At 33.5% G+C, this 69,309-nt stretch overlaps 4 protein-coding genes and 1 long non-coding RNA gene across 6 annotated transcripts; all 5 read left to right on the forward strand.

Annotated features, from left to right (window-relative positions):
• The first annotated feature begins 4,925 nt into the window (after positions 1-4,925).
• On the forward strand, positions 4,926-5,519 carry LOC125187022. The gene is made up of 2 exons (XR_007170553.1): positions 4,926-5,036; positions 5,116-5,519. It is a non-coding gene; the product is annotated as an uncharacterized LOC125187022 (long non-coding RNA).
• A 6,711-nt stretch (positions 5,520-12,230) lies between these two features.
• Positions 12,231-14,706, forward strand: LOC125188840 (zinc finger CCCH domain-containing protein 29-like). The gene is given in 3 exon segments (XM_048085902.1): positions 12,231-12,381; positions 12,949-13,720; positions 13,722-14,706. Coding segments are annotated over 2 exon segments (1,485 nt in total). The 5' UTR covers positions 12,231-12,381; positions 12,949-12,955; the 3' UTR covers positions 14,442-14,706.
• Positions 14,707-24,795: 10,089 nt separating this feature from the next.
• On the forward strand, positions 24,796-29,389 carry LOC125186356 (xylan O-acetyltransferase 1). Of its 2 annotated transcripts, XM_048082707.1 has the most exons (6): positions 24,797-25,035; positions 25,108-25,685; positions 26,340-26,511; positions 27,730-27,929; positions 28,430-28,588; positions 28,785-29,389. In XM_048082707.1, the coding sequence occupies exons 2-6, from the start codon at positions 25,159-25,161 to the stop codon at positions 29,131-29,133; spliced, it is 1,407 nt and encodes a 468-aa protein (XP_047938664.1). In that variant the 5' UTR covers positions 24,797-25,035; positions 25,108-25,158; the 3' UTR covers positions 29,134-29,389. The 2 variants fall into 2 exon arrangements, with proteins under 2 accessions (XP_047938663.1, XP_047938664.1); XM_048082706.1 differs by having other exon boundaries at positions 24,796-25,685.
• Positions 29,390-34,145: 4,756 nt separating this feature from the next.
• LOC125189784 (endoglucanase 13-like) lies at positions 34,146-36,555 on the forward strand. The gene is made up of 5 exons (XM_048087019.1): positions 34,146-34,343; positions 34,514-34,927; positions 35,413-35,499; positions 35,599-35,748; positions 35,829-36,555. The coding sequence occupies exons 1-5, from the start codon at positions 34,146-34,148 to the stop codon at positions 36,426-36,428; spliced, it is 1,449 nt and encodes a 482-aa protein (XP_047942976.1). The 3' UTR covers positions 36,429-36,555.
• Positions 36,556-38,164: 1,609 nt separating this feature from the next.
• Positions 38,165-40,063, forward strand: LOC125189785 (endoglucanase 15-like). The gene is made up of 5 exons (XM_048087020.1): positions 38,165-38,362; positions 38,513-38,926; positions 39,023-39,109; positions 39,191-39,340; positions 39,398-40,063. The coding sequence occupies exons 1-5, from the start codon at positions 38,165-38,167 to the stop codon at positions 39,995-39,997; spliced, it is 1,449 nt and encodes a 482-aa protein (XP_047942977.1). The 3' UTR covers positions 39,998-40,063.
• The last annotated feature ends 29,246 nt before the right edge of the window (positions 40,064-69,309 follow it).

Raw genomic sequence — 69,309 nt, forward strand, 5'->3', positions numbered from 1 at the left:
CAATATTTATGATATTTTAGACTCCATTAAAATTCGTGGCAAGTTGGATAAAGAACCAAACCATGTAGAAAGACACGTTAATTTAGTTGTGCCAAATGGGATTAAAACACCACGTACGTTATTGGGGTATGGCGATTGGCATGCCGTAAAAAATAACACACGAGATATAAAGTTTGCCGTATTTTAGATTATTTTAGAGTTTATGGCAATAACATAATTAGACTAAAGTTCATGCTTTTAGCCTTTTAGAGACCATATATTCCATTAGATTATCCATGAATTTTCTAATTTAATTTATTATTTCTAGTTATTGTATTTTTAGCCCAATAAGGTCATGTATCACAAAAATGTTATTATAAAGGCCCAAATCGATGCTAGTTTGGCCCAAGCAAAGATGCAGAGAGAAATGATATTTTGGCCCAGGCGAGCAGGTGGAACCAAGGGATACCTCTAAGTTTCTAACTGCACACCATTTTCTTTTGTAAACCTTATTTATAATTTGGTATTTTGTCGTACACTCTCGAAAAATAAGGTTGAAACCCCAACACCAAGGACCCCCCACATCCCGGCCCAACAATACTGTGAGGGATGTTCACGCAGTGGCCCGCTAAGGGAAGATCGTAACCGACTATTTTGCCGGAAAGCCACAACCTGAACCTCACAATTGTGTCGGAGAGGTGTTACAACTATACGACAGTAGTAGTGGGAATCGATCATTGGTCATTCTTGCAAATCTGGCCCCCCATAACCAACTTTTAACTATCCCAAACTACATTCCTACATCCGACATGGTTGTCATAGTATGTAGTATGAAAATTCAAGGCGGACTAATGTTGTGAAACTGAGGAGCCAGCATTCTTTAGAAAGTCTCCATTCTATCACGAAATGTAAAATGACAACCCCTCATAAAATAACACCGTGACACCACTTATACAGCAATATTATAAACGCTACACACCAATATTCCAAACACTAAACAAGCGTAAAACATGCTTTTTAGTTATTAGCATATACCCTGTCAGAAATAAATTAAACTAAAAATGTTTCTAAGTTTTGATAATGGACTTCAATTAGACTGGTCTCATTAATTAAATCAAGCAAAAGTTTGTTAGGATAGCGCCTATCCCAATCTCCTTTGATCCCTAGCCAAGCGCACCAGATCGAACTTAATAAATATGGAAGAAGAATAGAAAAAAAAAATCACATTCTTATTCCATAATAGAAATTTTTTTAAGTTGTCATTTGAGAACCTGAGGAATCATTTAATTATATAAATATATAATTTTTTTAAAGTCATCCTATTACATTCTCTTATAAAACTATCTCTCAACATGAAAATGCATTTCAAATATATAATTTTTGAAATAGTCGAATCCAACAAATATCCATTTCACGAGAGCTCTAAGATCTCGAATATTCACAAAATTGAAGCTATCACTAGTTTTTCGTAATCCAAGATTGACTACTATATCAATGTTCAACTTTAATATTAGCAATATAAATATGGGAAATTAAAAATACAATAGGTTAAAATTAAAAATTAGCTATAATATTAAAAGAGTACAATTGTCAATCTTATTTTATTGGCGATTCAAAATAATAGAAGCTATCAAATTAAATATACGAATAAACGTTTAATATCATTTCATAAAAGATGTAAATTTCAAGTTTAAGATTTTAATATTTTATTGCAATTACAAGCATTGCTCATTGACAGATTTTTCATCAATTCATTATAGAACTTGAAATCGCCATTTACTTTCCATTTAAATTGTTTAGTTAACAATTAATTATAAGAGGTACTAACTAAACAATATTTGAAAAATATTTGACGGGTATAGAAATTAACGAATGAAGTACTTATATCTTTGATTTGAAGTAAATAGAACTATGCATGAAATATGAAATGTTAGTATAATTTAATTTCATATTCTAATCTTCTCAGGATAAAGTATAATTCTAATTTTTTGCAACTGCAGTATTTCTAATTTTTCTAACATAATATGGAGTATTCAATATGCACTTTCTTAAAGTATTAGAAAATGATGTTATACCTTAAGAGATTAGTACAAAATAACTATTTCGATTCGTTTTTATTAGGGGTAATTGCTTTTAAAATCACCAACTTTCCATGAATTTCGGTTTTTCCCACGAACTTTAAAAAGTTCGTGTAATGTCACGAACTTTATTGTCGGTTGCTATTTTCCCATGTCAGGTTTTCCGGTCTGATTCAAACTGTTCGTTTCCTATTAAGACAATGTCCAAATTCTTTTATCTTACTATCATTATCTTCGTCTTTGAAATAGCTTCGCGTGGGTACCTTGTACGCCTCAATCGGAACTCGGATGAAGAAGTTATGGCTATTATGATGGTACAAGGTCGCACAAAGGTCGCAGCCTTCATCAAATGGCCATAACTTCTTCATCCGAGTTCCGATTGAGGTGTACAAGGTACCCACGTGAAGCTATTTCAAAGACGAAGATAACCATAGTAAGAAAAAAAAAATTAGACATTGTCTTAATAGGAAACGAACAGTTTGAATCAGACCGGAAAACCTGACATGGGAAAATGGCAACCGACAATAAAGTTCGTGACATTACACGAACTTTCTAAAGTTTGTGGGAAAAACCGGAATTCATGGAAAGTTGGTGACTTTAAAAGCAGTTACCCCTTTTTATTATTATTAATTAATGCCTAGTTTCTAAAACTTGTTAATGTTCTTAAGATTCAACACTTTATTCTACAATATATTTATTTATCATGCAAAAAATTGTATTCCACTACCTTTCATGAAAAATAATCTTTTTTAATCATTTTACACTGTAGTAAGTTTTTCTCTCTAAAAGTTGAGTCATATTTTCAACTAACAACATATACTCTGCTTTTTCTTTCTATCCATTACAAAATTAAAACTCGTGTCATCAATAATTACAATTATTATTTGTAGACAGAGGTAGTGATATTTTTTTTATAATATTATATTGTATATATGCTTTATTAATTCAGTTATATCACTGATTTGACCGTCCGACCAGTTGAACTATAAACCAATAGCATCATCAGTTTGATCATTGGTCCAGTTTTTTAAAACATTTAGTTATACATATATTATACGCATTTATCACTCATAAAACCTGAGCACATGATTACTCCCTCCGTCCCCAAAAAATATACACTTTGAATTCGACACGGATTTTAATGCAAAATGGATAAAGTAAGAGAGAGGTGGAGAGAAAAAGATAATAAAAAAGTATTGTTAGTGAAGAATATCACTTTATTAGAGAGAAAAGAGTTTTTAAAATTGAAAAGTGCATATTCTTGTGGGATGGAGGGAGTATTTTAATTGAATTTTAATATATCTATATAAAAGTTAGATCAAAATGTATTTTAACCATAATTTATATTTTTATACGCAAGTTATTAACTAATATGGCATACTGGATTAATGAACTGAATATGAGAAGCGAGAAATGATTGATTTAGAAACGTGGGAGAATGGTGTGCTTGATGAAAGTGGAAAATGACAATAATGCAAATTGTGATAAATTATTGATATGGTTTGTTCCCCACTGATGACGAGTTCACTTTTGGAATTTTCAACCAAGTCATCCTTATCTTTTATGTTTTCTTGTTTTTTAGTTTTAGTTAAATTCAACTAGTCCACCCCCACTCTATAGGTACATTGATATTATGAACTAACAAGGAAGGTCGAAATTTAAATGTTCTGCTTTTAGATAGTACTGTACAAAATTGAAAATCAGAAAAAAAAAAAAAAAAAAAAAAAAAAAAAAAAAAAATCAGTTTTTGATCCTGCTAGTCCCAAGCTAATTCAACCTTTTACTTTCTTCCAATTTTTTTTTTCCTGTGTTGTATTGAGCATGGGTGCATAATATAGCCATTCATGTATCTTATACGAGAAACGGATACCCCGAATCTAGATTTTATTAATACAAGATACGAGTATGATTGGTATTTGTATACTTATTCGTTTTTAAAGAAATAAATAAAACTCCATCCGTCCCCACAATAAGAATTCTGTTTTACCATTTCGGTTTGTCCCACAATAAGAGTATTATTTCACTTTTACCATAAATAGTGAGTAAGTGTCACATTCCATCAACTTATTCCACTCACATTATATTATAAAACTAATTCATATAAGTGGGATCCATGTTCCACTAACTTATTCATCCCACTTTTCTTTCATTTCTTAAAATCTGTGCCATAACTAAATATGACTCATATTTCAGATGGAGGTAGTATTAATTTGTTTAATGTGAAATATATGACCCAAGGCCACGAGGACTATAAGGGCTACGGAGAGCATGAGAGAGAAAGATGGTATGAGGAGGACTATGAGCCAGATATAATAATCCCACAAGGAACATCAAACATAGCTTGCCCAAGTTCCATCGCCATTTTGATCCTGATATTTACTTAGAGTGGGAGTCACAAGTGGAGAAGATCTTCTCTCTTCACAACCACTCCAAAATGGGCAAGCTAAAATTAGCAATTGCGGAGTTTAGATCCCGCGCCAACACTTGGTGGGTCGACCTAATGAGACGGAGGTTAAGGACTAGAGCAGTAGAGGTGGCGTCTTGGTTGGAGCACAATGAATTGATGCGGGGCATATTTGTTCCCAAATCTCACTTCCACAAGCTCCTAGGAAAGCTACAAGACTTGAAGCATGGGACACATAGTGAGATGGAGTATTACAATGAGTTTGTATCCTTAAATAATCTACTCCTTCTGTCCCATTACAAGTGAGGCGTTTCTTTTTTGCCGTTGTTTTGCAAAGATGATAATAAATAGTTAAAGTGGAGAGAAAGTAAAGTAAGAGAGAGAGAATAACATAGAAGAGAGTCGTATATACATTATTATCTTACTTTACTTAATCTCTACTCTAACTATTTATTATCATTTTTGCAAAACAATGTCCGATTTGGAGCGCCTCACTTGTAGCGGAATGGAGGGAGTAATTGATATGGAATAGGGCAAAGACTACTTCATACATGGTCTCAATCATTATAGACGAGGTAGTTGCACAAATGTGGTGAGTAAGATGTTAGTTGCCAAACTCGGATTAATGGTACTCAAACTTTCGTGCTCATATAGGTTCCAATGGCTTTCACATAGTGGTAAGTTGGAGGTGAGAGCACAAGTCGAGGTAGCATTGAAGATTGACGATATGGAGGAGAATGTCCTTTGTGAAATTGTGTCTATAATTGCTTATCACTTGCTACTTGGGTGGCCATGCGAATATGCTAAGAGGACGACATGAATGGATACTCCTACAAGGTTAAAGGGATCAAGGTCAAACGGAAAACTCTTATGCCACATGTGTATTTGAGGCTTACAAACAACTAAAAAGATAATAGTGAAAGCATAAGGGTAAGTTTCAAAGTCATGTGAGGGTGAGGATTGTGAGAAAAACACCAAAAGGGAGATAAGTTTCACACGATTGTTATTCAACTCTCGTCTTTTATAACAACTTATGTAACACTTGTGCGATGCACAAATCTTTATTATGTTTTATATTAATTAAAATTAATAAAAATAAAGTAATATCTACATGACACAAAATAAAAATAAATATGTATGTAGAACAAATAAATACTGTTAATAGATCACAGAAACAAAAACAATTCGCCAATCACAAAATAATCGAGTTAATAAATTGAGAGCACAAAACCAACATTATTAATACACATGAAAAAAAATATTGTTTTGTAGAAAACTAATTTAATGTAAAAAAATATTTTTATAACTTAAATAAATCAATTATCTTAGCGCACTACACTTAAATAAGCAGATGAATACTACTTACTCCTAAGCTAAATGTATTATGCGTCGTTTTTGTTCTTCTCCATGTCCAGGCTGGTTCTTCTTCCTCGGGCACTATATAAGTTTTTTTTCACTTTTTTAATTCTTTAGTATACCATTTTTAACAATAAATTTATCATACAAAAAGGCAACTCAGTAGCATCAATCATCTTGCTTTTTCTTGAGTATGACTTTCGCTCTTTCTTTCCTTTTTTATGATTTGAGGGTGAAGGTGTTATTTATGTTCTTGAAATTGAAGAGTGTGTAAAATTTATAAAACTTCCAAATCATAGTAGCTCTGCAATTATCAAGGAAGATGTGAAGGAGAGAACCATTCACTATATTCAAAATAATGTATAAATATATATTAAAAGACACCAAAAAAGAATTAAAATCATCATCAACAATCAATACATTAATATAATAATAAAAACAATAAAAAAATGCATAGTCATGAAAAAATTGAGGTGACAGAGTGAATATAGCATAACAAGGAATTATATTAAAAGATCACGGGAAAAAAACATTTCCCCAGTCACAAAATAATTTTGAAAATAAATTGAGCATCCAAAGCAAACATTATTAGTTCATAAATGAAAAAAACCATCATGTAAAAAACTAGTTTCATATTGGAACAAAATATAATTAGAACAATACCTAAAATCGGTTCATTGGTAGAAAGTTTGGCGAATCATATAATGAAAAAAAGGTAGGAATATGTTAACCCTAAACCACCAAATGTCATATATTAATAGTAGGAATTGAAGCTTCTTCCAAAAACTTTCATTTCATTTATGTACGATAATATAGAAAAAAAAACTTTTTAACTTCCCAAATTTAAAATCTATAAATATGTACACTAAATATGAGAAACATGTTAAAAAACTGAATAATGAATTTAAAAATTAGATGGGACCAAGGCTTTATAGATGCACCTTTTTTTTATATTATTGTAAGAGATCATTGTATATATACTTATGGTACTTATGATAGATTTGTAGCTCCAACTTATTTCATAATCCAAATTTATTTGAATAAATTTCTAAATTAGTTGCTCAAAATTGAGCTTTTATATAATGATATTTTTATATAATGATAGATGATAGATGTAAAATGCATTCATAAGGGTAGCTAATCCCATGAATGAGAAAACATGTGAATGAAAAAACTAACTACATGAGCCAAGTATAACGTTCATATATCTACTAACCTATTTTATTCATTTACCTTTTTTATGCGTCTTAAGAATTGTTAGGAAAATCGCTAATGTAAGTTGCGCCCTCTCCCGAGTGTACCCGACGTGTAGATTGCACACTATTTCTCAAGTTTCCTCTTATGAATGAGTGTACTACTCCTAAAAGCTCATATGATCCGCACCTCACCCAAATAATCACTTCTCTTGATTGTGATTGATCTAAATGTACATCTTCTTATTTCAGACTAAGATATTCATCTTTCGAATATAATAGCTGCCAAATTCATTCACAAGATTGTCAATCAAACGAATGTAAAGACGCGAGGGTTGATTAAAACCACGACATAAACTAGGCATAGACAATCAAATACTACGTAGACATAGAAAAGTAATAAATCCATAAAAGAAGTTGGGCGCGAAAATGGGCCAACAACGGCGACTAAAGCTGTTGGGATACGTCAGAGGGTCGTTGTGTTGAATCTAGCGGGTCGATGTAACATATTGGGTCAATGGGTTTGCGAGGCATTTGAATCTATCCAGTCGTCGGTTTGAAGCTGCTACGCACAGTCTTCGCAAAACGATCATACTGAATTCCGATTGAAGCGTGCTAGATATCCACGTAAAGCTCTTTCGGAGATAATTAAATCAATTTTTTTCCAATTAAACATATAATCAAATAAATATTAAACCCTTTATTTTCTAATTTTAAAGTTTTGAAATCTAGTTAAGATAATAAACCAAAAACAAAAGCAACAAGATAAATCATATTCTACCTAATAAAACTAAGATAAAATCTAGAAATATGAATCTTGACAATATCTTCATCTCCTTTGAATCAATATGCTTTGATGGCTATTTTAAGGTTTTTCCAATGCAAATTTATAAAGGTTTACTCTTTTTTATGTAACAACCCGCCCATCTAGGGTATAATAAATGCGGCGATCATTAACTAGGCGGACTTAAATGCATCAAAGATCATAGGCTAGGGTTCCATTTAAAAAAAAGGATTTTACCAAAGCATTAAATGAACAATTAAATAGGAAAAGAAATAATGCCTTAGAAATGAAATCCAACAAAGGTTATCACAATAAATGCTTGTCAAAATTTCCCAAAATATTCTCAAGTGTTCCATATCCAAAAATACTCCCACGAAATAAAAGTATTCAACCCAACCAATAGATCACAAGTTTTCATAATATAGCGGAAGCGATCAAGAGAGAAGTGAGGCTATGTATGGAGACACAACGACACTTAAAGTACCAACAGATCATCTTATTATTTCCTACTCAACACCGCCGCCCGCTCGTCACCGCTCAACCTGCACATAGGGAAAACACATGCAGGGCTGAGTACTATAAACATACTCAGTGGACTCATGCCGAAAACAGTTTTATCACAATTATAGTTATCATGCCATTTTCAAGTGTCCATCGGGGTTTTAACTTTAGAAAGACCCGAGGCACCAAAATATATTCTTTCTCAAATATCACGGTCGCGCAACCATTTTTCTCATCGACGTTTACCATATCCTCATTCTACATGACAAGGAGTGCGGCCGCAATCCAGGTCACTAGACCGGCCAACCCGTACGCTGACACTCGGTCTAACATTGGTGTACACTAACCCAAGTAGAGTTTGCGGCTCTACAAGGATCCGAATTCGATTAAATCAATAGTGGCATAGCCACGAGGGATAGGCACGACAAAACAAATCAAGGCATGATAACACATATCTCATTTTCATCAATATCAGTTTAGGACAATGTCCTTATTTTAAAAGAAAGCCCACCTCGTCGGCTTATCTCGAAAGTATTCTCTTCTCCTCGTTTATCACGCTGAGAGCGCGAAGTATCACCTTTAAATTAGGTGTATCATAAATCAGTTTCAATCATTGATCTCAAATCATGCATGTCTCCCATATTTCCCTTTTTCCCATCGATTATTTTCAAAATCATCAATCAAAATCAAAGTATGATTAGCATATCATTTTTATTCAAATAACAACTCCAAATTCACCGTTAAATCGTGTCACGCATGAGTGTTCCACACACACAACACACGTACACGAACACCACACATGTGCACGCCGACCGAGGCGTGCACGCACACACACACACACACACACACACACGGTCTCGCACACACACACTCACATACATGTATCCCAAAAATTCACCGATTAATTTCCCCTTCACTCAATCTATATGCATGTGGAAACAAGAACACCGATTGATCGGTAGAAGAAGAGGAGATCAAAGATTAAAGTACCTTTTCCAAAAGAACAATCGGTAGAAACAAGTTATAGCCTTGATTCTTCAATAAAATCTTGAACTTCAACTTGAATTCTTCTCAATTGATGAAGAAATCTTGAAGAAAACTTGAAGAAAATTTGGAGAGAGTGGGGAGAGAAGTTTCGAAATTTTGGGGGAGTGGGCGCCGGTTTTGTGATGCTAGGGTTAGATCTCTCTCTTATTTATAGAGTGCCAAATAATAATATCCAATAATTAAATAAATCAAGATTTGGAAGATTTGGTAGAGATATCATAGAGATTGGCGTTGAATCCGTTGAGAAGCATGGGGATTTCGAAAATTATAGGCTATTTAATTAGCCTATAATTTAAATTCAAATATTTCACGGAGTAGAATAATATATCACGGAGCAAGAAAAATAATAATTAAACTCCCCAATTTAATAGGAAATAGGCGTGACTTTTTCAAATCTTCCAAGGGATTTGAATTTCAAATCCTAATTTAATTAGGATATGCAATATCTTCTTAGATTTGGCAAGATATGGTAAGATATTCTAGCATATTTATATTTATTCATGGAGTAGAATAAATAAGAGATCAAATAAATAAATAATTCCCTCTTCTCCAATATATGAGATTTTCGAAAATCTCATGGGAAAATCAAAGTGGTGGTTCGAAAATTCCATGTAGGATTTATAGAGTATTTGGACTTTGGATTTAATTTGGATAATTATCCCAAACAAATAATTAAATCCAAGAAAAATAGGATTTCTTCTCCAATAATCATGATGGCCGAAAATTCCACATGATTTAATAATGCTCCTATTTAATTCTCACTCATCCCTTAGGAAAATAATTCACCCACAATTATATTTCTCCGCATCAAATATTCACACCCAATCAATCATTTCTTCACTTCCACTTCATTTTCTCAACGCATTGACCTTTCAACGGCCACGTCATATTTTTCCCATCTTTGACTATTCAATAGCCACGTCAACATTTCAACAAGTTGACTATTCAACTCAATCTCAATTCTCATACGCAATTAGGTCACAAAGACACTATGCAATTAATTACTCATCAAATAATTCACATATCATAGCATTTAAGGCATTTAATGCAAAAATTTTATAACCCAAAAATTAGGGTTTGAAAAAGTGGGGCGTTACATTTTATCTCTGTATTATATATTCACTTTCTTACTTATATTTTTTTTCATTTAACTTAACAAATATTAGTAGTTTTATAAATTATATGTTAAAAAAAATTGATCACTTAAAACAGGACGAAAAGAATGCTTAGTAAATTCAACCACACAATCATTTCAACTTTTCCGGTCAATTAATTGATAAAATACGCTAGGGTGCGTTATATTGCTAACTATTTAAATTGTTAACTCTGTTAACTCATCAATGTTGTGTATTAAAAATGTAAACACGGTGACATTAAAATGTCAACACATAATATCAACACATTATATTGAAGTTGAACAAAATTATGTGTTGACATTTTTAATACACTGCATTGATGAGTTAACAAGTTAGCAACTTAAAAAAGTTAGCAATTGATCACATCCCAAATATACTATTTGTATACTTTGTGCAATCCTTTTTAAGTAGAATGCTAAAAAAGAAAATAACTTTCTTAGCTTTGGACAATCCCAAAAAAATGTGAATCACTTACGAGGGACAAAGAGAGTACCTTTCTATCCAAATTTAACTAACTTAAATAGCTTAGTGACTATACAAAAGTCTCCCTACTTAATGTGCTCACTTCTCTTCTTCTGTCATTACTTAAAGTAACTTGAAAATTATATACTTCTCCTGTTATAAATGATTTTTTTTTCTAATTGTCCTATTATAAATAGTTGATTTTCATTTTTAGCCAAAAAACAAAAATTAAAACCAACCCCCCCCCCATCCCACTCTAACTAACACGTTTTATTTTTAGGGATGTACCACTCTAAATGGCACAATTCTAAATATAGAAACACCACTCGCTCTACTTTTTTACTCTTTCTTACTTTATCCTTTGCACTTTACTCACAATACAACACTACATAAAATCATGTGTGCTGAATTACAAATGCTTCACTTAGAGTGGGACGAAGGAAGTATACTCCCTCCGTCCCCAACTATATGTCCCACTTTGACCTGGCGCGAATTTTTAAAATGTAAAAGACAATGAGTTGAAAAGGTTAGTGATATTCGAGTCATATTTTTATATATTAATTTTATAATGTGAGAGAAAATGAGTTAATGGAATGTATAATCAATTACTAAAAATAGTAAAAGCGAAATGAGACAATAAATAAGGGACGACCAGACAAAAATGAAAAATTGAAGCAATGGAAAAAGTATTTCATTCAATTTCTAATTAATTTAATAAATATTTAGATTCTCAAATAAATTAATTACTTATAGAGGAACTAAGAGAGAGTAATATAGAGTAATCCATATTAAGTACGTTAAAATTCTGAATTTTAAAAAAGATTGGTAACAAAGTGACCAAAATTCCTTATTTCAATCACTATTATTATTATCTTTGCAAATTATATAAAGACCAAAAAAGTTAGTAGTAGGAGTAATATATTGAGTTACACGCGTCGCATGGCCGGCTGGATATTTTATCTTATTTATCAGATTCCAGCAAAGTGAACCCCACACGTGACCAGACAATCCCGCTATGGCGGTCGAAATTGGGTTCTGAGTACTCATCTGGGCCCCACCCACACATTCTCATTTCGCATTTGCATTTCATTTCATGTGCATTCACATTTCATTTGCATTTGCATTTCGCCTATTGAAATTAAAATTTGAACCACACAGAATCGGTGTTCCGTTGGGCCCATGTTTGAAGATTGACTTTGACCATTTTAGAAACAATTGGAATAAAATATTAATATAATTGAAGCAAGAAGAAAAGTCACAACTTCCTACTCCCTTCCTTCCAATACTAAACCTTTTTGTGAAATTCTTGAAATATATAATACACACACTTGTGTGTTTATAATATAGCTTCAATACTCCGCCTATAAACTTTCAAATCATCATTCATATAACCCTCGTTGGTTTAAAAAGTCATCCTCCCAAATTCTTCTTATTAACAAAGGTTTGTAATAGCATACCTTTTCTATGTCTAGTTAAATAAGTATTCGATTTCTTTCTTCTTATTTTGGGGCTTGAATGGGTTGTCTATTTTAAAGTTAAAGATTCGATTTTTATAATGTTTTGGTAGAGGTATTTCGATGGATTTCTTGCTATTTTAACGATAAAGATTCGATTTTTATAATGTTTTGCTAGAGGTATTTCGATGAATTTCTTGCTTTCAAGTTTCAAGATTTGGGTTTGGTCCTGTATATGGAATTATTTGTGTATCTTGTTTTAAAATTGAGGGTTTGATGTTGTGGAAATTGGAATAGTGATTTGTAAAGCGTTTCTTGATTAATTGGGGTTTCTTGATTGATTGTTTCTGTTGACAACCTGTCTGTATGTATGGTTGGATAAATCTTTGGTTTCTCCGAGGAAAAAATATCAGTATTTGTTTTTATTAGCTGAACCAGCCTGTCAAGACAACTATAACTGTTATAATCTATAAAGTATCTACATATGTTTGATTTTGTTGTTGATTATTTTGATTCATTCTCTTGTGCTAAGTGCATCTGCTGTTTCAATTCAGGTTTTAGATGTGTAGTGATTTAAAGAATAAACACGGCTCTTCTGATTTGGAGATGGAGGCTGTGGGAAGGCTCAATAATTGCTCGAAGCTGCTCGAATTTGCGGCCACGGACGATTTGGATGGCTTTGTACATGAGGTCGAGCAGCGAGGCCGTGACGTTGATGAAGTGAGTTTGTGGTATGGAAGAAGCTTTGGGTCGAAGAAGATGGGGTATGAGGAGAGAACTCCTATCATGATTGCTGCTTTGTATGGAAATACTGAGGTTTTGAGATATATAATCGCAACCGGGATAGTTGATGTGAATAGGGCGTGTGGCTTGGATGGTGCCACGGCCCTCCACTGCGCTGCTGCTGGTGGCTCGTGGTCGTCTGCGGAGGTTGTTGAGTTGTTGATGGCTGCCTCTGCTGACACCAGCATCGTGGATGTTTCGGGGAGGAAGCCCGGTGATCTCATTGCTCCGTGTGTGAGATCCTCGGCCAGTCCGAGAAGGAGGCAGTTGGAGATGATGCTGAACGGGGTGACCAGCGAGGGGGAGGAAGAGGGGAGCAAGAAGCAGGCGTTGGCTACGAGTGAGAACAGGGAGTATCCGATTGATATACCGTTACCGGATATAAACACGGGTGTTTATGGCAGTGATGAGTTTAGGATGTACAGCTTTAAGGTGAAGCCTTGCTCGAGGGCGTACTCTCACGACTGGACCGAGTGCCCGTTTGTCCACCCTGGGGAGAATGCGAGGAGGCGTGATCCGAGGACGTATCACTACACGTGCGTGCCCTGCCACACGGATGGCCGATCTGACGCCTACGAACCTCGACGACATATTCGGATCTCTCGACCCGTCTATGCTGTCGCAGTTGCAAGGACTGTCGCCGAAGATCAACAACACCACAAGCTCGCAGATGCAGTCCCCGACGGGCCTTCAGATGCGACAGAATATGAACCAACTCCGAGCAAGCTACCCGATGAACGTCTCGTCTTCGCCATCAAGGAATCCCTCGCCATACGGGTTCGACTCCTCCGCTGCAGTTGCTGCCGCGGTCATGAATTCACGGTCAGCCGCCTTCACGAAGCGGAGCCAGAGCTTTATTGACCGCAGCGGCGGCAATGGATACCGTTACGGGCCGACACCCAATTCCCCGGCCGGTCTCGTGCCACAGAAGCACTCTGAGTGGGGCGCTCCCGACGGGAAGCTAGAATGGGGCTTCAATGGTGAAGAAGTGAACAAGCTTAGGAAATCGGCCTCGTTTGGTTTTCGAACTGGGGCGAATGCAGCCCCGGCTCATTCGGATGTAGGCGAGCCGGACGTGTCGTGGGTTAATACGCTGGTGAAAGACGTCCCGGCTGGGGCAGCGGGGATGTACAGCCCGACGAGGAGGCAGGGGATGTATAGCCCGCAGCAGAGGCAGGGCGGGCACGAGACGACGACGACCACAGCGATGATTCCGCAATGGCTCGAGCAAATGTACATAGAGCAGGAGCAGATAGTGGCTTGAGAGAAAAGGCTCTGATGGCGGGAAAATTGGTTTGAGATGATCTTTAATTAGGGTTTGATCATATTCTTTCTGATTCTTACATTTTTAACACCATATCTCTAGCTATAGTTACTGATGAAAGAGGTGATTGATGAGACCAATTTTTAGATTGGGAGATGAGATTATTTAGTTTATTTCTTTTTTCATATGAATATATAGGAGATTATAAGTTCATGTAATTCTCATATTTAAAGTGATGAATAAATGTGAGGACTGAATTTCTCTATTTCTGAAATCAGTGCGAGAAGTGACCTTTATGAATTCATGCAATGTTCTTTACTAAATTCAATCCAATTGTAGAAAAGAAAGAAATTTGATAAAGATGAGTAACAAATGTTGACATTGAAAACTTAATTCTAACTTTCGTTAAAAACAAGATGAATTTTAATCTTATAGTAACAAATAAAAGGCATGAACTATATCTATCCAAAACGATTCGATTTCGTGCAATTTGTCAGATATGGAAAATCACAAACACAATCAAGCATATGATTTTTATGATCAAACTTTAAATTCACGAGAAAATACAAAATTCGATAATAGGATCATGATATTCTCAATCAATGATTCTTTAGATGAATAACATGTGAAAATGCAAAATTTAATCATAGTTCGCTATTTGAAATCAATAGTTCTTTAGATATGATTTCACTATTTTTGCACAAATTTTCTTTCAATTTCCGAAGTGAGGGTATAATTTCAGTCTGGACTTTCATTGTTCGATTATATGTACCAAAGTTAGATTTGAATATGATTATCTAGACTATTTAAGAGGTCCAAATCTCTTTTACAATCCAGCACTAAAAAGAAATTACTATAATTTCTAGTATTAGACTACATGACAAAGGATTACTCATTTACATATGTGTGGTTACCTTACAAAACTCTCTTTGTATGAACTATTATAGAATGAGTTGTGACAAAAAAAATATACGATGAATTTGATGTGAAAAATAATATATTAAATATAATAAAATACACTTATGGAATCTAATCATAAGACCGCTATAAATGACAACTAAATGATAAGTCTGCTGTAAATCTTCCCGGTCCAGGAGTTTAAAATAGTTTCTAATTTATAGTATTTAAAATTAGTTTTACTTTATCCAATCCTAGACAAAAGCAAAAGAAAATGAAACACACACGAAACAAAAATAAAAAATAAAAAATAAAAAATAGGTAATGGAAGATGTAGAAGTCTACCAAGTGGGGTGAGTCACTATCTTATATACCAAAGTAGACCAACAAATAGTTGATAAATCCAATTAATTTATCAACATTTAGGATTAGTGGAGCTAAAAGGTGGATCACGATCTTGAAAGAAAGGTGACCAAAGCATCCGAAATCGATAAGGACGGTGGCATTACTTAAAAAAAGACAAATGAAATAATTATAAATTAATATTTAATAGTATATACTTATACACCATATGCATGAGCTGCTCAAGTATAAAATAATACTGATAAATTCATTTTGATAAAGAAAATATTGTTCATTATAAGAATTTTTATTCATGCTAATATTATCGAAATTTTGATATTTTATATGACTTAATGTGTAAAATCTCTATTGTTACAAATACTCCTACTTGGAAACCCTTAAAAATGAGAAAATATGACAAATGAGAGTGGAGACTATTCTTTTAACTCAAGAAATAAATAATAATAGTAAATAAAAAGATCGAGAAGATTTTTCTTGTTAAAGACAGGATTAGCCGTGTGTTTTTGACTTGGATAGGATTGGGTGGAGAAATCCATTATTGTTGCCTCAACACACATCAACCAATTACTTAATTCACAAACCAGAAGAATTGGATTTAAATAAAATTTCTAAGTGTGGGTCCCATATAGAAAACACTCAATTATTAAATCTATATATCTTTATTGCAGCCGCCTAACTAGAATTGCACATCCTCGATTTTTTTTTCTAATTCTTGACTTTTCTTTCCTTGGTATTATTCGTCCACCTCCTTTGCCCAAAACTGAAAGAATATTGCTTTTGTTTGATTTTATATGAAAATTTTAGAATGACGTTAATGTACGAATTTGGTTGCCATAATTGTAGTATTAGTAGTACTTATTAATTAACATTTAAAATAGAATGACATTATTTTGTTTAAAACAATGTCATTTTATTATTAAATTATAATTCTGTTATATTAATTTTGATTTTGACATTATAAGATAATTGTAAAAAATTAGAAAGCTATACTTTTATTTTTATATTTGATCAGTTTGAAAATATTTAGATGATCACAATTTAGAGAAAAATTATAATTTGAATGACGATTATTCACATTTGTAATCGTATATGTTCCTTATAATAAAAAAAAAGAGTATACAATAATTTTCGTAGTTTGTTTATAATTACCATTAATGTTATATTTGACATTTTCAACTTTAAAAAATACAACAGAAGTGCAGAAACAATTATAATAATTAAGTTATAATAAAATACGTAAAACATAAAATTTTATTCTTCTGAAAGTAAAATTTGTGCAAAATTGAATGAGATATGATGGAGAACGGCTATAAATATGTTCATGGCTAATTTATTTGACATATTTAGATTTTTATGTTCATATTTTTCCTCGATATATAAGCTTAGCCAGTTTATTTAGTAGTACTACTAGTACTATAAGAGATTTCTAACATTCCTTCGTACTAATTAAATCGAAGGATTTAAATACAGAAGACTAATTAAATCAGAATATGTAATTCTCTTTGGTCTAATGAAATCAGGGGTGGTGAAATGGGTAGTTGGTAACGGGTAATTCCCATCCTGATTCGATACCCGGGTATCGGGTACCCACTACCCGACGATAGCGGGAAATGGGGTGGGATCGGGTAGTAGGTTTTGAAGTTTTGCGAATATGGGTATACCCGATAATCCCAATAATACTTGATATTTTTAGGACTAGAGTTTTCAATTTTTTTTTTATTTTAGTTAATTAGTTTTAAATATTTAATGCCCGATAAACTTTAATTATTTCTATTTTTTTCTTTTTGATTTTTTTCTCATTTTATATACAACACAATAGCGCACACACACATATATTATAATTTTATATGGACAACACATGCACGTATACTATATGTACACCCACATATATAATGTCCACCATTAGAAGTTCTATTTGAGTTCGGTATGAGTTTTAAGAAATATAATGAAAAGTGGGTAGAAAAATATAGTGGAATTTGAGACCTATTTATATATTAGTTTTATAATAAAATATGAGTGGAATGAGTTATTGGAATGTGGAGTCTACCTATCATTTACAGTTAAAATTGAACCGGGACTCCTAATTGTGGACAGACTAAAATGGTCGGGACTCCTAATGACGGACGAAGGGAGTACTATTTATATACAGTTGTAATGATGAATAACAATACAAACATATATTGGTACACATGAATGTGATTAAATGAAAGCTCTAAATATTGTACAAACTCAAAACTATGATCTGGATCATTGGAAAATGTCAACAAATCACAAAAAAGCATCAACAGAAAAATGTCAACATACCCGTATAACCATACGTGTCGGGATTGGTGCTAGAATTTGTATACTAGAAATCACCTTTCGAATGATTGAATGTTGTTAAAACTCTTTTGTTTGATTATATTATTTATGGCATATAATGATCCGTATGGTAACACTACCTAAATTTATAGTAAATTTATAGTAGTAGTAATTCTTTTGGTTTTCATTTATAGTAGTAGTAATACTTACTTGAAAATGCGTAGTTGCTTTGAAACAAATACTACAGTTGGCATTGTGCCCTAATCAATTTTTATAATTGGTATAGTGAAAAAAAAAATCAGTGATAATTAATGAGAATACTTAAAAGAACTTAAAAGAGATCATTTTTGTCGTAGTTGTTTTAATTTTAATAGTTGTTTATTGCATGTTTAAACGTATAACAAATCTTTGTTTTAGTAGACCAATTATGGGCGTCGTCCATTTTAAGGTAATCCGGTCAGTTCTGAACAAAGAAAAAGAAGAATTTCACAACCCAGATAGGCTTAAACTATCTGTCATGAAAGGTTGTAATGTCAGTCCGATTATTTTTAAGTCTTACTGAAATAAGATGCTGTTGGTGTGTTATAGCACTGAATGGATCTAACAACAAAAATTGTCTTTATGCTATCTACTGAAAGACGAGGTCTTGATATAATTTGTTTCTTAATCAATGTACGTTAGCATTGAACATACGGTATTGATTATGCACTACTTTGACTTATCAAATGGTGTGGGGTTTTCGCAACCCAATAATCTTGATATATAGGATAGTGGTGATTAATATCTAGCGGCGCTAGGATTGCTATTATATTAAATCGTGCGCGAGGTGAATCTCGTTTGATAATGTCCCTAAGAGGAGCTTGAAACAAGATTTTATTTTTCGAAACCTAGCTAGTTGGAGTTTAATTACTCTATGAATAATAAATAAGTGTTTTTGCTAAGTTCACTCTTGGAATTAAAAAGATGTTGATCAATTAAGTTCATGGCAGACACTAATTAATTAGCGGACATTTCTATCTTAAGCGCGGAAAATAAATAACAAAAAGTGGAAACCAGGATTACTTGTAATTTCGGATTTGGATGGACAGTGCAATATTATTTCTGTAGTGGCTGTTTATAATATTCCAATAAATGCTTATATTAAATTGTGGGTTCAATTTAATTAGTAAAAAGCTCTTGGGTGAGGCCATATCCAAAACCTTCCATAGATCCCTGACTAGGCCCAATATGCACCCAATATAAATATGATAATAAATGAGACAGAAATAACACATTAATTTTTAATTAAAATTTTTTGCCTCCCAAAAAAAATAGGAGTTGACGATTTTCAGCTCTTTTCCGTGAGAGATTTTTCTGTCTTCTTTATTTAAGTTCTAGTGTTTTCGGTGAGATCAACCCACACTGATATCGGAATACAAGGTCGGGAACTAGTCAGAAGATCTGTGGTCTAGTACTCAACGCCTCACGTGGAGAAGTCGCGAGCAATCTTCGATTCTTTGGAGAATCATTAAAGGTATAATTCATACTCCGTAGAAAAGCATGTTTAATTCAAGTTATGACCATGATACATGAGATAATTACGTGAATAGAATTTGTCTAAATAATCTGCTAAATATATCAAAAATATTATGTTGAATGCACGCTTCCGCTGCCAACCCCTTCAATTGGGTAGTAAAATATTGAGCTTATCGGGTTCGGATATCCGCAAAATCGGGTTCGGATACCTGTGGGTACCCGTTTCGATACCCCTAAATGAAATCGTATGATTTAATTACCTTAAGACAAATCAAAATTAATAATTTAAACCTTGGGTCTAATTCAATCATATGATTAATTTTGGAACTAATGAAATCAAGATGTTTATTTCCTTTGAGATTAACCTTGAGACCTCAAATCATTACTTTGATTAGTTGATTTGAATAAATCGAGAGCTTAAACGTGTGATACTATTAAATTATGTGATTTAACTATTTTGGGATCAATCAAATCCGAGTCTTAAACGAGTAATTAGATATTAAACCTTCAACTCAAATAAATCAGACCCACTCCATTGAATTAATGATTTTTAAGTCCATAAATTTATTCGATTTTCTGAGGCCGAAGATCGAAAACCAAGAGTCAGAGACCCTCTAAATCTTTAGGCTTAAACTTCTTTGAAGATATAAATTCCAAAAATAAAGTGGAAGCCCACAAACAAATTTTAAAAGGAAGCCCAACAGATGTGATGAAAAAGGCCCAGTCTTCTAAAGATTTTAATACCCTCTGCATGGGTGGCCCAACAAAATGAGAGAGGCCCAAATCCACAGATGAAAATGGGCTAAATTCTAATTCTATCCCTCTACCATGACAACTAGTACTATTTACTATCTGCTCATCTCCTCTCCAATTAGGCCATCACAATGCTGGTTGTTAGGAGGTTTAGAAGAGATGGAATCATGGAAGAGTGTTTGTTTGAGAGAGATGGAGGTTGCATGTTAGAAGGGAAATAAAAAGGTTCAATCCATGACCATGCCTATATGGATCTTTGAATGGAACAAAGCATTAGTCACCTCCCAACCGCTTGGTGCCCTGACCATTGGAACGGGGAATTAGTCATCTAGCAGTAGACCGAAGAGATACTTTGAAAATAAGAAGAATGGAAAAAAAATTGAAATTACATATAAAAAATTCACATAATTAATCAATAAAATGATAGTAATTTTTTTGATTCGTTGGCCTACCATTTTAACGCTAGTGTCTAGTTATGTCTTATCATCTCATTGTTATTCAAAATTGCCAGCGCCATCGTGAGAAATTAGATACTACTCCCTCTGTTCGCGAATAGGAGTCCAATTTTTCCATTTTAATATGTCCACATAGGGATGACAAATCGTGCGTGTTGGGTCGTTATCGTGTCAACACGATAAGGACACGACCCAATAATGATAAACACGAACACGACCGTTAAGAAAATCTCAAACACGAACACGACATGTTACCCTCAAACCCGAACACGATACGAACCCGACACGAACTCATTAACGACATGAACCATCTTGGATCAACACGACACAATAACGACACTATAACTGCACGACCTGATAACACAGTGAGAATATAATAACAACAAGATAACAACTACCCTTGAATCTGATTAGGAACTTAAAATATGATATACAATCTAGTTTGATGAATAATAAGATCAATGGATTGAAAACAACAAAATCCAACACGAACACGACACAAAATTTAGGTATTTAAAATAATGGTAAAAAGCAATAATATTAAAACATAATTTCTTAACGGGTAACACGAACACAACATGAAATTTTCATGCTCTTAACGTGTCGACCCGATAAGGACACGAACCCAATAAGCCTTAACCCAAACCCATTAATTTCGTGCAGTTTCGTGTCGTGTTATCGTATCGTGCCAAAAATTGTCAGTCCCGGTTCACTTTTACTATAAATGGTAATAGGGTCTCACCTTCCTCTAACTCATTCCACTCACATTTCATTTAAAACTAATATATAAAAGTGAGAGCCATATTTCATTAACTTTTCTTCCACCAATTTTTCTTAATATTTCTTAAAACCCGTGCCGTAAAAAATGAGACTCTTAATAGCGGACGGAAGGAGTATATACTAAATGTTCATGTATTTTATTTTTTTTTGCTATATTTAAAGTTGATAATTGGTGTATTTTAGGCCTTAACATAACTTATTTGAGAATCGAAATCGAAATCAGCAAAAATCTATTGGTACGGTTCTAAAATCGGAACAAAAAATTTCCTTGTCGAACTTGTTATAGAGCCAAGCGATGCTGAAACAACATGATTATATTAATTATGTACTCATGATATTCAACCATGATCAACAACTCCACGTGAGAGTTGAGACTCGTTTAAAAAGAGAAACACCTAACCAAACCAAACAGCATCATCCACCTAATTACTATTTCAAATATTATTAGTTCACTCACCTGTGTTTATAATTCGTTTGAATTATAGAGTGATGAAGAGTAAATTAAGTCCACACATCTATCTCTTGCATACGACATTTGAAACCCCTCTCCTTAAATGGGTGTAAGTTGTTTTCAGAGAAAAGATAAATACACGTATAGAGGTGTAATTAGAGTTGTCATGTGGGCCGGCCTGGCCCAAGCCTACCGAGGCCGACCTATATTGAGGCCCAGCTCAGCTCAGACCCATGTATAAGGCGGGTTGGGTTGGGCTGGGTCAGGCTTTTTAAATTTTTGCTAGGCCTGGCCCATCCCGAGTCCACTTGTCAAGTGGACCTGTGCTGGGCTGGGCTTTGTCTAAATTTTTTATTTATGTATTTTAAAAATATGCTAAATATATTATATGTAAAAGTAAAACATACAACTTGTATTTTTTTCTCATTATACTAAACCTAAATTTAAACAATGTGTTTAAGTTCATTTACTTATCTTCTTTATTTTATTTAAAAGTAAGTGCATAACTAAAGGAAGAACCAATATTTGTTAGTTTTGTTAGTAGATGATGGCATATAAGTTGATGTTGTATTTTTAAAAACTACAAGTATATGAACTAACTAACAAATTCAAATAATTCTGCAATCATTCATAAAATATTCAGGTTTGAATACGTAATATTCCTAAAGTGGGACGGAGGGAGTAGTTTTATTATAAAATATGAGTGAAAATGAGATAATGAAATATGAGGTCTACTACTAAAAATGATAAGAATTGAATTGTGACAAATTTTGTGGGATGGACAGATGAGATCATGTAATAAATTTTCAAGGACAAAAGGATTAATTTTAAGTAAAAGACTAAAATAGAAAGTTTATATTTTTAAGGAATAAGGAATAAGGGAGTATTAGGGCATATACATACTAAGAGTACAAAATTTGAACATTAATAGTGATGTTTCACTTAATTTAATGTTTATTATTATTATTCCATAATCGAATGAACGTACCAGGCATACAGTTCAGGGGCAATGATCTCTATTATGGAATTAATATAAGAATAATTTCAAATATATTATTGAACTATATTTTTTAAACCAATTTCCTTTCCTTAATATATAAAATTTAATTTTGATAGGAGTATTTTTTTTATCATTTATATTTTGTTAATTTTCTTTTGATTGATTCAATATCCTCTGTCAAATTTCTAAAATATAAATTCCTCTGTCAAATTTCTAAAATATAAATTTACGATGTGTGTAAATAAGTGAATTATAGTGTAAATAAGTGAATTATAGTACTTTATGATTATAGGATTGTGTATTTTTGAAATCGGAGATAGAACTTTAAAGAAAATGTTTGTTTTACTTAAAATAAACCAATCCCTGATTTAAGAAACTATGAAAACGACTAAATTGTCCCAATTATATGTACTCCACTTCTTATGTAAATTTATCACCTACTCTTATTTATATTGGAGATCTGCTCAATTATATCATCCAATCAAAATAAATTAATGTTTCCCTACCTAATTTAAGTTTAATCTTTGTAACAACTCTAAGTTAGAGTTATAAATATGGGTCAACTTCTATTTAGGTGCGTAAATTGATGAGGAAGCAAAAGTTTTAGTTTCAAATGTTCACCAAACAAACTAGTGAACTTTCCAGCGACTGATTATCAATTTAGATCAAATGTACCCCATAAGCTTAATTCGAAGATTTTTTCCCCCAATATTTGGTAGCTAACTAGCAAAACTTAAAATGACAAAATTACCCCTTCCTAAATTTAGTTCTTATTCTCTCTGCTCCATAAAAATGGAGATATTTTACTTTTCCATTTCCGTCCCATAAAAATAATCCATTTTCATTTATGCAAAGTTCTCTCCAACTCATTTCATATACATCAATTTATTTACTCTCTCTATCCGTGAAATATTATTCACTTTTGTCATTTCGATCCGTCCACAAAATGTTATTCATTTTGTTTTTTTCCATTTTTGGTAAATAGGTCATACTTTCCACTAATTCATTACACTCACATTCTGTTATAAAACTAATAGTACTACTTATATAAATATGAGACTCAGATTCCAATAACTTTTTCCACTCACTTTCTTCACATTTCTTAAAATCCATGTCGAGTCAAATATGGACAATATTTCGCGGACGGAAGGAGTATAACTGATATCATTAGGGCTCATTATTAAACACTAATAATAATATGGGTCCCACTATCTACTAATACAATTTTAACTACCATTCTCCTAATCTCTTTTACTCCCTCCATCCGCGAATATGAATCACATTCCTATCCGGCACACGAGTTTTAAGAAATGTTAATAAAAGTGGGTGAAAGAAAGCTAGTGGAATATGAATCTCACTTGTATATATATTAATTTTAAATGATATGTGAATGGAGTGAGTTAGTGGAATGTGGGGTCTCTTTACCATTTATAGTAATTATTAACCGGGACTCCTATTCGCGGACGGACCAAAATGAAAAAACGGGACTCCTATTCGCGAAAGAGAGAATACTTATATAAATATGAGACTCACATTCCAATAACTTTTTCTACTCACTTTCTTCACATTTATTAAAATCCATGCCGAATCAAATATGGACAATATTTCACGGACGAGGGAGTACAACTGATATAACTAGGGCTTATTATTAAACACAAATAATAACGTGAGTCTCACTGTCCACTTATATTATTTTAACTATCATTCACTGTCCACTTATATTATTTTAACTATCATTCACCTTATCTCTTTTACTTTACTATTAATTTAGATGCGGTCCCAAAAGTTTTTATTTATATGGATTACTTTGTTACCAATTTCTAAGTGCGACTGAAAACGATCATCCTCAACAAAAACATTTCTTTCACTTAACTCTTCTTCCCTCTCTCTCTCTCACACAATCACACGCAAATACACACAAAGCAAAGAGTAGTTAGAAGCTGATGATCAGAAGTAAGCAGCTGAGAAAGACCTCCCTCCCTCTCCGCCACCACTGACAGCACCATCTCACCAAATCCATCTCAAAATAATCCTAAATTTCCACAACAAACGATTCGCCTCTGTTTATTAAAAAGAAAAGTAAGATGAATCGATCATGTCAATCCCATCTCTCTTCTTCTTCTTCTCTCACATCCCTTCTCCACCATGCAGCCCTCCCTCCGCCGCAAGTTCTCCTCCGCCGCGGCCGCCGCCTCCTTCTCCATGAAGCCCGCCGCCTCCGCCGCCCGCCGCAGCGGCAACCTCTCCGCCTTCGTCGTCATCCTCTCCATCTTCCTCTTCGGCTGCTTCATGTACAACGAGGACGTCAAGTCCCTCGCCGAATTCCCCTTCTCCTCCTCCTCCTCCTCCCGCCCGAGGGCCCTCGACACCCAGACCACCACCGTCTCCGTCGTCATGAACGCCAGGACGGTGGTGGAGACGGAAGTCGAGGGGGGCGGGGGCGCGGTTTCGGACGATGGAAAAGGGGAAGTGAAGGGAGAGAGCAAGATGATTCAGTTGCCGGTGGAGGAGGAGGAAGAGGAAGAAGACGAGGAAGACGGGGTTGAAATCCCGCCGGAGGAGTGTGATTTGTTTGATGGGAATTGGGTTTTTGACAACACTTCGTACCCCATTTATAAAGAAGATCGGTGTGAGTTCTTGACGGCGCAGGTCACTTGCTTGAGGAATGGAAGAAGAGATTCTTTGTATCAGAATTGGAGATGGCAGCCTAGAGAATGTTCTTTGCCCAAGTAATTAACTTCATTTTATTTCCTTTTTCACTTTTTTCTTATTTAATATCAGATGCACGCCTGAACTCCATATTTACATGAATATAGTCTGCTTTGGGCTAAGTCCTCATGGTTGACTGATACGACCTTCGTCTTATCGAGAGGTTGATCGGTGGCAGTTGACCAAGGTCCTATCATCTGGTGCTTTCATTATCTTAGTAATATATGAGTGATATGGAAGATAGGGCTTGTATCATTGACACTTCCCAAAAGACCTCATGTTAATAGAGTAGGGGTCGAACTTATATATTGCTAGGGATGATTTGAACTTCTAACACGTGTGTGGTTCATTTGCTTTCATTTCTTGCAAGTAGTAATGTGGTTAGAGTGTCATTTATTTTCTTGCACATTTATTTCTAAAAGTGCTCATCATTTTTGTGGGTCTCAGTCATTATAATGTTTTTTAACTAATTGCTAGCAAAATAGGAAACATGATTGTAATTTGTGTAACTTTTTCTTTGATTATGTGGAGGACTACTTGCTCAAAAGATTTGTGTTTTTGCTTTTCACATTTGGGTATGATCATGATGTCCTTAGGTTGTTTTCTTTCTCCTTATATGTTGTTGAACTAATGAGTTGATTAATTAATCTGCATTATGTTGACAAATTTGCTAGATTTAAGGCAAAACTGCTGCTTGAGAAGATGAGGAACAAGAGGTTGATGTTTGTCGGGGACTCGTTGAATCGGAATCAATGGGAATCGATGATTTGCTTGGTTCAATCCGTAGTCCCACCGGGCAGGAAGAGCTTGAACAAGAATGGATCTTTATCAGTTTTCAGAATTGAGGTAATATTTTTATACCTCAAACCAATTATTGCTAATTACAACTCTCTATCTATGTCTCAATCAAATGATATGGTAGATTTCATTACTTTATTCGGTGGTGTTAATCTATGATTATTAGTTGTAGTATAATTTAATTATTGGATCAATACAGAACAAACGGAAAAAGGTCCACGAAGTAAACCTTGATATCTATAATATGTATCAATGAATAGGACAACATCTAAGTGTTAGTATTAGTCAAAAGTATATGCTATAACTAAGGGTTATTATTAATTAGTCAAAAGTTTTATGTTATACAATACTTCATAATAATAAAGCTGGGGCGTAAATCTCTTTAGTCTTTACTTTGAATCTTTTTTCTTCTTTAGGATTAAAAATAAGATAATGTAGTATCTTTTTTATTGGAACATATTCGAGGCTTTGTCAATCATTTAGTTGGTGCGCAATGTTGCTGAAATTACAAGTATCGAATACGAGCTGTATATTACACAATACACACACAAATATATTATGTCCAATATTCCTAACTATCTAACCACCCATGATATTGTACAACGTGGTAGGTGGGGTTGCAATATGTGATTACAAATGAAACATTTTTTTTATTACTACAACTTTAGTTTAATAGGGAAATGGAAAAAAGTTATGAAGTTTGGTCTCAAAGATCCAGCAACTTTAAAAAATAATTAATTTACTACTTAGGTCATCCAAAATTTGTTTTATTTTGACTCAACACAGATTTTAAAAAATATAATGGAAAGTCAGTGGAAAAAATTAGTGGATTATGGGTCCTACTTTTATATATTAGTTTTATAATAAAATGTGAATATGAATGAGTTAGTGGAATATGGAGTTCACTGTCAAAAATAGTAAAAGTGAAATGAGACAAATTTTGTGGAACGGACGGAAATAGAAAAATGGGATAAATTTTCAGGGACGGAGGTAGTATATTATAATTGTAACATTTTCTTTAACTATCTCATTATAAAATAATTTTAATTGACTATGTTTCTAAATTTTGTAACGTGGCACGTAAATGTGTAAAATTAAAGACATGTTTGGCTACATATATTGGACTAACGCCGTTCAAATAGTCGAATCTTTTGTTTGCACGATACATAATTTCTCCAAGATCATAATCTATCGACAATGGAAAAAAAATACTAAAATTATGATGTAATTAGCTATATTTTAATACTTATAAAATTTTATTGGCAGGATTACAATGCCACAGTGGAGTTCTATTGGGCACCATTCTTGGTGGAGTCAAATTCGGATGATCCAAACATGCACAGCATCTTGAACAGAATAATCATGCCTGGTTCAATCAAGAAACATGGCAAGAATTGGAAGAACGTGGACTACCTCATTTTCAACACATATATTTGGTGGATGAACACTTTCTCCATGAAAGTTCTGTAAGTCACACTAACCCCAAAAATATATATCTCATGCCTTAAAAAAAAATAGGAATATTTGCTTGTAAATTCCTAAATTCCCCTCAAATTACCAACTCTAAAATCGACCTTTAAACTACTAAATTATTGATTTATTCTAATTTTGCACCATATCAAAATTTTAGCAACAATATGACTTAATATAAATTATAATTCAACAAATGAAATTATATAATCAAGTATAATAAGATGTTGTCGCTGCGTAAAACATGACATCATTTCGGTATACGTTTGATAATGTCACGTAAGTAAGTCATCAAACTATGTTAGTGCCGAAATCTTAATTTGTTGCAAAATCAGAATAAATCATTAGTTTGGTTGCAAAATCAAACAAATGAATAGTTTGATAATTTATAGGCAAATTTGAAAGATGGTACGCAAAACCATCGAAAGTTTAGGAATTTATAGGCAGATAACCCAAAAAATTATGATAATAAACGTTGGTTGTGTGTCACAACCAGACGAGGATCGTTCGACAAAGGCGCAACGGAGTACGATGAAGTGGAAAGGCCGGTAGCTTATGGGAGAGTGTTGAGGACTTGGGCAAAGTGGGTCGACAAAAATATTAATCCCAATCGCACCAAAGTCTTCTTCATGAGCATGTCTCCTCTTCACATCAAGTAAGCTCCATGCCCCATTTATTCTTCCTTAGCTTCCACGCCAACATTTACTTTTTACTCTTTAAGTTTGTCCTACAGCTAAAAAATTAGTTTTACTAGATAGGTGTAGTTCCATTAATCATTTTAGGTTGGGAAACCACCTTCATAAAAAATTAAATCAATCATTTGATATTGAGTCTTGATCCTTCTTATGAAGGAGCTTGGATTGGAACAATCCAGACGGCATCAAATGTGCTAAGGAAACAAGTCCGATTCTAAACACAACGATGCCACTGAATGTGGGGACTGACCGCAGATTGCTAAGGATAGCAGCGAACGTGACACAGTCAATGAAAGTGGGAGTTAATTTTGTAAACATAACGAAATTGTCAGAGTATAGGAAAGATGCACATACTTCGGTCCACACGATACGACAGGGCAAGATGCTGACGGAAGAGCAGCAGGCCGACCCGGCCACCTATGCCGATTGCATTCATTGGTGCCTACCGGGGCTGCCTGATACATGGAATGAGTTCATTTATGCTCGTATCATAGCCTCCTCTTGATCTAACACGATAATCATCACCTAAGGTGTTACAACAGATTTTGGTCCCCTCCCTTCTTTTCTTTTTCTTATTGGGTTTTTTTATATGTATCGATCATCTATTTTTTTTGTCTTCATGCTAATGCGATAGATCATGGGCCTTTTTGCCACCTATTTTTAGTTTATTCATTTTGCTTCGCCCACACTCAATTGTAAAAGCAGTCCTATTCAAAAATAATATTAAATGAAAGCGAATAACTATTTTCTGGCTTTTGTTATTCAAAGCAGTCTGGTCAATATTTTCATGATATGCTAATTAACGTTTAGTCAATTAAATTTTTGTCATACATTAGCATTCATATAAATACTCGTAAAGGTAACCCATTAAGCCAAAAGACCAAAAATTTAATATTCTTGTGGCCCAACTAAACTATTTTACCAATTTATTTAGCCCATAATCAAAATTGGAGTGTACACATAAATTCTCTTTCTGAAAAAAAAAGATACTATTTCATAAATTACTGATTAAATTAGTAAACTTGAATTGGTTTTAAAATATTATTATGAAACATATTGACCGGACCTTTACTAAAAACATTTTTTATATCAAGAAAAGTAGAAAACTATTATAGGCTTTTGGGGGCCTCATACATCCCAGAAATCTTGTTCACCATATCAATTGTATTAAAGGATATTCACGTCTAATATTATGAATTTTCAAAAATTGTGTTTTTCCATGAACTTTAAAATTGAAAAATAATACCGCGAATTTTATCCCGGTTTATTTTTTCTCACGAATGAAAAAATTCCCACAATAATATTATGATACGGATTTTTTCGTAATTTCTCGATAATAATTTTGAGAGCTTCAAGTTTTTCAATCTTTGAAGATAGTTTTTCTTGAAGCACCCCTCCAAAATTGTTCTTCAATCTATTAAAATAACATGATTTTTTTCATTCGTGGGAAAAAACAAACTCGGGGTAAAGTTCGTGATATTATTTGTCAATTTTAAAGTTCGTGGGAAAAACGCAACTTTTTGAAAGTTTCATTATATTAGATGCCAATATCCCTTGTATTAATTCAATTGAAAAGTAAAATTATAAATTCTACTCCCTCCGTCCCCGATTAATAGTCACACTTTTCCATTTTGGTCCGTCCCCAATTAAGAGTCACACTTTATTTTTACCATAAATAGTAAGTAGGTTCCACATTCCACTAACTCAATTCACTCATATTTTATTATAAAACTAATATAAAAATATGGGTCTCACATTCCACTAATTTTTTCAACCAACTTTTCTTTACATTTCTTAAAATCCGTGCCCGGTCAAAGTGTGACTCCTAATCGGGAACGGAGGGAGTATTTATTAAGCATATCCAATTGTATTAATTCAACTAAACACTGAAATAGAATATTTTACAATTTCCTCAATAATTTCAAAATAGTACTCCCACATTTATAGTCACATTTAGTTAGGGCACGAGTTTTAAGGAATTGGTGGAGTGTGTAATTAATGAAGTGAGATGATGGAGTGTGTAATAAATGAAGTGAGATGGAAGAGTGAGATGGTGGAGTGTGTAATAAATGACGTGAGATGAAAGAATGTGTAATAAATTAAGTGAGTTGGTTGAAGGTGGGTCCCTTGTTGACTTTTTGGTTTTTTTATTTTTGTTTTGGTTTATTTTTGTGTTGATAATGACATTTGAGTGTAATTTTAGTGAATAATGAGGTGAAATTTTATGTCCAAATATGAAAAATTCTAAATGTGACTATAAATATAGGACGGACTTTTATGATAAAATGTGACTATAAACCTGGGACGGAGGGAGTATATTTGTCATTATAATTAATACTACTCCGGAGAATGTTGCGTGTAATACGCTTACGATTTATCAAACTTTATAAGATGAACCATAAATGGGAGCGAATATACATATTTTAATACACTAAACGTTTGAACTTTTTCGAAATTATACCTAAAATGTATAGAAAAATACTAATACCCTACAATATGTACCGTGTTAGGATGAAAATGTTGAAGTAATAATTGTAGATGCATTAATTTGTAATTTTAATAGTATATACAATGGTAAGCAAATCAATAAAGTCGTTAAGCAATCATATTTCTGCAAAGTCTTTGATCTTACATATGGTAAATTGAAATTAGGAGTGTTGCTTTTCGTCGTAAGTAATCTGAATTATTTGAATTAGGCAGGACTTACTACACGTTTTTTGCACCAATTTTTTTGTATTATACTCCATCTATCCCACTGTAGTAGAGGCATTTCGTTTCTAACACTCATATTGAAAAAATGATACTAAAAAATAGTTAAAGTCAATAGAAAGTAAAGTAAGAGAGATAATAATGTAGATAAGAATCTTCTCTATATTATTATTTGTCTTAGTTTACTTTTTATTCACTTTAACTATTTATTATTAATTTTTTAATACGAATGCTCTCCAAACGAAATGCATCTACTATATTGGGTCGGAGGGAGTACTCCATATATATTATACCATATCTTTTACTTGTAACTTTTAATTTGATTCGATACACTGTTTTGTTTAAGAAAGTCTAAGTAATTGCGAATTAAATAAGTACGAGGCACGTGTGTGGAGAAAAATGTGATTTCTTCTTGCCTAATTTCCTAGTTGATTTTCATACTCGGTTTTCTGTTAAAACCTAACTAAATGATTTGTGATATATAAGCCTATGAAAAGGTACACTACAAAATAAAAATCGTTAAGGACATTTTTTAGTGAAATCTAAGGTCGCTAATTTGAATTTCTAAATATACCACCAACGCTCAAAAGTAGGGGTGGGTCGATACGATATATCGTATCGAAAATGTTGTATCGTGTATCGTATCGAAAATATCGATATGAAAGAATTTCATATCGTTATCGTATCGAAAGTTTCGATATATCGAATTTCGATATATCGAACTTTCGATATAAAAAAATTTCATATCGTTATCGTATCGATATTTCGATATATCGTATCGAAATTCGATATATCGTTAAATATCGATATATATCGAAATTTTCGATATATATCGATATATATCGAAAATATCGATATATCGAAAATTTTCGATATATATCTTATTTTCGATACAAAACGATATATCGCGATATAAGGAAATTCATATCGTTATCGTATCGAAAGTTTTCGATACGATATCGTATCGTATCGAAAATTACGATATATCGAAAATTCGATAATTTTTCGATATTTTTCAATACGATACGAGCGATATATCATTTTTTCGGTATTTTTCCCCAGCCCTACTCAAAAGATGTTCTTATTATTAGTGTCCCGACTAAAATTAGATGACGCAAATGGAAGTGTCCTTAAAAAGCAAAACGCTAAGTTAATTTGTCCCTAATTTAGCAACGGTTTCTATCGCGTTCTAAATTATTGTTATTTTTTTTAAAATTTCTCAATGCTAATATTTGCACGTCTCAATTTTTGCGTCCTTAAAAAGTAAGGCTCTTTTTATAGTGCTACGTAGGACTTCGATTAGATTCAGCGTCCAATAACGTTAATTATCTGATGCTGCAAACTAAACTAATAATAGGATTACATTTATATAATTTACATTTTAACTAAAAACTTCCTTTAAATTGATCTCCACTTTCTTTTTAGTCAAACAGAATTAACAAAAAATTTATCCTTCGTGCCCCATCCTCTAATTTTTTTCTTTTATAAGTATGTTTGATGCTTTTTCACTTCATGTTTCCTTTTTGTGGAGAGAATGAGAAGTGTGGAAGTTTGTTCTATTCTTTAGGATCATATTCATACTAAACATATTTAGTTAACTTTACGTTAAAATGTTTCATTTTAGCCTAAATTTGAATGCTATATTTCTGGGGTTTTTTCACGTACTTTTTACACTACACATGCATGTTATCTAAAAATAAGAAAAAGTGAGTATAAAAGAAATCATAGCTAATATATTTCCCATTTGATATGTTCAATTCAATACGAGAAGTTTTCTCATATGCTATCTGTAAAAAAAGAAAGGTGTATAAAATCAATCATGATACATATACCATTTGTATCTAAACATTTGCCACTCCAATTTAATAAGAAAAGGTTAAGTAAAGAAAACTCAGTTAAGGATCACCTGTTTCTCCACATATTTCCCATTACATTAACTAAGAGAAGGTAAATAAAAGGATCAGTACTCGCTCTTTTTTTCCATCATCATCATCATCATCATCATCATCAATAATAATAATACTTGCAGAATGCACGAACTATCAAAACTAATAAAACTAAGCATCGAATAGAAACTATTTAAGAATCATGTAGCTCCTATCAAGGGATTGCTTATGTTAACCAATTAGGCTATTTGTTTTTAGCAGATATTCCTTCCCATTTTTTTTTTTTTGCAATCGTCTCCATAATTAATAGGAGGAGCTAAGGTCTAAACAACATCAATCTCAATACAACTAATACCAATATTATTGTTTAATAAATACTAGCTAGTAGTATATCAATGGTTCATGACATGCATGTTAAATAGTACTATCATTCAATCATTTATGACATGCATGTTAAAACATTAACTTACAGTTTAAAGTGTACGTAAAAAATAGCTAATTGCTATCGAGTTGATACTAATCCACACATTTCCAGTTAATTATACATAAAAAAAATATTAATCATTTTTAGCTATTTTAGCCATTGATTATAGATATTTTTTCTCAGTTTAACAATATAAGTTATTATTAAATGTTCTTGCCTAAAAATGGTCAGGTCAATTCGCCAAACTATTCGGTGAAAAATATGTAGTGAATCACTTCATAATAAACTTAATATACGATTTCAACATGTTGTGCCTAATTAAAAAAGTTAGATACCAGAAAATTAAGGGGAGATGCACCTGCTTAATCCCTGGGAAATAACACTCAATCTCAATTATTAATTTCAGTCTTGCTAGCTAGTATAAAAAGGGGTAACATCCCCTCCAATCTTCCACACTTTGATTAGCCAATTTAATCTATCTAGTCTAAATTTGCAACTATGTCTAAGTTGTGCTTATTTTTAGCCTTTGGTTTTTCATTTCTAGCTCAAATTCAAAACTCGATTTCATTGGATTATGGAGCTGCCCTAACTAAATCATTACTCTTCTTTGAAGCACAAAGGTCAGGGAAGTTGCCTTCTAACCAGAGAGTCAAGTGGAGAGGAGATTCCGGCCTCAACGACGGCAAGGCCGATGGGGTATCCATTCAAATTATTTATACTCATATTCAAATTTACATGTAAATTTTGTTTTGTCTAAAATTTAAATTTGACCATGCAAAGTAGATGGATATTTATGATGGGCTATATATATTCCAAAATCATAAATCATAAATATTATGGTATAAGTACATCTTTGTCTAATGCAGGTGGATCTTGTGGGAGGATACTACGATGCCGGAGACAACGTGAAATTCGGGTTGCCGATGGCATACACTGTGACAATGCTGGCATGGAGCGTAGTGGAATTTGGGCCGCAATTTGAGGCCCGGCATGAGTTGTCGAATGCTCTGCAGGCTATCAAATGGGGCACCGATTATCTGATCAAGGCCCATCCGAAGCCCAATGTTCTATATGGAGAGGTCGGAGATGGTGGCTCCGACCACTCCTGTTGGATGAGGCCAGAAGGCATGACTACGCCCAGAACTGTTTACAAAATTGATGACCAGCACCCCGGATCCGACCTGGCAGGCGAGACCGCCGCCGCTTTAGCGGCTGCGGCTGTCGCTTTCCGCCGCTCCAATCCCAGTTATTCGTCTGAGCTCATCAACCATGCAAAACAGGTACGACAATTTTCTCCGTTTTTTTCTTCCTTTGTTCCCAATTATGTATCCCAGTCTTTCCATTTTGGATGCCCATTGTTCCACTTCACTTTTTACTATTTTTGATAACCCACATTCCACTAACCTTTTGTCACTCACATTTTATTATACAACTAATATATAAAAGTAGTCCTCACATTACACTATCTTTTTTCATTAACTTTCTTTTACATTTCTTAAAACTCGTGCCGAATTCAAATGTAACTCCTAAAGTGGAGCAGATGAAGTAATAGGTCCCACAATCCACAAACCAAATTCCACTCACATTTTATTTTAAAACTAATATTAACTTTTTCCATCCAATTTACTCTACATTTCTTAAAACTTGTGTAGAGTCAATGTGGAACACATAATGGTGGACGTAGGGAGTAAATGTTTTCTATTTATTTATGGCTTTAGCAATATGATGATGCATGTTGATCGATTCATATATATATGATGAACAGTTATTTGAGTTTGCGACGAAACACACTGGTGTATACCAAAATAGCATTCCAGTAGCTGGACAGTTTTATTCAAGCAGTGGCTACGAGGTATTTGTATATATATATATGTACAACAAAAAGTTGCTAGAAATGCGAATTAAACAAGCAGATAGTTACTCCTAATTGTCAATTGATATGTGATGACAGGACGAGCTTGTGTGGGCTGCTGCGTGGCTGAGACAAGCGACCAACGACAACAGCTACCTTGAGTTCATCAAATCAAAAAATTCAGGTGGCACCAGAAGAATGTTTTCTTGGGACGACAAGTATGCCGGAGCTCAAGTCCTCATCTCAAAGGTAGTACAAAATACAAATCCAACCACCACGTTAAATGTGTTGTAGTATAAATTACTTCATATTTAAATTTTTATTTTCAGGGTTTATTACAGGGAAAACTGCCAAAAAGCGAAAATTTAGAACAGTACAAAAAGGGAGCAGAAGAATTCATGTGCAACTGCATCCAGAAAGGGAATAGCAACGTGCAGAAGAGCAATGGAGGGCTTTTATGGTTCCTCCCATGGAGCAATCTGCAGTATGTCACAAGCGCCACATTCCTGATAACAACCTACGCTGACGTCCTCGCCAAAACCAAGACCACCATCCAATGCCCCGGGGGCAATGTCGGGCCTAACGATCTGTTGGGCTTCGCCAGGTCTCAGGTGGACTACATTTTGGGATCCAACCCGAAGAAAATGAGCTACATGGTCGGGTACGGGTCAAACTACCCGAGACGGGTCCACCATAGGGGAGCATCCATTGTGTCGATCCACAAAAACCCACAAGTCGTCGGGTGCCAAGAAGGTTTCGAGTGGTTCCACAAGAATGCTGATAACCCTAATGTGCTTGAGGGGGCCATCGTCGGTGGGCCCGATCAGAGTGACCAGTATACTGATTCTAGAGACAATTATCAGCAAGCTGAACCTGCAACCGCAAACAATGCCCCTCTTGTTGGTGTCTTGGCAAAGTTGGCGTCTTAGATTCTACTCATCTACTGTAAGATAGCTAAAAAAAACCTTAGAGTCTTACCTTATGGAGTATGTCATAGTTTCTTACACAACTACCTACAATTTCACAAACTATTAATTAGTTCTAACAGTTCACTTCTATTATAAAGTTGGTGAACAAGGGTTTATATAAAAAATGGATGCATTTGTTTCGAAATGAGTCCCAAGGTTTAAATTTAATTTGGATAATTATCCCAAATCAAATTATTAAATCTAAGAAATAGGGGTCAAAATAACTTAGGAAAATAGGCTAAAAGAATAATGCATGGACTAACTAAATTAAACACACTCATTTTTGGTTTTAAACAAAATTTAACTACCTCACATAATTGCACATTTTAAGATAAATCACATTATAAAAGCAATTTCTCAATCAAATATTCACGTCATAAAAATCATAAAATTACGCAACTAAAGACATGAAAATTTGTTGCGCTACATATTTGAGGTACTTTTTCATATTTTCTTTTTTATTTTACCCTTTCAGCCTCAAGGACACTATTCTGTCTATCTTTTCTCGATTTTTATATTTTTCTTATTAATTTATTTTAATCTATTAAGTTATTAGTTATACTTCACATATAATTAATATTTTAAAATACTAATAAAAAATAAGTGGAGTAATATACAACCGACCAAAAATTAATTTCAATTTGCATTATTATCTATATTCAAATTCAATTACTTGTATATGTTTTCTATCAAAATTCATGATTAATACATTATTATTTCAATTGGATGTTCTTAAAATTATATTTGAAAGACCTTTTTTTTGTTGCTTTCATTTGCTTCTACTCAAAAATGATAATTTATTCAAATTGTTATTTCTAGCTAAACAAAAATATGATATAATACTAAAATTAATTTTTCATTTATACTACTTTTCATTCAATGTTTTAAAATATTAATTATTCTAAAGTATAGTTAATACTCCATCCGTACAGGAAAAATAGTCTCACTTTGCTATTTTTGGATGTCCACAAAAATAGCCTCATTTCTAAAAATAGAAACTTTCTTTCTCATACTTTTCTCACTTTATCTCCATATCTCTCTATTTTATCGACTTTTTCTCCCCCTCTCTCTTGTTTTGTCAATTCTCATTAAAATCTGTACCGTCCACGAATGAGACTATTTTTTTGGACGGTTAAAAGAGATAAATGAAATAAATGAGAAAGAAAAAATTATAGAAAAGATAAAGAGGCTAATAGAAATCAGAAATAAATTGGAAAAGTGTGGAGAGATGAGAGATCTAACTCATAACTAAATTAGGAAAGGGAGAAACGAATTTAGATGTACTAAAATATCTCTTAATGTAAAAAAGTAAAGAAAGTGCAACAATGATATATTTGTACAAAGTACCATAAATATATATCCTATATTGTGTAGAGATATTTTTGCAGATCACTCTTTTTAAATGCCTTTAAATGTTCCGGTCAAAAAATGGTCACAAGTCGGCTAACCATTTAAAGAAAACAAAATTAATGTGAATCGCCTCATAAGTATTTTATCTCTCATGTTTTACCCAATTAAAATGGTACATACTAGACCAGAACATTAACGGGAGATGCACCTGCGTCATCCCTAGGAAATAACATTCAATCTCAACTATTAATGTCAATCCGGCTACTAGTATAAAAGATGGTAACATCCCCTCCATTCTTACACACTTTGACTTGCATATTTAATCAATCTGGTCTAAAATTACAACTATGTCTAAGTTGTACTTATTTTTAGCCTTTGGATTTTCATTTCTAGTTCAAATTCAAAACTCGGTTTCATTGGATTATGGAGCTGCCCTAACAAAATCATTGCTCTTCTTTGAAGCACAAAGGTCTGGCAAATTGCCTTGTAACCAGAGAATCAAGTGGAGAGGAGATTCCGCCCTTAATGATGGCAAAGACGCTGGTGTAATCCGTCCAAATTAATTAAATTATTTATACTCCTATTCAAACTTAAATATGAATTACTATAATTTTTGAAAAACTTAAATTTTACCATGCAAAATATTTATGTACAGACTATATATATTCCAAAATCATAAATAAAAAAGATTGCAGATGAATCTTGTGGGAGGATACTACGACGCCGGAGACAACGTGAAATTCGGGTTGCCGATGGCGTACACGGTGACAATGCTGGCATGGAGCGTAGTGGAATTTGGGCCGCATTTTGAGGCTCGCCAGGAGCTTTCGAATGCTCTGGAGGCTATCAAATGGGGCACTGATTATCTGCTCAGGGCCCACCCAAAGCCCAATATTCTATATGGAGAGGTCGGAGATGGCGGCTCCGACCACTCCTGTTGGATGAGGCCCGAAGATATGACCACGCCCAGAACTGCTTACAAGATTGATGACCAGCACCCCGGATCCGACCTCGCTGGTGAGACCGCGGCCGCTTTCGCGGCTGCGGGTATCGCTTTCCGCAGTTCCGATAGACTTTATTCGTCTCGGCTCATCAACCATGCAAAGCAGGTATGATTAATTTATAATATCCTCATTCTTTTTTTTCCAGTTTTTGTTTATTGATTGAATTAGCGATGCATGCTGATTTGTATATATGATGAACAGTTATTTGATTTTGCGACGAAACGCACTGGCGTATACCAAAATAGCATTCCTGTAGCTGGACAATTTTATTCAAGCAGTGGCTACGAGGTATGTGGATATACATATATATGCAAGAATGTTGCAAACTAAATAAGCAATTAATTACTGGAAAATGATATGTGATGACAGGACGAACTTTTGTGGGCTGCCGTGTGGTTGAGACAAGCGACCAATGACACCAAATACCTTGAGTTCATCAAATCCGCGAATCCAGGTGGCACCAGAGGAATGTTTTCATGGGACGACAAGTATGCCGGAGCTCAAGTGCTCGTTGCAAAGGTACTACTAATCCATCCATTGAATTAAATGTGTCCTAAAATTGAATGATCTTTTCAGGAGATATTACTAGGAAAACTGCCCAAAAGCGGAAATTTGGAACAATACAAGAAGGGTGCAGAAGAATTCATGTGCAATTGCATCCAGAAAGGGAATGGCAATGTGAGGAGAAGCAATGGAGGGCTATTGTGGTTCCTACCATGGAGCAATCTACAGTATGTCAATAGTGCCGCATTCCTAATGTCAACCTACGCCGACGTCCTCGCCAAATCAAAGACCACCATCCAATGCCCCGGGGGCAATGTCGGGTCTAACGAACTATTGGGCTTCGCTAGGTCTCAGGTGGACTACATATTGGGATCCAACCCGAAGAAAATGAGCTACATGGTCGGGTACGGGTCACACTACCCGAGACGGGTCCACCACAGAGGAGCATCCATTGTGTCGATCAAGCAAAATCCACAGGTCATCGGGTGCCAAGAAGGTTTCGAGTGGATGCGCAAGAATAGCGATGACCCTAATGTGCTTGAGGGGGCCATCGTCGGTGGGCCCGATCAGGCTGACCAGTACACCGATTCCAGAGATAACTATCAGCAAGCTGAGCCTTCAACCGTCAACGGTGCCCCTCTTGTTGGTGTCTTGGCAAGGCTCGCATCTTAGATTCTAACCGAATATGTCATCGTTTCTACTCAACTGCCAATAATTTCACAAACTACATCTATTATAAAGTTGGTGAATAAGTGTTAATATATCCACCTATGATGCTTGTGTCAAACTATTTACTAAAGTTTGATTATTTTTTCTTAATTATTTGATTCAACATGACAATTAAAAACTACTACACAAAAAACTTTTCAATGTAAGTTAATATGATCAAGTATTCATACATAATCTTTAACTACTACTACTACTTCTACAAAGCCACCACATGTTATTCCAAACAAGGAACTTTTTAATGGCTTTGACCAAGATATAATCACAATTTGTTCTTTCACAGCCACAGGTTTAATAAACAGATAAACAAACACAACTAACAAACACCCTTCTCATTCTCTATAGAAGAAGATCATCGATATATAAGTTACAAAAAAAAAATACTATCAGATCAGATTTTTTAGTACGATGAGAAGAAATCTTTTCAACGACAACTTGCAACAATATCATTCAATTTCATTACAAACTGCGACCAACAAATTTTCAGGGAAAAGAAGATAGATCTGGTGGTGGCAACAAGCCCGTCTGTCAACTTTGCCAAAAGCCCGGACATGCTGCCGATAAGTGCTGGCATAGGTTTGAACAAAACTGTGCCATAACTTCTCACCATACACTTTGGTGCTGTCAGTGTTGATGCTTCGTCACCTTCTCTTGGTATCTAATGCATTATTTTTTAGCACTAAAATTAATGGAAAATTCTACGTAAAGTGAGTCGTTTATTTTATTAGCGAAATACAACACAATTACCTTTTTGTTTTATTTTTTCACCTACTTTATTCTTTGTTCACACATCTATTTTATTTTCTTTCATACATTATTATCCCTCTGCTTAACTTTCTAAATATTATTTTCTTAAATCTTGTGTCAAAAAGAAATGTCTTACTTACGGCTAGATGGGGAGATATAAATTTAGATAATGATAATTTAAGGAAATAAAATCTTATCTTTTCTAACTTTTCCATTTTAACATTATGGAATATAAGATATGGTAAATTGAATATTAGCCTTATATGGTGGATTTAGATTAATTTATTTTTATGTAGATAAAAATCTAAGTTATTAAGGATAATGATAATCAATAGAAATAAAAACTTATCTTATCTAGGGTTTCTATATTTTAATTATTAAAAAGAAAATGATTATTGATTTAATTTTTGTTTTGTGGATTTGATTAAGATTTTTCTAAGTAAATACTCTGTTTGTTAAGTTCCTCTGTTTTTTCAGCGTTTCGCTGACTTCTTTGGTGCGAATCCTATGGTAAGCCTACAAGGCTACAAACTACAGTACTAAAATGCTACTTCATTTGTTGTCTATCATTAAATATTTTTTTTTTTTCACTCGTTTGCTAATAAATATTTTTTTCACTTTTACTATTTTTGGCAAGTACTATAACTTATATTTCACTAGCTTATTTTACTAATATTATACTTTCTTTGTCCTCAAAGAGTATAGACATTTGGTTGGCCACATATTTTAATGTATAATTAGAAAAGTAAGAGAGATAGAAAAAAACTTTTTAAGGTATTATTAATGGAGAATGAATTTCACCTCATTAGAGAGAATGAGTTTCCAAAATTAAATAGTTCATATTTTTCAAGGACGGATTAAAAAGTAAATAGTTCATATTTTTCAGGGATGGAGGGAGTATTATAAAACTAATACACTAAAACAGTATATTAAAATATGGCTCATATTCCATTAATTTTTTTTACTCATTTTCTTTAATAAAGTCAATTAATTTTTAAAAACGCAAGTGGATAAAAAATGAGACATTTATTGCTGGACGGGAGAGTTTCACATAAGTCCAACCTTCTTTTACAAAATGCATATTATTATTACTATGACTACAATTACATTTACGTCAACGCAACTTTTTTTCTATTTTAATACAGCTAAATTGCTACTACTTCTTTGAGTTGACTCTAATCAATAATGTAAAAACTATAATAAATCATGCTTTGCTATTTTTGCAATTGAATACCTTTTTTTATTAATTAGATGTACTATTTGTTTTCTTAGTCAGCTCGATTCGCCTAATTATTGTGTGGAAAATATAATTAACTCAATGGTAGATACCATAACATAATTAAATGGGAGACGCACTTGCTTGGAATTTGGAAATAACATTTAATCTCAATTATTAATTTTAATCTTGCTAGAGGTATAAAAAGGGTTAGCATCCCTCCAATCCTTCACACTTTGAGTCGTAAATATAATTAATCTGATGTAAATTTCCATCCCTCCAATCCTTTGTTTTAGAAAGATTTGAGCCATTTGTAGCATTTGAGTAACACACAAATATTGTAAAGAAAAAAAAGTTCCAACAATTGCTATGACAAATATGCTATTGAGTGCATTATTTTTTTATGTCTTTTCATTTCCACGTATAAAGGACTTTAGGATTTGTTTAAAATCATATTGTAGCCTTATTGTGAGTTTCCCTTTTTGAATTGAGTTTATCTATGGAGTTCCATTTTTATGGTTGCTTGTGTAATTTTAAATAGTACTGGAGAGCAATACAATAGCCTTCTAATGGTCAAATTAAATATCAACAATATATTAATGGTTCTGACATGCGTGTTAAAACATTAATAGGTTACGATTTAAGATGTAATCTAACATTTTTTTTTAATTTTTTTAGACCAATGGTGGATATACCATTGAACCCGTGAATATTGTTCATATTGATATGTAGATACATCAAAGGAATATTCGGGCCAAAAATATAAAGTTGCTACTGTCATACCTAACCCTTATGACTTATGCACTTACTATAAATAATTTCAAATTTAAAAAAAACACACATATTATATAATTTCAAAAATCAATATTTGTCAAGTACATATTTTAAAACATTGTAAACGGTAATGAGACTCTCTCACCACTCTGTATACTATACATTTATCTACATGCAAAAATGATGAGGAGGAGAAGGTTGCCAAAACACGTCAGCCGCTGACCCTGATAACATGTTGAGTTCCTATGACCCACGTCAATCAAAAACATCACTGATATCTTATTCCTGAAAAATATTAGTGGTTTATATGAGCCACAATTCAGTATATATAAATCTTACCTTTCATTCAACAGCCCAAACAATCAATTATATTCTTTAACCAATATATATAACAAATAATCAACAAAATAAAAAAAATGATTCCATATAGATATGCATATGCCACTCTGTTCAGTTTATTATTCTGTGACTGGTCAAGCCTAGTACTTGCCCGGGATTTCCATTGCATACGACCCGAAGGTCCCTTTTAATTATTTGACCTTTCCAAGGCCCCTCTTTGATTTGACCTTTCCACGAAGGCCCCTCTTTGCACATTTTCTTTGACCTGTAGGTCCATTATCATTGAATATGACCCGTAGAACCCAGAGCAAGACTGTCACATATCATCTTTAATCCAATTATTCAAGTACTTCTAATGCCATATAAAATATATCAATTGCACTTTTATTTATCCATTGCACAAATCACATATTCATTGCATCAATCACATATCCATATCACATTTCACAAAATAATTCCAATTTAATATACTAATTATTGCAGCAAGCATATATCTCCATCATCATAATTAAACACATATCATATCAGTATCACATCGTATAATTCAAATATTCACTCCAATTTAACACATAGCAATTAATCACATAAAATAAGTAAAATTAAAAGTGTGATTTATACACACCTGATAATTAACAGATACTCTATTTGAAACTCTGATCTTGTCTCTGTTCTAACTGCTCACAAAGCTCAAAGTGAAAATAAGCATGAATATCCCCTCCAAAAGCTCGATCCCCTCCTTCTTATTTCAAGAGTTCCTCCTCCCTTCCTTGCTAAAACCCTTCTTCCTCCTATGATTATTATTTTTATTCTTTTATACCTTCAATAAACCGACTCTCGTTTATTTTAAATAAAGAAGTGTACCTATCTTCTTTCCACCACTTAACTATTCTATTTCATTTATTATTATATTTCTACATGTGTGATTCCATAGTGATTCCTTATCCCTAATTTCATATGTATATATAATAATATTATATACATATTTAAATATATATATATATATATATATATATATATATATTAGTACATATTAAATGCACACATTCACACGTCACATGCACATTTAATTACCCATTTGCTAAAAATATTCAAAGAGTATAAATCATCCATAATTAATTATGGATAAATTCTCAGTTTATTAGGCTCTATAACATCCAATTAATATACTATTTATTATGCAAATAACAATATAATACGTCAAAATATAAAATGATGCATATTTTGGTCATGAATGTTACAATTCTTTCCCTTTTTAAGAATTTTGTCCGCAAAATTCATTTTCTTCTAAGTTAACGCAGTCTATGAAATTGCTAACCGGTAAACAGATGTGGATAATTCTTGCGAAGAATCAGATCGATAAAGCCGAATTCTTCTGGCGTAGAAAATATTATGAATATGTGCCAACTCTAGAGGTAATGTTAACCTATACGCCAATGGTTCAACTCATTCAACAATATCTCACGGTTCAATATAATGAGGACCCAACTTACCTTTTTGCTCAAATCGCATGACTCCTTTCTGAGGTGAAACTCACAAAAAGACTTTATCAAGACCGAGATAGTAAATCATAGATCTCTGTCAATATATAAGATACTAGAATACCATATAAGCGTTCCTGTAGATAGTGATGCCAAATATTCAAAGCAAAATAATGTCGCTAATAACAGATTTTGAATAGAATAAGAAACTCCATGTACTTGCGATTGTTACGACACATAAGCAATAAACTTTCCATTAAGTCAAAGATAACCAAATCCATGTTTCAGCGCATCACTATAGCGCATCACTATAAATAACATAATATCTTGTACCTGCGGAGATAACCAAAATAGGTGACATATTCAACCGATGCTTCCACTCATTAAAACTCTTTTGATATGTTTCACTCCATATAAAAGAAGAATTCTGTTGTACTAACTTCATTATCAATTGAATAATAATCGAGAAACATTTCCAGTTGAAAACCAGTTCAATCTTTTGTAGATCCACTTCTATTCCACGACTTGACACCACGTGTCCCAACAATACCACATGTTCTAGCAAAAACTCACCTTTACTCAACGTAGCATAGAGTTGTTCATCTCGCCGAACTTGAAATACTGACCGTAAGTGATTAACATACACATGAATATACAAGCAAGTCACCAATAAGACGAACTACTAACCGTTCCAGTAATGGTTGAGAGACTCTGCTCATCGATGGCATAAAAATTATAGGTGCATTTATTGATTCAAAATGCATAAGCAAAACTCATAATGACTGTATTGAGTTCGAAATGTTGTCTCTGCAATATTTTCTTTAGCTATCTTCAACTGATGGTATCTTGATCAAAGATTCATATTCGAAAAACACTTGTTGTGTACCTTGAAACTGATCAAACAAGTCTTCGATTCTCGGTAATGAATATTTCACTTGATTTCGACATTCAATAGTGTATATAAAGTCGCAATGTACAGTCTTTCTTCTTCAAATATGATATTGGTGCACTCCAAGATGAAACACATGGTCATATAAATCTCCTACCAGACAACTCTTGTAACTGATTCTTAAATTCTTGAAACTCTAAGAAAGACGGTTGATAAGTAGAAATAATAATAAATTTTGTGCTCAATAGAGAAATATGTCTCCTGATAAGGTGAAAATCCAGATAAATCCGCACTGCCAATAAATCAAAAAACCGATCTAGATAATATAAGAAAACCCATATCTTGCCAAATCTAAGAAGATCTTACCGTATCCTAATTAAATTAGGATTTATATTAAATTCCTTGAAGGAATTGGATATCACACGCCACTTTTCCTTTTTAAATTGGGAAATCTATTATTATTTTTATTGCTCCGTGATATTTTATTCTACTCCGTGAAATATTCAAATTAAATCATAGGCTAAATTAATAGCCTAGAATTCGAATTCCCTATTATTACTCCTCAAATATTCGGCCACTTCAACAAACAAATCTTCCATATCTCTTCCAAATCTTTATTTATTTAATTATTGGAGTATATCTTGCACTCTATAAATAAGAGGAGAGAAATCAAAACCCTAGCACTACAGAAACCGTCCCCCACTCTCCCAATTTTCGGTCTCTCTCTTTCTCCCACTCTCTCAAATTTTTCTTCTACTTTCTCCATTAATTCTTCATCTTTTGGAGAAGAATTGAAGCTGCAATTCAAGAATTCATTGAAGAATCAAGATTCTACTTGTTTCTACCGTTTGTTTTTGCAAGAAAAGGTACTTCTACTATTAATCTTTTCTTCCTCTACCGATTAATCGGTATTTCTGAGTCCACATGCATTTAGAACGAGTGAAGGGGAAATTAATCGGTGAATTTGGATGCATGGATGTGAGTGTGTGTGTGTGGCCGAGAGTGTGTGTGTGTATGTGCATGCCTCGGTAGGCGTGCACATGTGTGTGGTATGTGTGCGTGTGTTGTGTGTAGAAAAGCACTCATGCGTGACACGAATTGATGATAAATCTGGAATTGTTGTGTGAATAAAAACGATATGATAATCGTACTTTGATTCTGATTGTTGATTTTGGAAATAATCGAAGGGAAAAGGGAAACGTGAGATCATGCATAATTTTAATCCATGATTTGAGACTTATTTGAAAAATATGAACTAAAGGTGATAGTTCGCGTTCCCGGTGGGATATCAAGAAGAAGTGCATTTTTGTTGAACTCGAAAGAAATCGAGGTGGGCTTTATTCTAAACTCTCTTCTATATGCAAATTTATGATGTTGGAGAAATAAGGGTGGATTGAACTGTTATGCCATGCCTATAAATTATTTTGGATATTGTGTGTGCCTGATGCCTAGATTGTGAGTACGCTCCATTAGGCTACAGTGGCTATAAAAACGAATTCGGGTCTGAGTAGGGCTGCAAACCCTATCAGGCTAGTGTACACTGGAGATCGGGAGCCGTCCTTGCTAGTCGGCCGATCTCATGGGCGAAAGTGTGGCCACACTTTCGTCGCACTATGAAATGATGATTGATGAGAAAATGGGAGGTATTATTTGACTGGCCAGTCCATGATATATATTTTGTGATACTCGATGCTTATCTTTAAATAAATGCAAACTTCGAGTTCACTATGGTAAGGGTGGCATAACTATAAAATATTTTGGCATGAGTCCACTGAGTATGTTTAAAATACTCAGCCCTGCATGTGTTTTCCCTATGTGCAGGTTGAGCGGCGATGGGCGGTCGGTGGTGTTGAGAAGATTGATTCGAATAGAATGGATGTTTGAAACTATAAGTGTAGTCGTGTCTTCATACATGGCTCCGCTTTCTCTTGATATGCTTCCGCTGAATATTTTTGAAACTTATTATTTTTGGTTATGGTGAACTTAATTTTTGTTTTGGAATGAGGGGAATTATTGCGTCTTGTTGGAATTATGCTAAACCTTTTACTTTTGAGCCTAATCTATTAAGTCTTGATTCTCGTGAGTTAGCCATTGACTTTTGCCTTGATCTTCATTAAATACTCGGTAAATCTCTTTAATTGAAACCCTAGTCTCTGTTCTTGTTGCATTTAAGTTCGCCTAAGTAGCAGTCGCCGCATTTATTATACCCTAGAAATGTCGGGCTGTTACATCATCACTGGTCCATGCACTCTTTGTTCTAAAAGCCTGGATAATCCCCATATGATGCAACATGTATATGAGATGTTTCTACAACTAATTGATGATGCAGGGCGGCTGACCCTTCTCTCCTCAGTGACATATATTCATGATAATACAAATGCAAATGAAACTTATAACCAAAATGTTATGTATATATAATATACATGGATACTATGTCCCAGCAGGATTCTATCCCCGCTCTGATACCACTTAAACTGTCACACTCCAACCCTTATGACTTATGCACTTACTATAAATAAATTCAAATTTAAAAAAAACACACATATTATATAATTTCAAAAATCAATATTTATCAAGTACATATTTCAAAACATTCTAAACGGTAGTGAGACTCTCTCACCACTCTGTATACTATACATTTATCTACATGCAAAAATGATGAGGAGGAGAAGGTTGTCAAAACGCGTCAGCCGCTGACCCCGATAACATGTTGAGTTCCTATGACCCACGTCAATCAAAAACGTCACTGATATCTTATTCCTGAAAAATATTAGTGGTTTATATGAGCCACAACTCAGTGTATATAAATCTTACCTTTAATTCACTAACAACTAAATACTGATTTGTTTTATTGATATTTACATATATTATGTTTTAGTATTTAAAAATATTATGAATATATTAAGTAATTATTTTTATGCTGAATAATATTTCTTTATAATAATATTTCCTTTATATTAATATATTTTGTATATTGCAATAATACTTCATGGAATAGTTATTAAATGTATTAAAACATATATACTATTCCTTCCGTCTTATAATAGATGTCACATTTTCCTTTTTAGTTTGTCCCATAAAAGATATCACATTTCTAATTTTGGAAAAGTTTACTCTCACATTAATATAAAAATTATATTTTTCTCCCCATTTAACACACAAAATAAAACCTCCTAAAATCTCGTATCGTCCCACAAGTATGACATCTTTTGTGGAATGAAGGGAGTATTATAAAAGTAGCTCATACGAAAAAAAAATTACTACTCTCTCCGTCCCAAGATAAGTGACTCATATTCCTTTTTGGGACGTCCCAACTCTGTCCCACAAAGATTGTGGTCACCTATTTTTTTATTTTAGTCCATCCGCGAATAGAAGTTCCGGTTCACTTTTATCATAAATAATATTAATAAGGTCTCACATTCCACTCAACTTTCATTTAAAATTAATATATACAAGTAGGACTTCTATTCTATCAATTTTTTTCCACTTACTTTTCTTAATATTTCATAAAACTTGTGCTACCAAGAAATAGGACTCCAAATAATGGACGGAGAAAGTAACAATTTTTACATGATAAAATTGTACTCCCTCCGTCCCGCTTAAGATGACACGTTTTCCTTTTTAGTTTGTCCCAACTAAGATGACACATTTCCTTTTTTGGTAACTTTCTCTCCCAATTAATACACTCAACCACTTTTTCTCACTCCTATTAAAATATTCATCTTTCTTCGTCTCTCTACTTTAATACCTATACCCACCTTCTCTCTCTAATTAAACACTTTAACCAATCACTCCTAAAATCCCGTGCCCACATGGCTAAGCAATGTGTCATCTTAGCCGGGACGGAGGGAGTAGTAATTAAAGTGTAAATGATGAAATTTTTGTGATAAAAGAAACAGTATAATCATGGTATATGGGATTCTAATTACCAGTAGTTTTTAGTAGTTAAAAAAATTGAAAACAACTTTTATAAAAAGTTTTACATACTTACTACTATTAATTGGATATGGAACGGTGTGGTGGGGCCAGGTGGAAGAAATGAGTTTTTAATTATTAATTGGCCAAAGGTAAATATAAGGCAAAAGAAACGAAAATGAAAGAAATGGAGTACTCAGCGTTTTATTCAATACATTCTGCGTTTAATGCACGGCATGTGGTGCTGTGATTTATAAAACAGCAGAGGATCCGCTCCCGTTAAATAAATAGATAAAAAAGTAAGAAAGAGAAAAAGGTAGAGAGAATAAAGTAAAAAGTGAATAAAGCAAGAGAGAGTAAAGTAAGAAAGAGGAAAAAGTTACTACCACTGTCCCTGAAAATTTGATACACTTCACTTTTACCATTTTGGTAGTGGACCCCATAATCCACTAACTCATTCCTACTCACATTTTATTATAAAACTAATACTTTAAAAGTAGGACTCACATCCCACCAACTTTTTCAACTCACTTTCCATTACATTTCTTAAAACCCGTGTCGAGTCAAAGTGTAGCAAATTTTGGGGGACGGAGGTAGTAATTTTTGTTTTTATTAATAAAATAAAAAAAGATTAAAAAAAACGCCAAATTAAAGTTTTAGATGAAAATGTAAGTATAGTGTTTCGTAAATATCAACACAATGCTTTGAGAATGTCAACACGATGCTTTAAGAATGTTAACCCATTGCTTATATTGACATTCTATATGTATTATATTGACATATTTTATATAATATATTGATATTTCTGCTTTACGAAAAAATTGAAAAATTTTTGAATTTTTTTTTCAAATTTTGACGTCGGAACATATGCATATATATATGATATCGTTGGAATCCTTATAAAATTATCTTTAATTTGATATATGTTATATGAATTTAAAGTTTTGGGATTTCTTTTAAAAGTTAGTTATAACTAAACATGTAGTTAATTGACATTAATACCCCTATTGATATTTTATGGAATTAATCCTATGGTTTTATTGACGTTTTTTTGATCGTATTGATATTTCTGGTTGATGATCTAGGCCCTTAATTTGAATATCTAATGGCTATTATTTAGTTGTAGTTAGCAATTAGGTATTGAGTTAACAATATAACACTCCCCTATATATATATATATATATATATATATATATATTAATATAGGATTTAGTGATCAATTGAGATTTTTTATGCTAATTGAGAAATGAGATGCAATATCAGCCACTCATTTTTATTAAATGAGTGGTCCAGATTTTGCCACATAAAAAATAATTTTAGATTAATTTATTATGAAAGGGTAGAATAGTAATTCCATGTTTTAGTTAGGAAAGGGGTTTAGGTTCATCCTCTTCTCAATTACGAATTGAAATGAGATCCATGGCTGAAATCGAAGCTTCGGAGAAACTGATCGTTGAGGAGAAAGCTGTGGAATCAGATCCCGGTATGTGGAGCAGACGTCAAGGGATACAGGCGGCCCAGCAGTGACTTCAATTTTGAATTTGTGTTGAATTGAGCATATCTACTTATTTGAGAAATCAAGCTTCGGAGAAGGCTGATGCGGAGAAAGCGCTGGAGATAGAGATCGGCGCGAGCGAAGGCGGGAGATCGATGGAGGCCGACGCGGAAGCCCAGTGCATAAATAACAATCACATAATAATCGGATCTATTTAGCGGATTATTTAGACAAAAGCTATTCGCGTAAGTATCACATGTATCGTACCATCAACTTGAATTAATCATGCTTTAAGAATATTTGAAAACTTCAAACATCTTTTCTACGGAAGGAAAATACCTAATTAATTCTCCAAAGAATTGAAGATGGGCTGGCACTTCTTCTCCGTGATGCTTTGAGTACTAAACCACAAATCTTCTCTCTGGTTCCCGGAACTGTATCCCAATATCGGTGTGGGTGATCTTACTAGATCTTAGGACTTAAATAAAGAGCTGAGAAGAAATCCTTTTTGGAATAGGAGGATTTGAAAATCTCTGACTAGGAGCTATAATTTTCGAAAATTACAACATACGAATTGTGTTATTTAAATGCCTTTATTTTCTGTTTATATTAAGTTCCTTTTGGGCCCGGGCAGGGGATCTATGGAAGGTTTTGGATATGGGCTCATCGATTTACTTTTACTAATTAAATTGAACCCACAATTTAATATAAGTTATAATTGGAATACGGCGACCACTACGAAGTAATATTGAACTTCTCCCCGTCGAATCCGAAATTATAAGTAATCGGGTTTAAAGTTTAACTTTCATTTCCCGTGCTTAAAGATAAAATGTCCATTAATTAATTAATGTATTTATTGAGCTTAATTAATTAACTTCTTATTTAATTCAAGTGGACTTAGCATGAAACACTTATTTATTATTCATAGAGTAATCCAGCTCCAACTAGCTAGGTTCCGAATAATAAAACCTCGTTTGCGCTCCTCTTGAGGACATTATCAACGAGACCGACTCGTGCACTTGATTGATATAATAGCAATCCTAGCACACGTAGATATTCACCACTACCCAATATATCGGGATCATTGGGTTACGAAAAATCCCGCACCATTTGATAAGTCAAGTAATGCATAATCAATCTGCAGGTATGCTGTTCCAATCTTGGCTTGCAGTGATTAAGAAATAAATATTGCTTATCAAGACCTCGCCTTTCGTAGATAGCCTAAAAATGAAAGTCTTCTTGTTAGATCCCAGATTCGGTCAGCATACCACACCAATGTCATCTTATTTAATTAAGGCTTAGAAGCTATCTTGGTGACATTGCCACGACCTTTACCACGATGGGTAGTCGAATTAGCATCTAGGTTGTAGAAATTCATCTTTTTCTTTATTTAGAGCGGCTAGGTATTACATTAAAGTGGATGACCCACAACTTAGGTCTACTAAAACAAAAGACCCAGACTTTGTTAAGTTAATATATATTTAAACATGCATTTAACATCATTAATGTAAAACATAACAACATTATGACAAAATAATGCGATTTTATTTATTGGAAAATAAAGGCAAGGAGTTTTACGATATTGATCACTCGAAACGTGATTTCTAGTATACAAACTCTAACAGGATCATGATGTGGACGGTGGCGGGAAGAGGAGGAGGCGAGGTGGCCGAATTCTGAAGACAAATCTATAAACCATGGATCCCCGTCCAGAAGGAAATCCGAGAAATCTGATCAAAGGAAAAATCTTCGACGCCTCCCGGACCAGCCCTCTCTCTCGCGCGGTTTAAACGCCTTATTTCCTGTAACCAGCCGCTCTATTTATCACGAAGCTCCGAACAACCGCTTCTCACGCCGTCGGCTTCGCCGGAAGCAATTGTTGATTCGAGTATGGATTTTGGGAGATATTAAGCTTTGCATTATCAATTGTGTTGGATGTGAAGCCCGGATTTTTAGTGAGAGAAATTGCTACCTCGTTTTTCGCGGAGCTCTATGTAAAAGTCGACTATTTTGAGGTTCATCTTCCTGATTTACATTTGTTTTTTATCAAAATGCTTGAACATTTGGGAAAAAATCTAGAAAATATTTGATTGCTCATTTCAATCTTGAATTTCGCTTTTATCTGCGACCCCGACACGAGATCTTACTATTTTATTTAATTCGATTTATGCCTCTCAGATGTCTTCGTAAATCACTTGCGTTGCTCGTTGACATAATAACGTTTGTTGACATGAATTATATAAGTCGTTGACACAAATTTTATGAGAAAATGTTGTTGACATGAATTATATGTAAAACATTGTTGTTGATATGCGTAAACGTTATTGTTGACATAAATAATAGGTTGTTGACATGAAAATATTTGTGGTTGACATTAATTATTGTGTATATGATTGTTGATGATCTGAGATAATAAGTGATTGTTGTGTTCATATGTTGAGCAATAAATGAAGTGTTTGTTCAACTGTAAAATTGAATAGAAATAGTGTGATTGGTGGTAAGATAATGCAGGAGAGTCGTGTTGTGGAAGGTGTGGGAGTTGTGGATGAGATGGAGTTTGTGGGTGATGGTGAGAAGAGGTTGAGTTTAGCTTGTATTTTTGTATTTGTTCGAAGCCATCTTTAGGTTTGAGTGTTTGTCAATATTTGTAGATTTAAATTTTGTAGTGTGTTTTGGTATACGATGAAATTTGTGAAATATATGGATGCGGTTTTTAATTCGATTATGTTCTTTGGAATTTTTGAGTTATTCTGTAGATAAGTTGTTTGTGATATTGCCTAAAATAGTATTGTTGACATAAATTATATAAGTTTGTTGACATGAAAATGTTTATTTTTACATGAATTATAACTCGTTGACATAATAACGTTTGTTATTTGAATTATATAGATGGATTGGTATAAATTTTATGAAAAATGTTGTTGACATAAATTATATGTAAAACATTATTGTTGACATGAGTTATAAGTAAAACATTGCTGTTGACATAAATAATATACGTCGTTGACATGAAAATATTTGTTGTTGACATAATAGTTGACATAAATAAAGTTGTTGTTGACATCGTAGTTGACATAAATAAAGTTTGTTGTTGACATTGTAGTTGACATAAATAATGTTTGTTGTTGACATTCGATATTCTCACTATTGATATGTGAATTATAAGTGTTATTTTATTGAATGTTGAAGATTTGATGATTTGAAGATTTGATGATTTGAATATTGAAGAGATTTGAAAATTTGAATGTTGAAGATTTGAAGATTCGAGAAGATTTGAATATTTGAATGTTGAAGATTTGAAGATATGAATGTTGAAGATTTGAAGATTTGAAGATATGAATGTTGAAGATTTGAAGATTTGAATGTTAAGATTTGAAGATTGAAGATATGAATATTGAAGATTTGAATGTTGGAATTAAGTTTTGAAGATTAAGTTTTAAGTTGAAGATTTGAAGATTTGAATATTTGAATGTTGAAGATTTGAAGACTTTGTACTAGAATTTTAGAGAGGTTTTTAGAAAATGATTTCAAACACAATTTAATAAAAGACAATTATACCCCTTGTTGACATAAGTGGTATTTGTTGACATTTTGTTAATCTTGTGGATTAGTCCTTTATTGTATCCATTTCTAATTTAGCTAAATAATCTCAACCTAACAAGACCATATATATATATATATAAATTTCATTAAATTGTGTTTGAAATCATTTTCTAAAATCCTCTCAAAAATTTCTATACAAAGTCTTCAAATCTTAACTTAAATATTCAAATCTTCAAATCTTCAACATTCAAATCTTCAAATCTTCAACATTCTTCAAATCCTTCAACATTTAAATCTTCAAATCTTCAACATTCATATCTTCAAATCTTTAACATTCAAATCTTCAAATCTTCAACATTAAATCTTCAAATATTAAATTACTTATAAATAACACATTAAACAAAATAAAATAACCTTAAATTCAATATCAATCCAGAATATCAATGCAACCCTCTGAAAATGTAAACAATAACAAATAACCCTTATTATTCACATATCAATACGAGAATATCGAATGTCAACAACTGTATTAAAATTCACAACAACAAATAACACTTACAATTCACATATCAATACCGAGAATATCGAATGTCAACAACTAACAAATAACATTTACAATTCATATCAATACCGAGAATATCGAATGTCAACAACTAACAAATAACATTTACAATTCACATATCAATACAGAATATCGAATGAACAACTCAAAAAGCAACAACTAACAAATAAACTTACTATTCACATATCAATACTGAAAATATTGAATGTCAACAATCGCTGATGTCAACTACGATGTCAAGAACGCTATTTATTCAACTACTGTCAACATCAAACGTTATTTAGTCAACTTATGCAACAACAAACTTTATTTATGTAATCGAACAACAAACTTTATTTATGTCAACTATTACAACAAAATTTTACAAAATCAATGTCAACAACAAATATTTTCACCTCAACGACTATTATTGGTCCAACATGATTTCATATAATTATATCAACAACAAACGTTTTATGCCCAAAACTATATAATTCATGTCAACGCCTATATAATTAATGTCAACGAACGGAAAATTGGAATTTCCCAATTTTTCTCTCTCTCTCTTTTCTAGAAAACCCTAACCATGGCTGGTTAATACGGAACATAGAGTGATGAAAATTGAAAATAGATATCCAAAAATTGCAAAACCAAATTCAGCTCAAAGAATCAAAAAGAAGCTCAACTCTGTTGGATTAAATTCGACTCTAGGGGTCAACAACTCAAAAAAAATTTTGCAATTAAAAACTAACAACTATTTTCTTTTCTTCTTCTCTCATTCCACTTTTCTCTTCTCGATTAAAAACTAACATTACACACACAAGCAAACAAAAACTAAAGGAATATACCAAAAGCCAAACTTCGTGATAAAATACACAATTTATTGATTTACAATTCCTAGAATGGCCTAATCTTTTGATTGCAATTAATTCATCAAATTCAACGCGATCGGAAAATTCATCATAGAAGGATAACTAATTGAGAATGATTTGAGAGGTTTTAGCTCTCACCGCTTCATACGAGGGGCCCCGATCTGCGCCATTTCGAATTCGCTGTGATGGTGCGAGGCGAAAAAAAGGCAGAAATTGCTCAATTCGGGGGAGGAGCAATTCGCATACGAAAAATGCGCAGGAACGGGAGGCAGCGCGTGGCGATCGGGGGAACTCGAGTAGATCGGATCGGAGGCCGCCGGCGCGGAACGAACGAGTTCCGCGCTGGGGGAGGTAGAGAATCGGAGCGCGCGGCCGCTTGTGGTGGCGATGAATTTGAGGGATCCGTTCCCGGATTTTAGCCTTTTAGGGATTTGGCGCGGGGATGGTAGAGGGCGGGGAGAGGGTTGGAGTTTTGTGAAGTGAAGAATCTAATTAATACACAAAATGACTATTCTACCCTTTCATAATAAATTAATCTAAAAATATTTTTGTAGCAGGTCCAAACCTCATTTAATAAAAAGAATGCATGATATCAAACTCATTTCTCAATTGCAAAAAATCTCAATTGATCATGGACCTATATATATATATATATATATATATATAGGCCCTTTTTAATATTTATAAACCTAATCCAAATCAAGACTAAATCTTTAATTGGATTTAAAAATGAGTGGATGAGATTAAAGCTCACAAATCTCAATAAAAAGTAGAAAAGGTAATATCGCATTAGTTATCATAGATAATTTTCTGGGTTTTTTTTTATTAACATTATATATTACAAATATCAACAATACTTAAAATATCAAAAAAAAAGGAAAAAGAAAATATAACACATTTTTTTTGGTTTGGACAGCAAAATAATATTGAGATTTTCCCAATATTTTGGGATTTTTTGTGTTTGTTGATAAAATTTATAAACTTTTGAAAATTGAAATATTATTTATCAAATTCTCCCCCAAACATCGCGAACATATGCTTGGATCCGTTAACCCTTATTAAATTATTTTAATTTATATTTTTTTTTTAAAAATTTAAATTGAGAGGTTAAATTTAAAAAAATTTGAATTTTTTTTAGGAAAAAAAATATTAGTTAAAATTCTTTAGATTTGCATTAAAAATTTTTTTTTATTTAATTAAAAATTGAAATTTAAAAAAAAACTGGAAATTATATTAAAGATCTTTAATTTGAAAATTGGTCAATTTGGGATTGATATTTTGGAATTCTTAAAATATATATAATATTAATGCTTTAATGGGTTAATTCCAATAAATGGGAAAATTTTTCCCCTTAGTTTGGGAATCGTTATAGGGTGTAATATTTTTTAAATTTAAATAATTATTAATTAAATTAAAAATTCAAACCCTATTATTTAATTTAACTCCTTTCCCCCCCCCAAAAAATCTTTAAATTTTTTAAATTTTAACTCCCCAATTTTAAATTATTTTTAAAAAAAAAATATATAAAATTAAAGATATTTAAAAAGGGATTAACGAATTATTAAAATATTTAAAGATTTGGGGAAATGAAATTTATAAATTATATTTTTTTAAAAGGGATAAAGCGGTATTTTAACAAAAAAAATCTATATATTGTAAAAAAACCCCAATTATTACGCCCAATCTCAAAAAAAATTGTTGATTTTCCCAATTTATTTTTTTGTAATACAAAATTTTATATAAAAAAACACTAAAAATTTATCATATATAAAAAAATTTATATTCCTTTTTTTGATATTTTCGATTTATTGAGATTTTTAGTTTTAATCTCACCCCTATTTTAAAAAAATGGGTTAGTTTTGTTTGGAAGGGTTTTTTATTATAAAAAATATTAAATGCACACTTTCCCCGTCACACACATTTATTACCCATTTGCAAAAAAATATTCAAAGAGTATAAATCATCCATAATTAATTATGGATAAATTTTCATTTATTAGTCTCTATAACATCCGATTAATATACTATTTATTATGCAAATAATAATATAATACATCAAAATATAAAATGATGCATATTTTGGTCATGGATGTTAAACTATTTTCCCAAACGGGGAATTTGCACCCTACCCATAATCATGGTTTGGCTATTTTCCCGCAGGAATTAAACCCCGTATCCATAAATTATAGATAGACAAGTCATATGACACTCGTAAAAAATCATTAATCTTATTTAGTTTTTGGAATTGAATACTCTTTTTATATAGGAATAGGAGTATACACAATTAAATGTTCTTGTCTAAAAATGGTCAGTCCTAAATACTGGGTAAAAAAATTTAAAAGAATGTGAATCACCTCATTAAGTACTTAATGATCTGTAATGCTTTACCCAATTAAAATAGAATGTCCGGGAAAAGAACTTTAAAAGGGGAAATGCACCTCCTTAATCCTGGTAAATTACAAAAAATCTAAATTTTTAATTTTTTTTTCAAACTTGCTAGCTACTAGTATAAAAAGGGGGAATTTTCCCCTCTAAATCTTCCACATTGCAACTATGTCTAAGTTGTGCTTATTTTTAGCCTTTGGGTTTTCTTTTCCCGGCCAAATTCAAAACTCGGTTTCATTGGATTATGGAGCTCCCTAACTAAATCATTGCTCTTCTTTGAAGCAAAAAGGTAAAGGAATTGCCTTCTAACCAGAGAGTCAAGTGGAGAGGTTTCCCAGCCTCAGGCGGAAAAGGCCCGAGGGGGAAAATTTTTAAATTTTCCCAAATTTAATTTGTTCAACTTACAAAATAATAATATGTGCTTCATCTTTCTAAAAAAAGTTAAGTAAATTTCCCTTTTTTGCTTTGGTTTTAAAAAAAAATAAACAAAAAATTTAAAAATTAATATATAGTAAAAAAAAAGCGAGAATAAGTATAAATGTATTTGATGGGTTTTCTTGTGGGGGGGATACTGGGTTTTGGAACAACGAAAAATTGGGTTCCGATGGCATACACGGTGACAATTTTTGGGATGGGTGAGTTGAATTTGGGGCCGCATTTGGGGCCCCGACCCCAAGATGTCACATGCATGCGGGGCCCATTAAATGGGGCAGGTTTTAATTGAGACCCCCCAACCCGTTTCCTTATGGAGAGGTCGGAGATGGTGGCCCCGGCCACTCTGTTGGATGGGGCCCCGAGGACATGACCACCCCCGGGGAAATGTTTACAAGATTGATGCCCGGCACCCGGACCCGGGCCTTTTTTGGCGGGGCCCCCGGGCTTTGGCGGCCGCGGCTATTTTTCCCCGCCACCCCAATTTCCCAAATTATTGTCCCGGGCTCATCAAACATGCAAAACAGGTAGGGTTAATTTGTGATTTTCTTTTTTTTTCAATTTTTTGTTTATTGATGCCGTTCGATCATCGATTCGTGTATATATATATATATATATTAAGATTATTTGAGTTTGCGAAGAACCACCGGGATCCCAAAATAGCTTTCCCAAGCTTTAAGTTTTATACAAGCGGGGGCTACGAGGTATATGAATATTTTGGGCGTAATCAAAAAATTTTGTATATTTTTTTGCCCCCAGCTTTGATCCGGCTGTTAGATTTGGAATTTGATGTCAAGGGAAAAAAAATGTCCCCAACGTCAACTAGTTCACATTGTGTTGACATTATATTGACGTTAATTTCGAGAAATGGCGTGTGATGACAGGACGAACTTTTGTGGGCTGCAGGTGGCTGAGGCAAGCGACCAAAGACAGCAAATACCTTAAATTCATCAAATCCGAAATTCGGGTGGCACCGAAGCATGTTTTTGGTGGGGCGACAAGTATCTTTTGGGCTCAAGTCCTTATTGCAAAGGTACTACAAATCCCGCCCCTACTTAAATGTCGTTACAATACAATTTTACTCTATAAAATTTTAAAAATCTGGCCCCTTTTTTTTCCCTTTTATTTTTTTTGGAAAAATTATAATAAATAACTAAAGTGGTGAAAAATTAAAGTAAAAGAGAATAATGTAAAAAAGAAAAATTTATTTTTTTTTTATTTTATTTTTAAGTTTATTATTTATTATTTTTTTAAAAATGTGAAAAAAGGGGTTTATTTAAAAGGGGCGGGGGGGAAGGGGTTTTTATTTGAAATTTTCTTGTCAGGAAATAATTCGAGGAAAATTGAAAAAAAACGGGTTTGGAAAAAATACAAGAAGGGGCAGAAGAATTGATGTGCAAGTGCATGCTGAAAGGGGAAAATCAAGGTGCAGAGGAAAACGATGCAGGGCTTATTTTGGTTCATCCATGGAACAATCTACAGTACGTCACGAGCGCCGCGTTCCTAATGACAAAACCAACACCGGGGGGCAATGTCGGGTCTAACGATCTGCTGGGCTTGGCCAATTTTCAGGATCCCAAACCCCAATAATATGAGCTACATGGTCGGGTACGGGTTGAACGATCAAACAAGACCCACGGGCCTCGGGTGTAAAAAGGTTTTAGTGAAGGGGGTTCGTCAAGGAAGCAGATAACCCTAACGTGATTGGGGGGGCCCGACCAGAGACAATTATCCACAAGCGGAGCCTTCCACCTCCCCCTAATGCCCCTATTGTTGGTGTCTTGGCAAGGCTTGCGTCTTAGATTCTATCCATCTACTCTTAACCCCTTTTTATATAATGGAATGGGGTTGATTCCTTACTTCCTTAAATTTTTTTTTTTCTTTTAAATTATCATTTTATTCCATATCAAAATAGTCATTCCTTTTCCTTTTACCCAACGAATGGCCAAATTTAAATTATATTTAAATTTTCATTTTCCTTTTTTTTAGATTATAACTCTGTCCAAAACTTAAAGAACCTTTTTTTTCTTTGTAGGTGTCGCGATTTAAAGAATCATTTACTTTAGTCCAAATTTTTTTTAAATTAAAATTTAAAAATTTTTAACTCCGATTATAAAACTAATATCAAAAAACGTTTCCCCTTCCACTTATTTTCTCTCTTTCTTTTTTTTGTAAATCAACCCCATTTTTTAAAAATTCGTCTTTAAAACGAAATGGTTAACAAATGGTGGCCAAAAAACCCGTAGGTTTTCTGGGATAAGGTTTGTGCGGATACAACCCGCATAAGCCGGGGAAAGGGAAACTCCTTGGCGGACAACCAACATGGTTCGGGCTCATTTCGCCCGATGAGATTGAAAATTCACGTCGGCATCTTAAAATGAATAAAGGGTGTACGGCAGCGGAATGAGTAAGTGTGACATTTTGAAGTCGGCGATGAGAATCTCCACCGGACAAGTATGTCACGATTTGGGGGCGAAGGTCCGTTCAGTCGACCTCAGGCTCGAACTCAAAGCGTCACGAAGCACACGGGGGTGGCAATTACTCGTCAAGTGGCGGCAGCACCCAAATTCGAGCCTGGTGAGGAGGAGGTTTCAGGCCCGGGGTCGAGCTCCGGTTTGGGCTCGGGCTAGTTTGTAACGTCCCATTTTTTCTCTCAGCCAATAGCAAAAACAATTGGAGTCGCAACATCTCCTTATATTCACTCTCGAGCGTTATATGGGCGTTCATAAGTCACTACAGCCGCAATAATTTTTACTATGGAGTAATTTTAGAATTTTATTATGCAGTTTTAAATTTTTTTTGGATTTTGAATTATGTAGTTTTAATTTTTAATTAAGTATTTTAAATAAAATGCTTTTTAATTAATTGCATTTTTATATTGAAGATATAAAATAGTAGTAGGATCTATGAGTAATAAGGAAGGAGAAGAAGAGAAAGGAAGAAAAAGAAGAAGAAAAAGAAAGACGAGAGAGATAGATGAATTATCAAATCCCTCAAAAAACCTATTATGCAGAGTGTTGCAGTCACATCTCAATCTCATACCTTTCAAAGGCTTGAGGATATTTCAAATAAAAAATAGTATTAAAAAATTACTTCAAAATATATTAAATCAAAGTTGAAGGACCTAATTTGATATCAATCGATAGTTGAATAACCGAAAACGATGTTCACTCTTTTATAATGAAGTAATTTAAAAAAAGAAAAATGTGACAGGCGGAATAGTACCGTACACAATTTTGATAAAAGACATCATATCAGATGGGACGGAGAGTACATTCTTGTGATCATCGAAAATGAAAATTAATGATTAATCTGGGGGCATATATTCAACGATATTTTAAAGACAAAATGAATACCCGGATTATCCCAAAAACCTCAAAGCCGCAAGTTATAAAACTACTAACCGAAGTACATTTCCATTTCTTCACTTCCAACTGCAAAAATCAACTGTCAATGAAGTGAAACTATGCTAAGCATACATGATAGAAAAACAATGATTAACTAAACCATTTTCACCATCATCTTTCAGAGCCCAGTTTTGTGGAAACCACTTGCGAGATAACGATGCGATGAATTCAGTTGGCTTCAACCTTTCACCGGTGAAGATGTCAAGAATCTATTGATGGCATCAAGTGCCCAACATGAGTCGTAGGGAACACCACCCGCAACAAGGGGATGGACGGGCTTGTCTTGCAGTTTATACTCTCCATAGCTCTTTAATATCTAGCGGAAGGCACATTGTACCATTGTAGGTACCATGAAAGGGTTATACTGGACTTCGCCACAGGAGTTACCGTTGGCCATTTCCCAGAGAGAGCGTACTCACAAATATCTTTGTTCAAATCCCGGAAAAATTTAGAATATCTTCAACTCGCTTCTTGAGTGAGCCCAGAAAAGTTGATTCTAATTTCTCCTCTTGAAGTAGTTAATCTTCCATTTGAGAGAGCTTCATAATAGGCTAGAGCAACCTGTTCCCCCGGGAAACCGATAAGTCAACATATTTGATTAACTTAACAAACAAATTTAATCAGTTTTTCCAAAATAGTTGATATGAAACATTTGGTTTTTTTGGGGGATGAGTGAGCTAGTATATGATTTAGATTTGTTTTTTGACTAGAAAATACAAATTAAATTAAGTTGAATCCATATCAAATTGTTGGCTATCCTATTCGATATTGTATTCGAAATTTTAATTAGATGATATTTGAGTCCTCATTCCGCAGAACAAGTGCTACAGTTACAATTTATTTCATATGTTTAGAACCAAAAATGGACTTCTAGTCTTACATAAATTACAATCACTGCAATCTTTCCACACAAACTTATAAATAAATTTAACTCAGAAGTAAAGGATGAGAATGTTACCTTCAAACTAGAAAGAGGGGTGAGTCCCCTATAATGCATGTACCACTAACGACCGAATCCACAATGTGTCCAATTGTAGCATACAGTGACAGATAAACCTGAATATCAAAACCACTGTGGTGAATATTTTCGAGAAAAGATCAAACATGAAATTGCTTTTGTAGATGGATAGAAAGTGAAATCCATAATCGGGGAAAAAGAGCAAATAGAGCTGTGACTTTGATTGAATACCTGCAACAATGCCGGTCTGTCCTTGCTAACGCACTCAAATAATACTTGCTGGCAGAATTCCTGGAAATCGAGCTCAAATCTGTAGAAACCGATTTTGCATTGAATAACTACTTCCTGGGAATATTTCTCAACTATAACTTTAAAGACTGTCAATTAGAAACCATCGTTCTACGTATTTATTCCACATGCTGTAATGTACACACAGACGCCGTACACTGATTACATAGGACTTGATATTACTACCACTCGATTTCCATTCAAATAGTAGTATTGGCATTAATTGGTATGTGTAGAAAATACAAAAACATAAGCATCTGATGCGCGAAAAACTTGATGCAAACTTGCCTGTTACTCCAAGATGAATCACAAAATAAATGAAGCAAACAATCAAGCTTGGATCTGATGAAAAGTGCTAACCAACTGATCTACTGGGATTGCATCAGTGGTTGGAAGACAGGATTTTGGTTGAGACAAGGCACTCATCTGCAGTGAAGGGATTCCCCTCTCTAAAAAACATGATATGTGAAAGGTAAACAAAATCATTAAGACCGATGTAAATTTAAACCTTGTGCATTCCCGTGATAAAAAAGATTGACCCAATGGGATCATCCACATATGAACATGCCCCAACCTTTCTCTTCACGTACAGAACACCTAAATTTAAAAAGGGTGATGGTTCTCTCCAGAATTCCACCAGGGTTTTTTCTGTACACGCACCTTATCCACAGGGTAAAAGTAAATAAACAAGTTGAGAGTGTAATGGTCATTCATCCTTTAGGACAAAGCTCAATGAGTTGAGGCCAGTATCGAGGACCCAGACACGGACAGACTTCAACTGTAAACAAGAACAGACAGGTAATCATAATTTCATGCTTCAAACGTGCCCAACCGGCATAGTAAATGGTAATCAAACCAAACTACTAGTAAAGGAGTTGATGTTTTTTTTTTCCATGAGTTTAACGCCCATGGTAATGGTCATCTTTGTGAATGACAAGAATGAGATGCTAATCATGCTATGGTAAGTGATTAATTAAGCCTATCAAATCTTTATTGAGCAATCAACCATCAGGGTCTGGGAAATTAATGTATGTCACCCCCAAAACCAAGTAATGAGTTTACAGGAGAGGGACTATGTGCATGTGTAATGGATAATTAGACTTAAAAAACACGTTCTGGAAGGCTGCAAGGGTGACCTCCCGAAACTTGTTTCAGAATAAAGGTCATTTTTATTGGTTATTTTAAGGCACATAAATGGTAAGCCCGTATCAACATCGACAGTTTGAATCCAGCGTGCTTCAGTAGCTAGAACATATAAATTGAATGCCTGAAATTAGAGGAGCCCGCGTCCAAAAGGATGGGAAATTTAGAATTAAAAAAAATAACTAGTAATCATGACTTTAACAAGATAGATAAACAAGGTTTTCAAAGACATTTTTTAGCCCGAGGCAATTTTCAGTGGTCCACTATGTAAACTCGAGGCATAAGCCCAAAGGGGGAAATCATAATACATGAAAAATCCTAGAAGTATAATAAAAACCCTAGACATAGAGAATATTAACACATGAAGTTTCATGTGATTTTACATTTCGGCAAATACTGTGGCTTGTCAGTGGGTGTTCACTATAAAATTTCTTGCTGAAGTGTACACTCACACTTGGGGTCTTTGACTACGTTCCTTCTCCCCACTTCTCGTCGTTTCGATCCGTATCATTGTTCTCATTGTCTTTCCAACTCTGTTGAGTCTTATCATTACCCCCTTTTCCCATGTTACTCGCATTTTTCATTTTATTCGCAAATTTGGGATTGATTTTTTAGTGTAATTAAATTAGTATTTTAATTTAATGAAATTACTTAATGGGGGGAACACTTAGTTAACTCTAATATATTAATTAAATCCCCATGTTTCTTACTTAAAATGGGGAAATAATGAAAGTAGTTTTGCGACGAGCCGAAATAGAAAAAGGGGAAAATAACATGAGACGAAAAAAATTTTGGGAACAATGAAAAGAATATCAGTATGTGTGGTAGTCTGACCCCAATTGCCTTTTGGAAAACCTCAGGATATGTTTTTTAGGGGAGGATGCTTTTAAGGTTGACTTCTTGAAGACAATTTATCATCAAAAAGGTTGGTTGACATTTCCTTTGTCTTTGGTTTCGAACAGTCTTTTCTTGGATAAGTTTAAGCAAGTCAATTAGGATGCTGCTAATTGAACTCTTCAATAAAACATAAATTTTAAGGAAAATGATTGTCTTTTTAAGAAGAAACGGTCACCCAAAAGATTAAAGGATTTTCCCGATACTCCCTCCGTCCTCAAAGAATATGCACTTTGGTTTCATTCTTTTTTAATGCAAAATTGGTAGAGTAATAGAGGGTAGAAAAAAATTAATTAAAGTGTTTTTAATGGAGGATGAGTCTTACCTCATTAGAGAGAAAAAAGTTTCCAAAATTAGAAAGTGCTTATTCTTATGGGACGGAGGGAGTATTAATTATGGCCTTGATAAGATGCCTGCTTCTGGGTAGTTGCACTTAAATATGGGAGGGTGTTAAATCAGACTATTTCACTGGGGCAAACTGCCCTTTTCCTTACAAACCTGTTGAGGGAGACAAGTTTCTCAGGGGCTTTGCACCAAGATGGACACGATCAATATACATGCTCCATTTTGGGGGAGGGGTTGTAGAATATTATTGTATTTAAATTTCTTTTTTTTACCCCGTTTTCCCTACATGTATGTGTTGGGGCTCTTGTATAATACACTAATAAGAAATACGGAAGACTTTCTTCTCCTCTCTACATCACTCTGTAGTCTGTACTTGCCACTCTCTAGGCCAAATAAATTCTTCAAGGAAAAGGGAAATTTATAGTCCCAAAAACATTATCAAAATGAGTTATGAAGGCTAACAAGAACTCTAATTAATTCAGTCAAGTAAAATACTAGTCATATAGGAACAATTTTGAAAAACAAGAAGATATCTACTTATACAAATTATGCACAAGATATCACAATAATGCATATCACTTGTACAAATTACTTTACCTGGAGATGGCATCTGTTGTCATTTGGTCGGTAGGCAAACGTGGATAAAGTGTTATTAGTAAAAGCTGCAATGGAACAGTTGCTAGTTGAAAAGGTCCACATTCCACCTCCAATGAACAAAAAACCACTGGCTAAGCTTACCTACAAAAATGTACCATCTTATTTGTTTGAACCAAAAACCCGGGAAACTATTCTGCACACATTCCCTTTGAACAATCTTCTCGAAAGGCTAGAAGCGTTAATGAATATAACTAGTTTTGTCTGTTCTAGTAACTGAATGTAGACTTCTACCAATCTTTTAAATTTTGGGAAAAAACAGTGGAATGCCTAGCTAAAAGGGACCATATAAACTTAGATTCTTCTAAAATTAAACCCATTTTTGCAAATAAGTACACATAGAGAGAGTATTTTTGTTTTTGGCCATTTGAGTACCAAAACCAGCATGACCATCAGCAGAGTTGCGACTGCGGAGAAATTTTAAGAATCCGAAAGTTTGTAGATGACCAGATCCAGCCATTACCTGCAACCACAGCTACCAGTCAGAGGTAGCTTTGTTTTTTAAAAACATGGATAAACTGAATGAAAAACAACCACACATAGGGAAAGAACTTAAAATGAAGATATGTCTCCAATGTCCCCCCATCAACATAAAAAAGGGTAGGCCTTTGGGTAAATCATTTGGTTTGGGAAATACACACAGGCTTTATCTGCAGGTCAAATGGTGAATATCCTAAAACACGTCAAAATAATAACCCCAATAATATTTCAAGACAAACCTCATTTAAAATAGACAGCATATTTGTAAAGCAACTCTTTCCCTTTCCTTCTTGCCCTTTCAAATAGTAACCCTGCAAGCATGTTTTGATGTTTTCAGCAAGTAACAAAAACAATGAACAGAGTAGAATCATGAAAACAAATAGTAATTCAGAAGGTTTCAATTATTGGGTCAATTTGATATTTGTACTTCTTTATTTCTTCCTTGGTTAATAAAAACTAAGTTCAGTAAATGAAAGTTTATCCTACTGTACAATCAACCAAAGAAGAAGCCAAATGTCAATACCTGGAAAAAGTCACAAAAATATTTTTTTTAAAGGCAATTCCATGTAAAATCAACTAAAGTATTGTGACTACACACTGAAGCATAAATATAATGGAAAATGCATTTATTCAAGCTCAGAATTTTGGTCAAGGACTGTCCAATTTCAGATAAACATAAAAAAAGTATATACTAGGTTTCTCATTTCATTTAAAGTAAGTTACCTATTGGAAATATATAAAAATTTTGTATAGTTTGGTTGGACAATATTGATTTTCCTAATTGAAACAGAAAATATGAAAAGATATAAAGGAACTTGTCAGCATAATTAAAATTTTCCTAAAAGATACATGCTCCCAAATATGATATTGACATATGCATGAACATAAACTTGGCATCCATTTCATATACATCATCCGTTTTTTTTCCCCAGGGCCCGACACCCCATTTTTTTCAATTTAGGTATCTGTGATTGAATCCAGTTCTCTGATGGTTGGATTCTTTGCAACATAAACTTGGATTAATCAAATTGCAGATAAAAAATTATAAGCATCTTCATCTCATTGCCAACAGAAGATTATCCTGGCCCAGTGTATCATATTCCAGAAAACAGGACAAATGAAATTCCTTATTTTTGCAACTCAAACTTGTTTTGGGGAATCACCTAGATACTACAAGTTCAGACTCTGTCTGTTGAAGTAAAGGATAAATGAAACAACTTATTAAAGTAAAAATTATGTAACATTAGAAAATTGTGGTAAGATAGTGGCAAGAAAAAAGCCAACAAATCACCGATAAAGTTACCTTCAAATACATCAACGCCAAGCGATTATAGCACCCGGTGCAGTGACATCAATAAACCCACTTCATTGCAATCTAGAAAACAGAGGATTTGGATATATAAAGAGAAAATAGTGGATCAAAATAATCTATCCCTTGGAAAAAATTTTAAAAACAATATCAGATAGAAGAAAAACTAAAAATAATATCCCCTCCCCTAAAAATATGTGCATTAGAAATGGCATGGGAATTAATGCACAATTGATAAAAAAAGAGAGGGAAAAAGGGTAGTTAAAGTAGTGTTAGTGGATATGGGCCCACATTATTTTTAGTGTTTAATTAGTTGTAATGGGGGACCATGTGGTATAAGTTGTAAATAATTGATTTATATGAGTAATGAGTTAGGGATAATTTTCCATAAATGGAAATGCCCATATTTTATGGGACGGGCGGGAAAAGGAAAATGCATATATTTTTTTGGGACGGAGGGAGTATAATATTGTTCATAGGTAACTAAACAAAATTCCCGCACTTGGTTGTACTCATCAGCTGATGATGAAAAAAGCCCATCCTGATAACAGTGCATATGAAACAAGAATTAATTCATAATGTTGATTACTGGGGGCTCAAAAGGATAAACATTTTTCTAAATTTAGATTCAGATAGGCAGAACTTTTGGTTCTTTACCAATGTAATGGGAAAAAGATCCACCAAGGTGTCTATGGAAAATGGCATCTTGACCCGACCTTCATTTAAAAAGAGGCAAGGGTGTCAGCAGAAACATCAAGTCATCTAAATCAGAAGAATTTTTTAACCCTACCCAAAGCAACCAATCCTAATCGAATCCAGCTGAAACTGCATAACCCTCCCTTTTGCACATTATTCCTCCACTTTCTCCATTTCACTCTAAAAAAGAAGTTATGCACATTTCAAAAAAAAGGTTTGCATCTGGAGAAATAAACAGGGACAGACATATAAAAACGCAAGATGATATGAATAAACAAAGAGGTAATAACCCTTTGATTGGGAAACAATCAACATAAATAGAAGACTCGAAGTTTCTTCTACAAGATGCCCCCGACCCAACAATTATCTCCAGCATATTGTACAACTTTAACAAAATGAAAGACAAGGTCAAACTCATGATGGGCCCCTACATAGTGTCTGGAAAGGGGAAAATCATGA

Source organism: Salvia hispanica, chromosome 5, assembly GCF_023119035.1.
Source record: "Salvia hispanica cultivar TCC Black 2014 chromosome 5, UniMelb_Shisp_WGS_1.0, whole genome shotgun sequence".
Lineage (NCBI taxonomy): Eukaryota > Viridiplantae > Streptophyta > Magnoliopsida > Lamiales > Lamiaceae > Salvia > Salvia hispanica.

Coding starts and splice junctions, on each gene's coding strand:
- LOC125189785 (XM_048087020.1), top strand. CDS start 38,165: ATGTCTAAGTTGTACTTATTTTTAGCCTTTGGATTTTCATTTCTAGTT. Junction 38,927..39,022: donor TCATCAACCATGCAAAGCAG/GTATGATTAATT, acceptor TATGATGAACAG/TTATTTGATTTTGCGACGAA. Junction 39,341..39,397: donor CTCAAGTGCTCGTTGCAAAG/GTACTACTAATC, acceptor TGATCTTTTCAG/GAGATATTACTAGGAAAACT.
- LOC125189784 (XM_048087019.1), top strand. CDS start 34,146: ATGTCTAAGTTGTGCTTATTTTTAGCCTTTGGTTTTTCATTTCTAGCT. Junction 34,928..35,412: donor TCATCAACCATGCAAAACAG/GTACGACAATTT, acceptor TATGATGAACAG/TTATTTGAGTTTGCGACGAA. Junction 35,749..35,828: donor CTCAAGTCCTCATCTCAAAG/GTAGTACAAAAT, acceptor TTTTATTTTCAG/GGTTTATTACAGGGAAAACT.
- LOC125186356 (XM_048082706.1), top strand. CDS start 25,102: ATGCAGCCCTCCCTCCGCCGCAAGTTCTCCTCCGCCGCGGCCGCCGCC. Junction 25,686..26,339: donor AGAGAATGTTCTTTGCCCAA/GTAATTAACTTC, acceptor CAAATTTGCTAG/ATTTAAGGCAAAACTGCTGC. Junction 26,512..27,729: donor TATCAGTTTTCAGAATTGAG/GTAATATTTTTA, acceptor TTTTATTGGCAG/GATTACAATGCCACAGTGGA.